General features: G+C 31.9%; 4 protein-coding genes and 1 long non-coding RNA gene across 9 annotated transcripts; 2 read left to right on the top strand and 3 right to left on the bottom strand.

The window, feature by feature from the left end:
• Positions 1–7,820: 7,820 nt before the first annotated feature.
• On the bottom strand, positions 7,821–9,662 carry LOC107010470 (probable polyol transporter 6). Its single transcript, XM_015209756.2, has 2 exons — positions 9,471–9,662; positions 7,821–9,356 (listed from the first exon to the last, which is right to left on the bottom strand). Exons 1-2 carry the CDS (start codon positions 9,568–9,570, stop codon positions 7,957–7,959), a joined length of 1,500 nt encoding a protein of 499 aa, XP_015065242.1. The 5' UTR covers positions 9,571–9,662; the 3' UTR covers positions 7,821–7,956.
• Positions 9,663–25,527: 15,865 nt separating this feature from the next.
• Positions 25,528–27,183, bottom strand: LOC107008898 (pentatricopeptide repeat-containing protein At4g36680, mitochondrial-like). The gene has a single exon (XM_015208109.2). The coding sequence runs from the start codon at positions 27,010–27,012 to the stop codon at positions 25,762–25,764; it is 1,251 nt and encodes a 416-aa protein (XP_015063595.1). The 5' UTR covers positions 27,013–27,183; the 3' UTR covers positions 25,528–25,761.
• A 12,804-nt stretch (positions 27,184–39,987) lies between these two features.
• On the bottom strand, positions 39,988–44,678 carry LOC107008983. Of its 2 annotated transcripts, none has more exons than XR_003577010.1 (2): positions 44,349–44,678; positions 39,988–42,462 (listed from the first exon to the last, which is right to left on the bottom strand). It is a non-coding gene; the product is annotated as an uncharacterized LOC107008983 (long non-coding RNA). The 2 variants fall into 2 exon arrangements; XR_001455341.2 differs by having other exon boundaries at positions 39,988–40,631; positions 44,349–44,675.
• A 4,580-nt stretch (positions 44,679–49,258) lies between these two features.
• Positions 49,259–59,951, top strand: LOC107011096 (splicing factor U2af large subunit B). Of its 3 annotated transcripts, none has more exons than XM_015210434.2 (13): positions 49,259–49,563; positions 50,958–51,202; positions 51,399–51,506; positions 52,704–52,774; positions 53,380–53,450; positions 53,542–53,586; positions 53,666–53,725; positions 57,686–57,746; positions 57,833–57,945; positions 58,360–58,806; positions 58,919–59,054; positions 59,153–59,220; positions 59,513–59,951. In XM_015210434.2, exons 1-13 carry the CDS (start codon positions 49,444–49,446, stop codon positions 59,648–59,650), a joined length of 1,683 nt encoding a protein of 560 aa, XP_015065920.1. In that variant the 5' UTR covers positions 49,259–49,443; the 3' UTR covers positions 59,651–59,951. The 3 variants fall into 3 exon arrangements, with proteins under 3 accessions (XP_015065920.1, XP_015065921.1, XP_015065922.1); XM_015210435.2 differs by having other exon boundaries at positions 49,273–49,563; positions 52,710–52,774; XM_015210436.2 differs by lacking the exons at positions 49,259–49,563; positions 50,958–51,202; positions 51,399–51,506; positions 52,704–52,774 and adding an exon at positions 52,900–53,148.
• Positions 59,952–62,014: 2,063 nt separating this feature from the next.
• On the top strand, positions 62,015–66,342 carry LOC107009103. 2 transcript variants are annotated; one of them, XM_027915030.1, is made up of 3 exons: positions 62,015–62,202; positions 62,346–62,418; positions 62,494–65,797. In XM_027915030.1, the coding sequence occupies exons 1-3, from the start codon at positions 62,118–62,120 to the stop codon at positions 62,582–62,584; spliced, it is 249 nt and encodes an 82-aa protein (XP_027770831.1). In that variant the 5' UTR covers positions 62,015–62,117; the 3' UTR covers positions 62,585–65,797. The 2 variants fall into 2 exon arrangements, with proteins under 2 accessions (XP_027770831.1, XP_015063865.1); XM_015208379.2 differs by lacking the exon at positions 62,494–65,797 and adding an exon at positions 66,065–66,342 and having other exon boundaries at positions 62,032–62,202.
• The last annotated feature ends 5,747 nt before the right edge of the window (positions 66,343–72,089 follow it).

Here is a 72,089-nt window from a genome sequence, read left to right on the forward strand (position 1 = left end):
GATCAATAGTTAATTAAGAACCAGTTATACTTTTCCAATAACAAGAAATTCAAAAGCTACCGTTTTGCCAAATATATTTCTTAAATATTTCTTTCTTTATATTCCTCTTTTTACTTTTTATTTTTGTAGCTCTCTCTCTCACACACACAGTGTAAATTTATTTTCACAAAAAAAAAAAATTAAATTCCTGCCACTCAAAAAAGATGGAAGTTTTAAAAAAAAAAAAAGAAAGAAAGAAGTTATAAATAGATTTATGACAAAAATGACAAATTACAAAATATAAAATGGAAAAGGGTCTAAAATACCTTCGAAGTATTGGAAATGGTACAAAACTACCCTCCATCCACCTATTGGCTCCAAATTACCCTTTCCACTAGGGGTGTGCATCGGTCGGTTCGGTTCGGTTTTACATATAATCGGTTCGGTTTATCGGTTTTCGGTTTTAAAATATGCTAATCCAATAACAAACCAATAAGAAATTTTTTATTGGTTTATCGGTTTTTGATGTTATCGGTTCGGTTTCGATTAACCCAATAAGAAAATGTCGATCAAATAATATATAATAGTACGTATGTTATAATTACATGTTATCAACTTACCGCCAAAACATAATAGAAAACTTTGAATGTTGATCAAATTACTAACATTCACAAACTTGCAAAAGCTATCTCCTACAATTACAAACTAGAATTAAAACTAAAATAAAATATTACAATGAGACAATCTTGAACAGTTGCTTGATCCACCAGATAATCAACAAAGTTCTCACCAATTTCCTACCAAAAAATCACATAGCCTGAAAAGCTAATATTGAATCCATTTATGTATTAAATTATGTATATTTAATATTGAGGAAGGGTAAAGTAGTAAATAACTATCGTCTTATTGGGTTATCAATTTACCCAATAACCCAATAGGAAAAACCGAAACCGATCCAATAACCCAATAATTATTTTTAACAATAACCCAATAACATTTTATCGGTTCGGTTTATTGATCGGTTCGGTTTTTGCACACCCCTACTTTCCACCCACCTATTGGTTCAAAAATACTCTTGTCATCCACATTTGGGTTCAAAATTGACCATTTATTTAACGGTTTCAAATTTAAACTACTTAAATATTTTTAAAAATATTTGGCGCTCAATTATTGGATATAATTTAATTTATTAATATCATTTATAAATCAACCCACTACCCACCCATTACTAATCAAGCTCTACCCAATTAATATATCATTTTTAATATCAAAATCGCCTTAAACATTACTAAAGCATGACGATTACCGATTCCTGAAAATGACATTCAAAATTATTTGAGTCCGAATTGAATCCCCAATTAAATTTAGGTTGAACCGCTTATTTAGGAGGACACTTCCAATAGGATTATGTTTCAAGCTTGAATTCAAAATTTATGATTAAAAGTAAAGAAGTAGCACCCCTCGAATTAACTTATGCACTTTTTAAAATATAATTTTATAAATATTTATTATTTGTTTTAAATATTAAAACTTTAATATATTATTTTTAAAAAAAATTACTATTAAGAAACATCACATAATTGAGGCGAAAGAATAATTAAGATGAACATAGTAGACTTTTATGTTTATCGGTAATTTTTATTTGGACATTTGAATTATATTATGTGTTGATTGACGACTTGAATATATGATAATATACTTTTATAGACATTTTCGCCTTAAATTTTTAGAAACATTCATTGGTAGTAATTTTTCTGTTGTATATTAATAATGGGGCGAATTTATTAATTGGGTATGGTCTAATTAGTAATGGTTGGGTTGTAGAATGGTTAACAAATTATATTAATAAGTTAAATTATAACAAATAGTTAAGCACCGTGTATTAAAAAATATTTAAATAGTTTACATTTAAAATCGTTAAATAAGTGGTTAATTTTGAGCCCAAAGGTGGATGTGAAGGGTATTTTAGAGCCAATAGGTGGATGAGAAGGGTATTTTGGAGCCAATAGGTGGATGGAGGATAATTTTGTACCATTTCTGATAATTTAAGGATATTTTAGGCCCTTTTACGAATAAAAAAATCTTTGAAAATGATGATGGAATCAAAATTTAAGAAGTGTTTTATTTTTTAATAAACGAAAGCAATTTAGTAGACGAAAAAAGTAGCAACATAAATGAGTCATCAATTATAAATTAAACTTAAATTTTAATTATATTACATGAAATCTTTTCTTTCCTTTTTTTTTTTAAAAAAAATGCCCCATCAAGATTATTTATTTATCAACAAAATTAAAAAATAGTACAACTACCAATCCCAAAAAAGATCGGTTTCCAATAATAAAAAAGTAAAATGAATTATAGCACTAACTAAAATTTTAAATAAAATAAATAAATAAATGCAGAAAAATGGCAAGAGTTTCAGAGGTTTCCAAATTTCATATTCAGTTTTCTTTTATCAGCCGTGCAGAAATTCATTGCTATCTTGACACCATCATATCCGTCTGATTTTCATCTTTTACAAACAATCTCATGTCCGGCATGTAGCAATCTAATTGTATGTGTTTATATAGTATTCAAAAATGAATGTAAAAAAACTTTTCAAATTATGTAATTAAGTGTGAAGAATAAATCTTCGTAAATTTTACAATTAAGGAAAATGTTTTTTAATGTAAGAAATTGATAACTGAAGTTTTTATGTGTAATGAGGGAATAAATAAATACTATGCTTTTATATACTAAAAAAAACTAAATAGGAGTATTGTTTTATGTTTTAAAATGGAAAAAAAAAAAAAGAGGTAAAACTAAAACCACAAAAAAAAAAATCCAGCCCTTAGAGGCATGTCACATTAGTGATTCTTTGCAGAAGAATGACAAGAATCTTAGAGGTTTCCAAACTCCATATTCGGCCGTCTTCTTCTATCAGTCATGCAGAAATTCATCATTATCTCGACACCGTCATATCTGTCCGATCTTCATCTTTTACAAACAATCTCATGTCTAACATGTAGCAATCTAATTGTAGGTGTTAATATAGTATTCAAAAATGAATGTTAAAAAACTTTTCAAATTCTATAATCAAGTGTAAAGAATAATAGCATGTTTGGATGAGCTTAAAAGCTGGTTAAACTGACTTTTACTTATTAGAGTGTATGACAATTATCAAATGACTTATTTTAAGCCAAAAGCTAAAAGTTAGGTGAGTTTTTTTTTTCAACTTAAAAGGTATTTTATGTTGACTAAATATATTACCCTTTTGCCCTTAGTTCTTTTTTTAACTATTATTATTATTATTATTATTATTATTATTATTATTATTATTATTATTATTATATTTACTATTATTATATTTATTATTTATTATTATTATTATTATTTGTTGTTGTTATTATTATTATTTATTGTTATTATTATTATTTATTATTATTATTTATTATTATTATTTATTATTATTATTATATTTATTATTATTTATTATTATTATTTTATTATTAATATTATTTATTATTATTATTATATTTATTATTATTATTATTTATTGTAATTTGTATTATTATTATTTGTTATTTTTTAGTTTTTTTATTTATTATTATTATTATTATTATTATTAAGTGGGGATACAAAATTAACTTAAATGAGAAATTTATATTCCTCTTATAAATAATTAGTGATGATAAAGAAATATGTGAATGATAGGAAATATTATTACTTATGGATGTAAAATATAAATTAATTTTGTTTAAATTTATTTTAAGTATAAAAATCTTAGATTAATCAATTTTTAATCATGTTAACAACTTTAAGGGTATTTCAGATATTTTTGATAAAGAAAATGCTTACCAACACTTATTTGCCAAACATATCAACAACTTTTTTTCAATTGCAGCACTTTTATTCAAACACATAACTACTTATTTTAAAAACAAGTTTACCACTTTCAAAAATGGTTTTTAAAAGTTATTTTTTTAAGCCAATCCAAATGAGCTCTAAATCTTCTTAAATTTTACAATTAAGGAAAATGTTTTTAATGTAAGAAATTGATAACTGAAGTTTTTATGTGTAATGAGGGAATGAATAAATACTATGCTTTTATATTCTATTAAAGCATTAAAAAGGAGTAATATTTTATGTTTTAAAATGAAAAAAGAGGTAAAAATAAAACCACAAAAAAATATTCAGCCCTTAGCGGCATGCCACATCAGCAATTCTAGATTCAGATTTATATATATATATGGATATGATATGATTTATATTAAGAGTAAGATTAAGATTATATCTGCCTAATTATGGTATATATTCTGCTGATCTCAAGACGTATCCACAATTAACATTAGGAGCATTAAATTCGGGTTAATCCTAAAAGGTGTTAGATTTGGATAAGGTTTTAATTAGTTATTTACTAGGAAAATTGGTGTTGTGTAAAAAATCCTTTTGGTCTTAATAATATTTTGTTTTTTTGAACATTATAATCATTTTAATTTTAAAATCTTTTAATTAATAAATGTGAAAAAATCAATTTATTTTAAATAAAAAAAATATTATAGATTTTTTTAAGTTCTGACTAAATTTTCACCAAATTTTTTGGTCATTTAGCATTAGAAATCATTTGTCAGTTTATAAATATTTACCTTTTTCCAAATAAAAAATAAAAATGGTATGACTTTGAGAAACCAAATTTTATTTTAACAACTAATTAAACGTTGAGCTAGTTTTTATTTAAAGTGAGTCTAATATATTCTCCTTTCAATCCATTTTTACTGTCGTGTCTGTTGGGTTATTTTAAAATTTTCCTTATTTGAAAAGATTTTTATTGGAAGTGTTTTTATTAAAAAAAAAAAACACATTGTATTTGACTAATTAATTTTAAAAAGCACATGTTGTCAATATTACTATATTAGAATTTTAAAACAATAGTTTTTGCAAGATTACAAAAGTGTTTTTGGGAAAAATTGTTTTTTTAAGATTCTAAGACATGGTGTTTTTATTAAAAAATAAAAAAACTTTTTATTATAAGATATAGTTTTTACTACTACTCAAATATATATATATATATATATATATATATATATATTCACCTAAAAGATTGGTCAAACAACTCAAAATTTTAAAACAAGCACTTTTATAAAGTAAAAATATATATATTTTTTAGTGTTCAAAAATTTGATCAAACAAGATATATACACCCGGTTCATCTCTTAAGGAAACATCAATAACAAGAATAATTATTGTATGTTGCCCCTTATTTATTACTTTATTTTAATTTAATACTATTATTTTCTTTCATTAAATTAATCTCTTTCCATATTTAATAAAACAATTTGAGAAAAAAATTAAATATTTTAATTTAAAAAAATTATAGCATGAAATATTGACATTAATTTTTCCTAGCTTGTAAATCTTCGTATAAATGAGAGTTATCACCCATTTATATCTAAAACTAATAGTAAACAACCTACCTCTTTTTTTGTGCCATAATTCTGTCAAGAATAAAAACATTGATTTTGTCATCTTTTCATCACTTATAACATCTCTTAAATATCTTGACAATCTTACTTGCTCGTCTCTTTTCCTATTGGAAAAATTCTTATTTGGTTCCTTCTTTGTCTCCATCGCATCAATTTTGCAATACTAGAAAATATATTTTAAACGTTTGGTTAATGGATAAAAAATATTTTTTTTATTTTTGACATAAGATTAGAAAATCTTTAAAAGGAAAGTAATTTCTCATCCAAAAATCAATCCTGAGAATTGATCTAAGACCCAAGCCCTCACCGTTGAACTAGGACAAGACACTGATGACCATTCCAAATTTGACCCATGACCTGATCCAGACATTCTACCCAGGACCTGACCTACAAAAATATTTTTGTAAAATAATTTTTTTAAAAAAATATAATTTTTTTGACGGGATGGTTGGGATGAAGTATGGGTGGAGATGACATAAAAAATTTTAATTTTAATTTTTTTTTCAAAACAGTTCTTTAAAAAAAAATTGACGGTATAGCCTGGGGAGACAGGAGGGGGGGGGGGTTATGAGTGGGGAATGTCGTGAAAAATGACTTTTTAAAAATTTCAAATATTTTCCAAAAACATTTTTTTCGAAAAGAAAAATTGACGGGGCGGCCGGGTGGCAAGTGGCAGGGGGAGGAGTGTAAAAATGAATTTTTTAAAAAATTAAAATATTTTTAAAAAATATTTTTTAAAAAAAGAATGACAGGGGCTCCGGGCGTCAGGGTATGGGGCGGAGTAAAAATGCAATTTTAAGAAATTGGAATATATTTCAAAATAACTTATTTTTGTGGAGGGAGGGGAGGATAGGAGTGGTAGAGGTTGCGTTACGGAAAAAATCATAAAATTTAAAATACTTTATTATTTCTTTGTTTGGGCGAGGGAGGCTGGTTTGAGGCTAGGGGTCAGAATATATTTGAAATTTAAAAATAAAAAAAAATTAAAAAATATATTTATTTTTTTTGGATGGGAGGGTAGGATTCGAGATACGGGTTAGGGTAAGAAAAAATATTAAAGTATAAAGTAGAGTTTTGAAAAATATTTTTCTTAATTTTTGAAACGAGATCATTTTTCTTAAATTTGAGAAAAATAAGTTAATTTAAAAAATATTTAAATCTATCAAATATGAAAAAATCGAAAAACATTTCTTCATACCAAACACATCCTAAGTTTTAAAAGTTGGGGAAAAAAAGAAGAAAATAAAAATACAATAAAGATTTTTTTTTTTTTTGTAATTAATGAAAAATGGGATAAAGAGAGAAGCAGCGAGTGTATATCAAACATGCAAAGAAGGTGGCTGTCGATTGGTATGTATTCCGCTTTAATATAGTTTACTAAAATAATAAGACCTCGCGAAAGATAAATGTATAGTTAAAAATTCAATTATAGATTTGAGGATATATTATTTTTTCTTACTAGATTGATGGCCAATTTTTTTCCCACTACTTTTCTTCTAAAATTTATTATAGAAGTACCATTTTTTTCACATATAAAAACTAAATTATAATATAATCATAAGAAAAATAATTTTAATTATAATACAACCACATAAAATTAGTTCTCAATTATGTTCTTCTTTTTCTTCTTTTTCTCCTCCACACTTATTTCTTTTTATTTTTCTTATTTTTAAGCTAAAGAATAAAAGAAAAAAAATAAAAAGAGAAAACTCAAATAGTGATAATTAAATAAGTCAAAAAATAATTCGTGTGAAAAAAATCAAACTTATTCATAAACTTTGCTACAAGGATCATATACACCTCTACAAATATTTTTTTAAAAAATAAGATTCAATTTTTATCACTTCAATAAAAGCAAATGGTATATGGGAGTCAATATATGTAATTCAATTTTGCTATATATTAAACATTTGGTTTCAGTAATATGAATCATTAATAAATATCATAAATTGTAACTCTCTAATCTCTATCAATAAAAGAATGATAGCATCCCAAAGTATAATAATCAGAACATGTAGCTTTTATTTTATATTTAACACACTTGCAAATCGATCAGTTCTTTAATTAAAAACAGTACAAAATAGTCACAACTCACAATCTTGTTAAAATTATTAATAATATTATAAATGAAAAAATTGTAATCAAGTCTACAATTATTTGGATCAGAATCACTATTAAATTCTATTTTTAATTTACTTCATTTACATACATTTAAATTGACTCGAGTGTATTTTTAGTTATGTTATATTGTAAAATAACAAAATCTTTTATTTTAAACTCGTGTGTTTGAGAGTCGGATGTATGATATCCTCAAAAACGCAGCAAAAGTAGAGAAAAGGCAGCAGCTACAACTAAATAACAATTGAAACCAAACTACACTTAGTAACAAGAAGCTGCAATTTAATGTTTATAACTAATACATAACTGGATTGATTACAAAAATTTATCTCAACAGTAAAAAGGGCATATTTTTCTATGAAAATTCAAGGATAGCTACACAAAAGTTGATCAAGAATCAATATTTTCCAATCTCCACTTCTTTGCTAACATGGTTAGAACATGTGCCTCCTCTAGTGAAAAGAGCTTCCATTTCTTCCAAAGACTTTCCTTTAGTCTCAGGCAAGAAAAAGTAGAAAAAGATCAAAGCGATGACTGATATCGCAGCAAACATGAAGAAAGCACCACCAGTCGTAATTGCTGCAGAAATTGACAGAAAACTCATAGAAACTGTTGCATTCATCAACCTGTTAACTGCGACACCAATTCCAACTCCTAAACCCCTAAACTTAAGAGGGAAAATCTCAGCGGTATATACCCAAGTAACGGGACCAAGCCCAATGTTGAAAAACATCACAACTCCATAAGTTGTAATTATGCTAAGAACCAAAGCCCATATGAGTTTGCCACCAGAGTGCTCTGCCAAAGTCAAGAAAATCCCAAGTCCTGTTAATGTCACAATCATACCACTTAAACTCGTCAACAAAAGCTTTCTCCTACCAACTCTGTCAATCAAGATAGTCGACAACAGTATGAATGTGAGCTTAGTTAATCCAACACCAACTGTAGCAAGAATTTGGTGCTTATGGTCATGTACTCCTGCTTTGTCAAATATTTTGTGACTATATAATATGACAGCTTCAATGCCAGTTGCATGTTCAAAGAAATGAATTCCTATACCAGCAATTAAAATCCATCTCAGTGATTTTGTTGGCTTTAGCAACAATTCTTTCCAAACACCCTCCCCTTGTGCCTTCACTGAATCCGGGATTTTAACTATCTCATCATCACAATTTTCGTCAATGCCCATAGCTTTTTTAATCTCCTTCAATCGAAATTCAGCTTCTTCAGGGTCGTTTGAAACTTTGTACATTATTTCCTTGGCTTCTCCTAGACGGCCTTTCATGATCAACCATCTAGGAGACTCTGGCATTCTGAGAATGCCAATCGCCAAGAAAAGCGAAGGAATTGCTGCAATTCCTAACATAATTCTCCATCCAAGTCTCAGAGGCAATCCGGAGAAAATATAATTAGACAAATAACCAAGTAAGATCCCAATGCTAATTCCAACTTCTGGTAGAGATGACAGAAATCCACGCGTGGATGGAGCTGAAACTTCAGCTGAATAAACAGGTGCAATCATAAGTGCAAAACCAACACCAACTCCAGCAACACATCGACCTATCAATAAAACCGCGTAACTTGGACCGTATCCCATTACAACAGATCCTAACAAGAAAATTACAGAAGCTATAACAATAGTGTAACGTCTGCCAATATAATCAGAGGTTCTTCCAGCACTGAGTGACCCAACTAAAGCACATAAATTAAGTATCCCTGCTAGAACCTCTGTTTTTGCATCACTGATTTTGAATTCCTTTTTCACAAAAATCATCGCTCCACTCATCACTCCGGTATCTGTATTCAAACATAAACTTCTCATTAGTCTAATTAAGAAAAGCAAATGCGATGATAGATTAATCGGGCGGAAAAGAAAAAAGAACAGAAGAATTTTAGAAGTAAAAAACTTACCATAACCAAAGATGATAGATATCATGGAAGCAACAATAGCACAAGCACAGGCATATTTATTAATCCTTATTGGATTTTCTCCAGCAGTACCATTCTCCATAATTCAATTGTATGAACAATGTAGGTATATTTTTAGAAGTAAACTAAATTAATTTGTGATAATTTCTAGTTTAGAGCATGCACTACACTTACAAATCAAAGAAATTGGATCTATGAACTTTACTTATATATGGGTCTATATATAGGGGAAAATAGAAAATATAATCCTAAATCCTATATTAACTATATCCTTAATGGAAAATTTAATCCTAAATCCTATATTAATTATATTTTCTTAATTGATTAGTTGGTATATTTGTGGATAAGAATTACAAGTCCTCATAGGACTGACCACTGAACTCCCATCCAATTCGGGTTTCGGATACAAGCATTCACTTTACGTCATTTTTTAGAGGTCACATTTGACTTCAATTAGATTTCAGGAATAAAATTTGTTCGCACTCGATATTTATTTAGAATATGAAGCTTAAGCATAAAAAAAATTAAATTCAAATCAATTGTGTTTATAATTTTGAAAGATATATATTTGGATGAATGCAAACATGTTGTGATAATAATTACTCCCTCCGTCCACCATTGTTTGTCATAAATTTTATTTTTAGGATTAAATTATAAGGATTTTGACTAATATTTTAAGATGTTTTTTCATCATATTGATATGAAAAAAATTGTAAATTTATAATACTTTTCATATAGTTTTTGAATATCTAAAATTTTATTTAAAATATCAAGTTAATGTAATATAATTTAATTTTAAAAATTAATTAAATTAAATCTCGAAAGCGTAATATAACAAATAAAAGTGGATGGAGGGAGTAGTAGTAATACTTATCTGAGTAATTATGGTCTTGATTCTGCCGATCTCAGATTTTACACACATTTCACATTGGGAAAATTAAATTTGGGTTAGTCCTAAAAGAGTTGGATTTAGTATTTATTAGGAAATTAGTAAAAGTTGTCTTCACACCTTGCAAAAGAAGTTTATTAGGAAACATTTGTCTTCGCGTTTATGAATAGTTTTACCTTTTCTATATTTTAAAAAAAGAATTAGTTTGATTGAAACCAAATTGTATTTTTAAATCTAATTAAACGTCGCTAATCTAGTTTTTAATTCGAGCCTAATATCTCCTTTTGCTCTATTTTTTTACTTGTCATGTCTGTTACAGGGTGTCTTAAAAGTTGATCAAATTTATATTAAGTTAGTTTTTGACTTTTGAAAATATTTGACAAATATAAAAAAATAATTTAGAATATGTTTAAATGACTTTTCAGAAGTTAGAAAGTTCTTGACATGATCAAAAATGACTTGAAATAAATTTAAAATAAATCAAAAATTAAAAGTAGGTTTCTCTCTACTTATTTTTTTGACTTAAGATTATTTTAATTTGACTTTTTATTTTTTATTTAAAAACTATTTTTTAAGTCACTAAACGAGCTCACTTAACCAAATCTTCAAAATATACATTGAAAAAATATTTTTTAATCAACAGAAAGTTTTCATGAAAAATATTTTTGAGAGTAATCATCTATTTTTGACTAATCAATTTGAAAAATATTTACAGTCCATGATAGGACTATAGTTTTTGCTTTGTCAAAGTTCCATAAGTATTTTTGGAAAAAATATTTAAAAAATTAGCTTCTAACAAATCAGCTTTTGCCGCTCCTCAAAATTACTTTCTTATTTCTTTCTTAAAAGTTTGATCAAACAATTTAATTTATTTTATGTTTTTTTAAAAAAAATCACTTTCAGAAGAAAAAAAGAAATTTGATTTTTTAGAAATTTAGCCAAACAAACCATGCACACCTTTTCACAAAATACTTCGTTTATTTGATACTTTCTCTGTCTCTATCTAGTTGTTCACTTTATAAAAAGTTTACATATTAAGATAACAATAATTAACATAGTGAAGTTACAATCTTACCCTTATTAAATATGGTTTAAAAAAGGATGAATTAAAACTATAAAATTTTCAAAAAGTTTAAATGGGGGTATAATAGAAAAAAAGTTGTCGATTCTTAATTTGTCAAAATGAACAAGTAATAAAGACATCTAAAAAAGAAAATATGAATAAATAAATAGAGACAGAAGGAATAATAATTATCTACATTATTGACTTGATAATATTACTATATAACTTTTGAATATATATGGATACGGAGTATTCAAACTTTTGACCATAATTTATCCTAAATTAACCTTACCTATAAATAAGGATCATCACTCAACTCTATCTAAACAAAGTAAATAACCTACCTCTTTTTTTGCCATAATTAGGAAGATTAAAAAAAAAAGCACTGATTTGCCAACCTTATTTTGAGATGTCAACTTTGAATTAGTCATAAATGCAATAGTTAACGTTAGTTTGTCTCTTCTACATTTTTTAACAAGAATTATATACAATTCGCAACTACCTACACTATATAATATTCTCTCCGTCCAATAATATTTGTGCACAAAATTAAAAATAGATGTCTATAATATTTATTCACCTTATTAAATTCATGAATAGTTTTACACTTAATTCTTAATTTATCGTTATTATTAATTATAATAATTTTTCTGTTACATTTTCAAGACATCATATTTATTATATTTAAAAAATAATATGATAAAATTATTTTTATATTTATAATTTTTTAAAAGGTATATCAAGTCAACAGTTACCGACTATTGTTTGAATAGAGGAAGTATATATGTCCTCACTCTATAGTAGTGTAAATAGGATAATAATTCATGACGTATTGGTAATGGCATTGAAATTTTGAATAAGTTAGGGGTATCCTTTTCAGCATTATGAGAAGCTAATCTTTAAAAAGGTTTAAGTCAACTATATAACTATGAATAGGTGCTTGATAGAGTGATGGGAAATAATCATTGTCATGCCAATAATTTTTTATTGACGATATATGCTTTGTTACTAAAGTTTAGATAAATAAAAATGAAATTAATTTAATATTTTATCTATATTGAGATTTAGATTATACTAAAGTCGTTTAAAAATCAAAATTAAAGTAATATTCTAAATTGAATAAAAGTTATTGGTCTACTGATAATGCATATAAATTTAGTGGTTTCAATAACAACTTTAAATTCTTTTATTTTCGGGTTATCGAAATTCAAAGTTTTTTCTTAACTGATGATCCAATAGTAGATTAATAAAAATTATATTTATACAATTTGGTAAATAAAATGCTTGACTTAGGGTTAAGTTTCATATCTTCTTTTTTTCGGGTTGTCTCAAACTCTCAGTTATTTCGTATTTGCTTTTGAGCAAAATACAATTTATCAATTTATGTGCATGATTCATTTGGTTTGTTACTTTGTTTCTTAGTGATTTCCAATGATTCTTTTTTATACGTGCGTCAAATTTTAACCATTAAAACCGATAGCCGAATCAATAAAGTTTAATAGCCAATAATCCAATATCATAATGATTTCATAACAATTTAGCATGTCTATGAACTGATAACAGATAAATCGAAAAAACTTCATAATCGAACAGAATCGATCGATACCCAACCCTATTAATAATGATATATTATATTGTCATAATTATGCTCTACAATAGTCAAAGTCGATAGGCTGAGCATTGATATGGACTTGTTTAATTAATTTAGGCTGAAATTAGCCAAAAATATTATACAGCTTGTAGGGTTTTTATTTGTCACATTTGTTACTATACGAATTAAATTGTAGTGTAATCATATTATAAACATATTGGCCAAGTTGCATAGATATTTCGACCTTTGACCAACCAAAAGATAGAATTTTGTTGGAGATATTATGCGTAATTACTATTTTCGTGGAAAATCAAAGTTTTTTTTCTTTTTTTTTTTCAAATACTATGTGTGTACATATTTCCACAAGACAGCCAGAAAAACTGACATGCGCACAATATATCCTAAGAAGTCAATGCTGCGATATTTGTTCGATAAGTTTTAGCAATTGATTAGTCTGGTGTAAACATCGAATGGTAATAAATATTTATCCATTCATGTGTTCTCCACTGATTAATGTAATTATTTAATATCCCCAATTTGGAACCAGCAAAAATTTCGAGGAAATTACAGGATACATATGAGAAGGTGTAGTTGTAAATATAATAATGTTAATGTCTTTGTGGAATTTGGTGATATCAAGAAATATAGGATATGAGTATTGATGGAGCATTAGCTAATTACTTTTTAATAGTTTAAGAGAGAAAAGTGCAAGACTTCTTACTTGTAATTAAGTAAATTATGAATTTAGTACTATAATTGTTAGAAAAATAATATGGATTATAAATCGAAGAAGAAGGCGGCTTTGAGGCATAAAATATTAGCTTATTGTTTATATATATATATATTTTGGGGAAAATGCAAGCAATTTCCTTCGGGATATAACAAAGCACTTTGTATATATTTGCAGATTTTTCGTAGGTAACTTTTAGAGAATCTTTATATTTATAAAATTTAAGAGATGACTTTTTATAATGATAGTATTCTTTTATGAGTAAGTGACTTTTCATAATAGTCATGTTCTTTTATAAACAAATGACTTTTCATAATAGCCATGTTTTTTCGTAAACAAATATGTTTGTTCAATCAATTAAGACCAATATATATTACAAAATGTCCAACAATTAATAATAACAAGATATTCTTTGAAATTCAACAAGTGATGTCGAGGAAGGTACAGTATCCGTAAACTTTCTTGCTATGGAGGTAGAAATGTTATTTTTGAAAGATTTCCGACTCAAGTGCAGTAAATGCAAGTGTAAAAAAATAAAAACAATGTAAGAAATATAACAAATAACAAGAAAACTAGTGCAAAGCCTACAAAAAGAATAAAATTATAAGATAATCAAAGCAAAGTAAACAAAAGATGATGATAGATATCAAAAATAAAAACTATAATAATACGGTTAATACAATGACGAACACCAACAAGCGCAAACCCTCAAAAAGTAAAACTCCGATCCACGACCTACTAACCTTTCACCCTAGTACGTGCCCTTCATATTTTTTTATCTATGGTTATGTTTTCGATAAGTAACTTGGAGTTGAGTCATGTCCTCTCTAATCACCTATTCGCAACACTTCTTTAGCTACCTCTACCTCTCCTCGTATGTACTACAACGAATCTCACACCTCGTCATTGGCGCATTTGCATATCTACTCTTCAAATGTCCAAATCATTTCAATCTCTCTATCCTCATCTTGTCCACAGATAGAGGTCACTCTTTCCTAATCCTAAATATTTTCATTCCTAATCTTATCTTTTTTTGTATGCCGACTCATCCATGTCAACATTCTCATTTCCGCAACATGCACTTTTTCAACATGGGAGTTATTGACTAGTCAATACTATGTTCCATGCAACAAAAGTTGGTGTAGACACCACTCTACAAAACTTACCTTTAAGTTTTGATGATATTCTTTTACCACACAAGACTCTGAATGTAAGTTTCCACTTCACCCGCACGCCACATCAATACGATGTGTGATATCATTATTGATAGTTGTCAGTTCTCAAAGTCATGGACTTACGATACTTAAAATTCCCTTTCTTGAGCACAATTTATTAATATAATCAATTATAAGAGGTCGTAATTTAGTAATCTCATTAATTAATTATTAGAGAAGGAACCTTAAATTTGTTTGGGAAATATTAGAAATTTCACAATAATAAAAATAATAAATAACTTTATTATTTATCAAAAATTAGTCCTGAAAATAAGATAAATATTATTACGAAGATATATAAAAATAGTGCAGAAAATTAGATAAATATTTGAGTCATGGGTACTGTTTTAGGAAGTTATTTCAACGATGTAAATTTTTTTTTTATAATTAAACAAGCACTTCCCTATCTTAAATAAATAAAGATAGCAGAAATTAGCAAATTAATTATAATCAGCAAGTTATTATGAAAAATTAAAATAAAATAATCATTAATTTGAAATAACCCAAAGAGAAAAACGAGAGAATGGAAATATAATAGAATGTTAATTTCAATGTATACTTTTCAACAAACAGAGAAGTATATATAGATCGAAAGATGTAGCCAAGATGACAAGTGGCTTGCCACATGTCCAATCTTTCCCATGCAAAGTGACAAATATAAGGACATGTATCAAGAAAGTTAAAAGAGAATGACATACACTGTCAACTTTATCATTTAATATTTTTAACACACTTTAATTATTTGATTTTGTAAATACACTTAATAAAATAATCTTTTGAAATAAAATATTTTTCTAACAATCAAATAAATAATCTTTTAAAATAACAATATTTTCCAACAATCTCCCACTTATATCAAAAGATTTTTATAAAATCATAACTTGTTGGATTTTTAGGACAAAATACAATAGGTTTGGTATCTTTCGGACTATGAACCAAACTTAGATCGATAAAATTTAATTTACAGAATTATTGATGAAATATAACATTTCTACAAACCAAATAATTCTAGTTGTAAATCAGTGACTTTAACAATTACATTTTGACCACAGTAATTTTGCTGTTCAACACAGTTTTGCGCTTATAGGTCATGCGCGTGCCTGGTATCATGAGAGCTCTAGAGACTAGACCAAAGTTTCATAGGAGCGGCCACACTCCTACTCCTATATAGGTGAATTCATGAAGTGTACACTGCTTTAAATACACCTTCTTTAATTAAGGACTATGAATTCATTAAGAGTTAAAAGCTCATCCCTCAGTTTTAGTAGCAGTTTCAAACACTCTCAGTTAGTGCGCAGAGTCAATATCAACTTGTTATTACCCATATAAACCTACTTCATGGGATCTCCAATTACATAGGTTGAGTTCCCATCTCTATTGGCTAACAATTGACCTTAAACCCATTTCTATTGAGGTTTGAAGAATTAATTTTCTTTCCACGGGTTTCATCAGTGAATCGGCCGAATTCAATTCTTGACTTCACATAATCAATTGCAATTATTCCATCTTTCAGCAGCTGCTTAACGACATCATGCCTCAATTCATGTGTCTGATCTTACAACTGTAAGATTCATTGTTCGCAATATCGATTGCGGCTTTACAATCCCAGTGTATAAACACATGAGACAATTCATCCTTGTCAAATGGATCAATAATTCATCCTTATCAAAAGGATCAACAGTTCATCCTTTATCAGGGGATCAAAAATCCATCATCACCGAATGAATCAATAATTCATCCTTCATTGAAGGGATCAAAAATCAATTCTTCATCGAAGGGATTAATAATTCATCCTTCTTCGAAGGGATCAACAATTCATCCTTCATTGAAGGGATCAATAATTCGTCCTTCATCGAAGGAATCAACAATTCATTCTTCATCGAAGGAATAAACAATTCATCCTTCATCGAAGGGATCAATAATTCATCCTTCATCGAAGGATATTCGCTAAAAATTTTCTTAGGCATTCAGCCTTAGAACCAGCTAGCTCCAGAGCTACAAACTCTGACTCCATAGTAGATCTAGCAATGATTGTATATTTAGCTGATTTTCAGGATATTGCACCATCACCTAAGGTGAACACATATCCACTAATGGATTTATCACATCTGAATCAGAGATCCAGGCTGCATCACAATACTTTTCTAAAGTAGAAGGAAATTCGCTTTACACGATGCCATAATTCATGGTTCCTTTCAAATATTTCATCAGTTTATTCAACACAAACCAATGCTTATTATTGAGATTATGAATATATCTACTCAATCTACAAACAATATAGGCAATATCAAATCTAGTAAAATTTATCAAGAGCAATAGACTTCCAATAATTTGAGCATATATTTAGACTGAACAACTGGGTCACCATAATATATCTACTCAATCTACAAACAATATAGGCAATATCAAATCTAGTAAAATTTATCAAGAGCAATAGACTTCCAATAATTTGAGCATATATTTAGACTGAACAACTGGGTCACCATAATATATCTACTCAATCTACAAACAATATAGGCAATATCAAATCTAGTAAAATTTATCAAGAGCAATAGACTTCCAATAATTTGAGCATATATTTAGACTGAACAACTGGGTCACCATAATATATCTACTCAATCTACAAACAATATAGGCAATATCAAATCTAGTAAAATTTATCAAGAGCAATAGACTTCCAATAATTTGAGCATATATTTAGACTGAACAACTGGGTCACCATAATATATCTACTCAATCTACAAACAATATAGGCAATATCAAATCTAGTAAAATTTATCAAGAGCAATAGACTTCCAATAATTTGAGCATATATTTAGACTGAACAACTGGGTCACCATAATATATCTACTCAATCTACAAACAATATAGGCAATATCAAATCTAGTAAAATTTATCAAGAGCAATAGACTTCCAATAATTTGAGCATATATTTAGACTGAACAACTGGGTCACCATAATATATCTACNTATATATATATATACACACACACACACACACACCATTTTCAATCCTTATTAACTTACTTCACCCAAATCTTTCATATCAAAATTAGTAGACAAAAATAATTTGGTACTAATCACAATATTTAAACTTGTACCAAATATAAGCATGTCAACAACATATAAGCATATTATCATATAATCATTGTCTACCATTTGGTATAACACATATATCCACTTCAACAGAATGTCTTTCAATAAGACTTGATCTAATTTTTCATGTCACTGCTTAGGAGCTTGTTTAGGCCATAAAGAGATTTAATTAACTTACAATCTTTATTTTTTTTGTCCAGAAATAATACATCCTTCAAATTGAACTATATAAATTTCTTCTTCTACATCAGCATTTAAGAAATTTGTTTTTACATCCATTTGATGAATAAAAAGCTTGTAAATTGATGCTAAGGCAATTAATATTCGAATAGAAGAAATTTTGGGCACTGGTGCAAATGTATCAAAATAATCAATATTTCTTTTTTGAGAAAATCCTTTGACTACTAACCGAGCTTTATATTTATCTATAGATCCATGTTTTATTTTTCATAATAGAATCAATTTCAGTTTTTATTGCCTCTTTCAAAATTTAGCATCAGAAAAAGATATAGCTTCAAAATAATTTAATGGTTCATTATCAACAAGAAAAGTTTGAAAATAATTTTCATAAGAGAAACTCTTTTCTTGGCCTTTTACTCCTCCGTAGTTCCTCAATATTTGAGGTATTTTCATTATTATTTTTTCACAGGTGCATGAGAAATTTTATCACAAAGTAGAAAAAATATGTTCAAAAAATTCAGCATTCTTTGTCTCAATAATAATATTGCAATCAAGCACATTACTTTTCAAAACAAGAAATCTACACGCAACAATATGTTCAGCATATCCAATAAGCAAGCAACTAATCAGCAGTTTTAGAACATATTTGATTGCATGCTTTAGGATCATTTTTTATTCTCGTTCGAGATTCAGGTAAAAGAACTTTAGCAAGTCACCCCCACACTTTTAAATATTTCAAGTTAGGTTTATAATCTTTCCACAATTCATAAGGAGTTCTACCAGTTCTTTTATGAGAAAATTCTATTTTGTAAGTGACATGCAGATAAAACTGCTTCACCCCATAAATTATAAGGGGCATTTGAACTAAATAACATTGAATTAAATCATTTTTTTTAAAGTTCTATTTTTTCCTTTCATCTACTCCATCAGACTCAGGTGAATAAGGCGGGTTACTTCATGAATAATTCATTCTTTTTCACATAAAACATTTAAAGATACAAATTCTCCACCTCTATTAGATCGAATTCTTTTGATTTTCTTATCATGGTGATTTTCAACTTCAGACTTATAAGCAATAAAAGCATCAAATGCATCATGTTTATTTCTGAGCAAATAAAATTTAGTAAATCTGAAAAATCATCAATAAAAGTCACATAATATCTTTTACCAACTTTAGTCATAGTCTGTCTCAAATATCCAAAACAGTGTGGATCAAAGACAATAATTCAGTTTCTCTACTTACTGAAAAACATGACTTTTTAGTAATTTTAGCTTCAACATATATTTCACATTTATCTGAATTACTCTAAATCAAGTGTTAAACCAAGAGACTGCACGTTCATATATGAGACATTAACATATTATAATAAGAAACATGCAAAAGCAAACATAGCTTTAATGTAATCATCAAAATTATTTAAATTTAAATCATGTAAGCAGTAAAATGATCACAAATATTAAGCATAAATAAATCATAGTCACAAATTCATTGCCCACAAAAATATTATTTTTAGTCAATATGACCCCATTATTTTCAAAAGAAATCTTCATTCCACATTTTTCTAATAATTCCAAAGAAATCAAATTAATTAGAATTTTAGGAGCATGCAATACATCACTCAATGCCGAAGTTTTACCAGATGTGAGTTTGAGAAGAACTTTTCTTTTTCCAAGAACTTTAGTTGTCCTTGAGTTACCAAAATAAATAATTTGTTCTCCTTTTTCAACTTGGATGTATGACACAAAATCAATTTTGTTTATACAAATGTGCCTAGTAGCACCAACGTCTATCACCCAGTTTCTCATATTGGCCACAACATTTATTTCTGAAATGATCGCAATAATCAGATCATCCGTTTTAGCTAAAGTTATTTTTAGCTTAGCGGGATTGTCATTTCTTTTCAACATGCTTTTGCATTGATGTTTATTTTTCATGAAGGTTCTTATTTTTGGCATTGAATTTGTAACTAAGTCTATTTACATACCTGTAATTTTCTTTACCGTAATCCTCCGGTAGAATGACTTGAATAGTACCAGTCAAGGTAACAACAACTTTACTGTCCTCAATACCATCAGTATCATCAATAGTTTCAAGACACAAGTCATCAAAAGTTTCGGGATAAAAATTATATGCCAATAGTTTCTTAGATTGTTGGGGAAATATTAGAAATTTCACAATAATAATAATAATAATAATAATAATAAATAACTTTATTGTTTATCAAAAGTTAGTCCTGAAAATAAGATAAATATTACTATGAAGATATATAAAAATAGTGCAGAAAATTAGATAGATACTAGAGTCGTGCTGGGCACTGTCTAAGAAACTATTTCAACGATGTGAAATGTTTTCCCAGGATTAAACAAGCACTTCCCTATCTTAAATAAATAGAGGTAGCAGGAATTTGTAAATTAATTATCATCACCAAGTTATTAGGGGGAATTAAAATAAACTAACCATTAATTTGAAATAACCCAAAGAGGGGAACGAGAAAATGAAAATATAGCAGAATGTTAATTTCAATGTATACTTTCCAACAAATGGAGGAGAAGTATATATAGATCAAAAGGGGAAAAAGGTCAATTATGCCCCTAAACTATTGGAAAATGTGTAGTTATACCCTCCGTTTAAAGTTTGGTTCACTCATGCCTTCGCCATCCAACTTTTGGTCCAAATATGCCCTTATGGGCGTTAGTTGTCATGTTGGACATATCCAACTCATTTTTCATTTCTTTAAATGCCACATGAAATTGTCAATTTGTCATGTCATTTTGACCTTACCAAATGACATTTATATGAAAATGGAAAGATATTTGGATTCATAAACACTTAATCTGACCCATAAAACAACCCCCTTTTAAATAAATTATCCGATCGATTTCAACAATTTCGTTTAATTTTTATTTTTTCGATAAATTCTGAAAATGAGTAAGTATTAATAAAAAAAATAGAAAGAATATGAAAAAAATATAAAATTAACGCCAAATTCACAAATAATTATAGTAACCTTAAATTCAATTTGAACACTTTTTTAAAAAAAAAAAATTCGATAAATCCCGAAAATGAGTAATTGATTAATAAAAAATATAAAATTAACGCCAAAAATTAAAAAAATAAATACAGTAACTTTAAATTCAACAATTTTTTAATTTTTAATTTTTTTGGCAAATTCAAAAAATGAGTTTATTAACAAAAAATATGAAAAAATATATAAATTTCGCAAAAAATTTACAAATAAAAAATAGAAAAATATGAAAAAGATATAAAATAAAAAAATTGTTGAAATTATTGAATTTAAAGTTACAATATTTATTTGTGAATTTTGACGTAAATTTTTTATTTTGTTTTCATATTTTTCCCTTTTTATTAATAAATTACTCATTTTTGGGATTTGCCAAAAATATAAAAATTTAAAAAAATTGTAGAATGAAATGTTACTATATTTATTTGTAAACTTTTGGCGTTAATTTTTTTTTTCATACTTTTCATATTTTTTATTAATCAATTACTCAGTGAGATTTACCGAAAAAATAAAAAATTTAAAAAAATATTGAAATGTTAGATTTAAGGTTACTATATTTATTTGTGAATTTTTGGAGTTAATTTTATATTTTTTCATATTTTTTCTATTTTTTATTAATCAATTACTCATTTTCGGGATTTACCGAAAAAATAAAAATTAAATAAATTGTTAAAAATGGGTCAGATAGTGAATTTAAAAGGAGTTGATTTATGGGTCGGATCAGGTTTTTATGAGTCCGAATATCTTTTCATTTTCATATAAATGTCATGTTGTAAGGTCAAAATGACATGACAATTCCATATGACATTTAAAGAAATGAAAAATGAGTTGGATATGTCCAACATGGCAACTAACGCCCATAAGGGCATATTTGGACAAAAAGTTGAACGGCGAGAGATTGAGTGAACCAAACTTTAAACGGAGTGCATATCTAGACTTTTTCGAATAGTTTAGGAGCATATTTAACCCTTTTCCTAATCAAAATGTGTCAAGAAAGTTAAAAGAGAATGACATACACTGTCAACTTTACCATTTAATATTTTTAACACACTTTAATTATTTGTCTTCGTAAATACACTTAATAAAATAATTTTTTGAAATAAAATATTTCGCTAACAATCAAAAAATTATCTTTTGAAATGACAATATTTTTCTAACAAAATTAACAATAAAGTATGAATATCTTAAAATGACGAAAAATCGATCCGTACTAGTTTAGAGGTTAGAAATTAGAACGATCCTTCAAATTTCGTAAGTCGTACTCGTAACTAAAGAATGGTATTGCAATACAATCATATGGATCTTTAAGAAATGTCATAAATTATTACCTCTCTATCAATAAAATAAAGTTTAATAGCTTCCTAACCAGGTTGGAGCTAAGTGGGATGGGTTCGAACGAATTAACTAGCATTTTAATAGAATTTGTCTTTGTATTAAAAAAATTATTCCCTCTATTCCAATTTATGTAACACTTTTCATTTTTAAAAAATCAAACATTTTGAGTTTGACCGAAATTTTGCGCATGAAATCTTTAATTTTTTTAAAATGAAATTTATATATTTGGAAACTACGTAAAAAGTGTTATAATTCACAGTAATTGATAATTCAAAATGTTTTTAAAATCCATGAAAAATTTACAGTCAAAGATCGACTTGTTTGAATCTCGAAATCCGAAAAATGTCGCATGAAACAGGACGGAGGAAGTAAATAAAAAAATAACTATATATATATATATAAGGTTGACACATCGCAATTGGTTCTTTAATTATTATTTTACACCTAGAAACAACACAAAATAGTCACAATCTTGGTAAAATTATTAATAATATTTAAATGAAAAAATCGTAATCATGTACATAATTATTTGGATCGATCAGGATCACCAAGAAAAAAATAAATCAGAAATGCATATGAAAGTATTAGATGTTTAGCATTAATTAAAGAAACATAATCAAATAATTTAACAAGTAAATCTTAATCAATAACTATCGTTTTGCCATGAACTATACGCATGAAGGTATCCATTCTAAATATTTATTTATACTGTCTACGCATTAGTAATAAAAAGGAAACGAAAAAAAAAAAATTACTCCAAAGAGATACTGGCATACCCCTAAATTCTCCCGAAAAGGGTCAAAAATATTATTAAATCACTTTTATCCTCCGTTTAATTTTAGTAACAATTATACTTCATCATCTAATTTTGTGATTATGTCTGAAATCTTATGAATAATTTGCCTAGAGAATTTTCTTAAGTGAAAATTATTTTTAAATAAAATTGCTAAGAGCACCAAAAAATCAAAAACAGCCCTCTGGATGTCGTTGCATTAAACCGCTTCATGTCAAAGCATAAATATGTGTGAGACTCATATTAAGATGGATGTTCTTAAAATATAACAATGCTGTCTGGAACAGTTTGCGCTCCATTGACTATTTAACCGAGTACCTGCTACGCCACCAGCAGAAATACCATATAACTATACCTATCGAGGCTTAGATAGATGTGTATAGTTTGTACTCAGATTGTTGTGTATACACAAAACAGAGATACAAGAGGTTGTCCTCTCCCCGCCCAGTAGTTCCACAACTACTCTCATAGATACATCCTAAAATACTTTCTTGGAAACATCTGCCATGCCATTGCCATGTTAGGTTGCAACAGTTGCACCCGTGATCCATGCAAATGGTCTTGCAGAAACCATTCATCCCCTGTTTCCCCAGAACTCCATCTTCAAAAGAAATCACTTCCACATCTAAATGGACAACCAATTACATAAGCCATCTAAAAGTGTCGACAAACAAGCATATCGATTGCTAATGCAAAATATTCTGAAGATTAATGATTATCCAACCAAACATAGATTAATTCGGAAATATTCCACGTCCAAGCAGTAACTTCACTGTACGAATGTTCAATTCAAAGTCATCATGAACCATAGAAAAAAAAAAAAGGGGGGGGGGGGGGGTTCACAACACAGCAGGCTCCAGAACAAGAAATAGTTAATCCATACATATGAAAGAATTCCGAACATATGAATTTTATGTTTTAATATTGTGTCTTTCCCAATTTAAAAAGGAGTTACCATATTAAAGGATGGCTTTGCTGCATCAGGTACCTCAAAAACCATCATAGCTGGTGGAATCAAAACCAGAGGAATATCATGTTTCGAGGTCTTTCTTGTTAGCTGGAGGAATAAAATCCATCAGAATCTTTTTAGATCAGAATCTAACCACACAATGATGAATGACCACCTCATAAACTTCAATGAGAAGTAAAGAAATGGTACTAAAACAAAGTCGAAGGAAATGGGCAGTGCTACATTTATCGATACTTGATAAAATTAATCATGACACCAGGTAGGGGACTACAAAAATGTCAAAAGTGCAAAAATGCCTGTTTCAAGGATGCAAGAATATCAAAAATCATATGTGGGCATAAGAGAAATGAGTCCAGAGATTCGTTGGACTTGAAACAACATACTACTAAAAGTGTTCAATACAAACACATGTCAGAATGGATGAATAAATTGAAGTTATACTGATATATATTTTAATAACAGAGAGACACACGTATCTCATATCTCTTAGAACAATCTGTCTCCATACAAACATGATTACAAGTTCACAACTACCCTCTACATTACTAAGATGCATTATTTATCATATAATAGGATGACATATAACTACATTAGTAAGATGCATTATTTATCATACTATAGGATGACCTATAAGTACTTAACAACATTTATAATAAGAACATATAACTTCTAGTAACTATTAGAAATTGCCTCACAGATAACTTCCATTACCTTGTAAGAAGCTGCTCAATCCTCCAGTTCTTTTATATTTCCTTGCCTTTTCCACCTTGAATAAGTATGGAATATACATGGCTTACCAGTCTCATATCAACAATTGTCATATACATTGTGTACTTCTTTCACATACACCATTTTGCAATTACAAAGACAAAATGCATACCTTTGATTTGTGTCTACTAAAGCAGATAAACGTAAGGTAAATACATTCAACAATCACAGGAACTGTAGAATCTTTGGTTTCTAACGATAAATATGATTTACCAGAATCAATTTTTCTCCAAAAGCTAAGTCAGTGTAACTTGTCCAGAAGTATAACATAAATGCGTTAAACAAAATGTCAGCAAAAACCTTTGAACTCGTTAGACCAGCAGCATTAGCGGGAAGTAACCTTACCAGACTGCTAGCAATATCGACAGAAATGAAAGAAAAAAGCAATGAAGCAACAAAATATTTATCCCGTAGAATTGAACATTTGCAGATCTTCAAAAGCACTACAAAACTTCCAAGTAAAAGATCTATATTAGCTTTCAAAAATAAATGGCACAAGAAATGTTAGCGCCAAGTGCTAACTCACATCTTTATGACAAACAAAAAAATTCAATCATGTGAAGTTCCTCAACAGTTATAAAGCTGGCTAGATTGCTTACAGCTATATCTCGAACAAAATCATTACTGCGCAACATTACTCTCATTAGACTTGATATCACCGAGTTCGACTTTAGCCAAACCAAGCTCCTCCTCTATCTTGGTCCAAACTTTCACCACATTAGCAGGGAACTTCTTCTTCATTGTCCTGATCATTTCTTTTGCTTCTTTCGCCTTTGAACTCTTCGCCAAACCATGAACCAAGTACTTGAGTGTATTGACATCTGGAATCTTGTTTGCTCTCACACTTTCTCTGAACACTTTATACCCCGTCTCGAACTGTTCATTCTTACACAAATAGAATATCAAAGTTCTAAAAGTTGAAGCATTTGGATTGCACCCCTTTGTCTCCAAATCCTCATAAACCTTCTCAGCTTCATCCATCATCCCATTCCTACAGTAACAAGACATCAAGTAATTGTAACTGATCGTGTCGGGTTTTAAGCCTACATTGCTCATTTCCTCAATCAAAACCTTCACTCCTTCAGGATCACCACCCTGAATGTTCATAATCTTTACATTGTAAGCACCAACATCCGGACCGCAACCTCTCTTCACCATCTCATTCCAAACCTTCTCAGCCTCATCACACCTTCCTCCCTTGTACAATGAGTTCAATATGGTTGTGAAAGTAACAGCTGTAATTTCAACACCTTTCTCTTCCATTTCCTTAAGTTTCTCCATTGCCAATTCAGGCTTCCCCATTTCACAGTAAGACCTGATCAATACACCATACGAAACTTTGTCAGGTAAGAATCCATGCTTCTTTGGCATTTCATCAAACAGCTGGGGAACGCGATCATAAAATTTGGAGTTCACACAAGCTGAAAGAAGCACGTTGAACGAAACTGCTGATCTAGGGGTACCTAAATCGTCCATTTGAAGATAAGTTTTAAGCGCCTGATCAAACATTCCAGCTAATCCATACGAACGAATTATAGAGGAAAGGAAGGGTTCCTGGGTAATTTTTTTGTCATCCTTGTGAGACTCGAGAAAGGCTTCGATGTCGGAGAAACGATGGGATTTAGCGAGGCGTTTGACTGTGTATTCTTGTGCATAACGGGAGGATAAAGGGGAAGTGTAATGGTTAGAAACAGAGGAGTAAATCTTTAGTGCTTTGTCTGGATCGTGCTCACACTTTAGCTTGGATTTCGCTTTGGAGATAGAGATGGTTGCGCCGGATGTTGAAGAAGCAGCGGCGGTGGCGGTGGTGGCGGCGGCTGCGGCCGAGGTTGAGAGGTGGCGCGCCAGGCGCAGGGAAATGGAAGAAGACATTAGGGTTTTAGCCGGTTTTGGGTGAACAGTGAAAGGTTTTAGGACGGCGGAAGGTTACTGGGGTTTACAAGAAAATGAGAATCTTGAAGCATTTAGAGTGAGTTAAAAAATAAGGAATATCTTTTTCAAATTTTTCTCTTTGTTACAAATCCACTTAATTGGGTGGATGTTTCTATTCATCTATTCCTAACGTAATATTATATTAATATATCGCTTAATTAATATTTTTAACGTAATTTGTTTAGCATTGTAAACGGATGATTTTACATCCTATAAAAGGTATGCTTCACCTTGTGAATGACACACTTGAAGAATTGAAATAGTATTCTCCATTCTATACTTCCATCAACATTTGTCTATCATTATTATTTGTGTATTTTTGTATTTTTCTTTCATTTTATAACACATTATTAGCACGAATCTCTAACTAACTGAGATCTACTTAATTCGAAATTAATTTCTAAAAGTTAATCAACTTTCTTTTAGAGTCAGGTATACATTTATGTGTATATAACATCTCTAATAGGACTTGCATAAATCTTTGATTCGTATTTTTATTACTGCATATATAACTTGCTTTAGGTATCATTATGATACTTTACTGGGTGTAATAATCATTGGGCGTAATAATCAATACGTTTCAAATTTATATTGTTATGTTATTTATGCTACTAATTTATAACTCTAAATTTAATACTAAGCAATATGAATGATAGTTAGAATACTCGTAAGTATTTTCTTGTCAAACATTTTGTTTGTCATAAAAAATATAATATTGTATTAAATTCAACTTGAAATTATTACTAAACTTTGATATTAATTGAAACTAGTAATAAATACTTAAACAAGTATAAAATATATTTAACTCTTACTATTCCAATGCTTCATCAGTTTATATATTTTTTTCTAACATTAATGTTCATGCATATAATGTATTTTATACTCATCCATTACTTTACTATTTAAAGTATTAATTTGTCATTTATAATAAACAAACCAATATCATAATATTAACTCAAAATTATTTTATGATAGTTTTCATCATGTCGAATTTGTCAAAACTTGAATTTGTGACACTTGACATTTCTGGAAAGAATTATTTGTCATGGGTACTTGATGTTGAAATTCACCTTACCGCTAAGGGTTTTGGCGATAGTATAATCAAATAAAATACGGTATCAAGTCAGGATAAAGCGAAATCTATGATTTTCCTTCGTCATCATCTTGATGAAAGCCTGAAGGTTGAATACCTAAAGGTGAAACATCCACTTGAATTGTGGATAGGTCAGAAGGGAGGTATGACCACCTAAAGGCAATTGTATTACCAAGGGCTCGTTATGAGTGGATGCACTTACAATTCAAAGATTATAATACCGTAATTAAGTATAATTCTGATGTATTTAGAATAACTTTCCAATTGAAATTATATGGGGAAAAAATAAAAGATGAGGACATGTTGGAAAAGACACTAACTACTTTTCAATGCCTCTAATATGATATTACAACAGCAATATCGTGAAAAAGGTTTTCAAAAATACTCTGAACTGATCTCATGCCTTCTGGTGGCTGAGCAGCATAATGACCTTCTAATGAAAAATCATGAAGCTCGTCCCGCTGGAAGTGCTCCAATACCGGAGGCACACGCGGTTGAAGCACATGACCAGTCTGAAATAAGACAAATAATCAAGGCCATGACAATGTGTGTGGGCGTGACAAAGGCAAAAGATGATATAATATTCGTTGAGGTGATGATTATTACAAAAGGGAGAACAATATAGATTCTCAAAATAATCCTTCTAAAGGAAAGGGCGATCACTTTGACCTTAAAGGTCACTAGAAAAATGAATGTCGGGCACATAAGCATTTTATCAGGCTATATCAAAATTCCTTTAAAAAAAAGGAAAGAAAGGTGATATCTCCTCTTCTAATGCCCGGGTAGAGTCATATTTGACTCTCAAAGATGATACTCAGGCAGGATCTTCTCAAAAATATAATGAGAATGTTAAGGCAAACTTAGCATTGAAAGATGATGCTTTAATGGGCTCAATATATTGCTTATCTGGAAGCTGAAAACTTTTTTGGGGATCACAACTGAGATTGATAATTGAGCTAGGAAATGAATAATGTTTTTATGTATTTTTAATGTCTTGATTAAAGTTTATGTACTTAAAATTTCTTTTTTAAATTGTGTACTTCTTATTATGTATTTTTATTCTTACTAAGATAAATAAATTTCTCAGTCTTCAGCTGGATCTAAGATGAGTACTGGAGATATGTGTTTTCTGGACAGTGCCACAACTCATACTATTAAGAGAAAAGTAATATTTCTCTTATTTAATAATGAAAAGGGCATATGTTAATACAATATCCGGTAGTACCACTACAGCAAAAAAAGTCATTAGCGAGGAAAATTTTGATCGTTAAAAGTTCAAATCAGATTGCTAAATGTCAATAACGACAGGAACAAATTCGTCTTCGCCCGTTGTTAAAAGATCTGTCGTTAAAAGTTTAACAACGGGGTTCTTTCCGATCGTTAAAAGTACATTTAACGACCATACAAATTCCGGTCGTTATATGCCCTTTTTTGCTATCGTGTTTTCCCTTAGTTCATGCGCTCTTAACGATCAAATTTTCTATCCTTAATGGTCATTTCATTATTTGATATCCATTTGTAAATAAGCTTTGGAAACTCCATTTTAATTTGCTATTATACAAATGTTAACTTTCCCATTGTTAGTTAATACAGTTAGACTGTTAGTTTTCCTATTTTTTGTTAATACAGTTGGTTAAATAGTTTAGTATGCACATGGTTTGTTAGCTGCAGATTCAGTTAGTTAGTGTGTGTGTGTTGTAAACGTGAGTGGAATGATTAGAGTTGGTTAGAGGATTAACATTGCTGCAATATATTTGTATATATATATACAGATCACATGTATGATCCATGAATGAAAAATAACAACTTCTTCCTTCTTTCTCCTCTTCTTCTTCTTCAAACTCAGCTTATTCCTAGAAGCTTCAATGGAGTAATTTCGAACTCCTAGCTAGAATTTGTCATGGTATCAGAGCAAGGTTAGATCAGAACAGTGTAGGCTGAGTGTAGGCTGTGAAGAAGACAATAACAGACAACAATGGTGGCTGGAAGAATTGATCCAAATGACCCACTTTATATAGGCCCATCAGATGCTTCAAGTGCAGTTTTGATTCCTATCAAACTCACAGGACCTGAAAATTATGGAGTATGGAGTAGATCAATGAGAATTGCTTTGACAGGGAAGAGGAAAATTGGATTCATTACAGGAGCTTGCAGCAGATCTTTGTATCGAGATGAGTTACATGAACAGTGGGAAACATGTAATGCAATTGTGCTATCTTGGTTGATGAATTCAGTTAGTGAAGATCTCCTAAGTGGAATAGTATATGCTACTAGTGCTTATACAGTTTGGCAAGACTTGAAAGAGAGGTTTGACAAGGTTAATCGAATGAGGATTTATCAATTGTACAGGGAGATCAACACAATCTCACAAGGTACAGATTCTGTTTCATCATACTACACAAAACTGAAGAACTTGTGGGGGGAATTTGATGCACTTATGCCATCTCCTAGTTGTGCTTGTCCAAAATCCAAAGAGTATGCTGATCATCTGTATCAGCTTAGACTAATTCAGTTTCTTAGTGGGTTGAATGAGTCGTGTGAACAGGCTAAAAGGCAAATTTTGCTAAAAGGTGTTACTCCTACCATTAATCAAGCTTATGCTATGATTATAGAGGATGAGCTGCAACAACAAACAGCTTGTATGTCTATTGCTAACAAGGTATCTGATGTAGTGGCTATGAATGTTAACAGAGGAAACAACTATAATCAAGGAAATCAGAATAACAAAGGAAGAAGATGTGAACATTGTCAATATACTGGGCATACTAAGGAGAATTGTTACAGGTTAATTGGTTATCCAGCTGATTGGAAACACAGAAAAAGATCTGGTTTTAATAATGCAAGGTCAGGCCACATGCATTCTTCACCTGGAGGAAATAACCATAACCTTGTTGGAGAAGCTAACAATATATCCAAAGAGAACTCTGGAGAAGCCTCTTCTAGTCATCATAAAGTAAATAATGCATTTATGGCTAGAGGACATGCATTCACTGATGGAGAATATAAGCAGATAATGGACATGTTAGGGAAAGATAAGAGGGAAGTAAAGCAGGCCAACATGACAGGTATGGCAAATTGTTTTTCAACTAATGTTGCCTCTCATTGTTGGATAGTAGACTCTGGTGCTTCTCATCATATTACATCAAATGAACATTTACTAAAAAATAGTAAATGTACAGCTAGTTCTCACCAAGACAAAGTGAACTTACCTACAGGTGACAAGGCCTCTATAACACACATACGAGATATACATTTGTTTAACAATGAAGTGATCAAAGATGTGTTGTGTGTACCTGAGTTCAAGTTCAATCTGTTGTCTGTATCACAGTTAACTAAGGAACTATCTTGTTTTGTTTCCTTTTACCCTGAATTCTGTATATTTCAGGATCTTTACAGTGGCAGGGTGAAGGGGATTGGTAGGGAAGAAGGGAGCCTGTACATATTCAGAACTGATTCTGGCATGAAGAGCAAATGTGAAACTCAAAGTCCTCAGAAAATTGTTGCAGAGGTATCACTACAAGATTGTGAGTTGTGGCATAGAAGGCTTGGTCATCCTTCAAACCAAGTATTACATTGTTTAGACATATTACATAATAATAAAGACAGTGATTTACTTACCAGTTGCTCAGTATGTCCATTAGCTAAGCAAACAAGATTGTCATTCCCTATTAGTACATCAAAAACCTCTAAATGCTTTGAACTTGTTCACATGGACCTTTGGGGACCATATAAGGTTCCCACATTTGATAAGAAATACTATTTTCTTACAGTTGTTGATGATTACAGCAGATATACTTGGGTACACTTACTACAACTCAAATCTGAGACTATAGTAGCTATAAAGACTTTCTTCACATTGATAAAGAATCAGTTTGGGTGTATGATCAAGACTGTGAGATCAGACAATGGAACAGAGTTTTTTAACTCTCAATGCAAAGAGTTGTTTACAAGTCTAGGCATTATACATCAGAGTAGTTGTCCTCACACACCACAGCAAAATGGTGTAGTGGAGAGGAAGCACAGACACATATTGAATGTAGCTAGAGCTATCAGATTTCAGTCTTGTATGCCACTTAGATTCTGGGGAATTTGTGTTCAAACAGCTGTGTATTTGATTAACAGACTACCATCATCCAATCTTCATAACAAAAGTCCATATGAGAGGCTGTTTTTTAAATGTCCTAATATCAGCCATTTGAGAGTTATAGGCTGTCTTGGTTATGCTTCTGTTATTCCTAGAAATGATAAATTCTCAGAAAGAGCAAAGCCTGTGATCATGATGGGATATTCAGAAACTCAGAAGGGCTATTTGTTAATGGATATACAGACTAAGAAGTTCCTAGTGAATAGAGATGTGGTATTTCAAGAACATATCTTTCCTTTTGCCACTTCAAAACCTTCACAAGTATCTGTTAATGATCTATTACCTGATAGTCTTGAAGAAGCAAATGATTCAGAAGAGATAGCACCTGATGATTGTATACAAACAGACACACATACTTCTACTAGTTTGAGTGATGTTCCTGATGAGATACTGCATACTCAACATGAAGATATGTTAATTCAAGACTCAAGTGTTGATCCAGTGTCTTCTAGAAAGTCATCTAGACTTACCAAGCCTCCCATTTGGATGAAAGATTATATGTCTACTGCTGTTGGACAGAATAGTAAATATCCCCTGGCAAATCATCTTAGTTATGATCATATGTCATCAAAGTATCACAGTTACTTAGCCAAATTTTCAGATTTAGTAGAACCTCAAACATTTGGCCAAGCTAGTAAAGATCCAAGATGGATTGAGGCCATGAAATTAGAGGTTCAAGCTCTTGAAGATAACAAGACATGGGTGGTGGTTGATTTACCTTTAGGTAAACATACTGTTGGTTCTAAATGGATCTACAAAATCAAATACAAAGCTGATGGAGACATAGAAAGATTCAAAGCTAGACTTGTAGCTAAAGGCTATAGTCAACAAGAAGGATTGGATTATCATGATACATTTTCACCAGTTGCCAAAATGGTAACTGTTAGAAGTGTGATTGCAGTGGCAGTTTCAAAAGGATGGTTTCTTTACCAAATGGATGTATACAATGCTTTTTTACAAGGAGATTTGGATGAGGAAGTATATATGGAGATGCCTGAAGGTTTCAGATCTCAAGGATCAACCAAAGTTTGTAAATTGCTTAAGTCCTTGTATGGACTTAAGCAAGCATCCAGACAATGGAATATCAAATTGACTAACACTTTGTTATCTGCAGGCTTCATTCAAAGTTCTTATGATTATTCATTATTCACCTTGAAGAAGCCAGAGGGGATGGTTATTGTACTGATATATGTTGATGATTTACTCATTACTGGTGACAATGAGTTATTAATCAGAGAAGCAAAAGAAGTGTTGCATCAGAAGTTTAAACTCAAAGATTTAGGGGAACTCAAGTATTTCTTAGGAATTGAGGTGTTAAGATCCAGAACAGGTGTCATCTTGAATCAAAGGAAATACATATTGGAGCTTATATCTGATACAGGATTGAGTGGTGCAAAACCTGTGAATACACCATTAGAAACTAACTTGAAGTTGACATCAGTAGAATTTGATCAAACTGCTGGACTACAAGGAGATGATGTGCTAATAGATAATTCAGTCTATCAAAGATTAGTGGGAAAATTGATGTATGCTACCATTACAAGACCTGACATTAGTTATGCTGTGCAAACACTAAGTCAGTTTATGCAACATCCAAAAAGGTCTCATTGGGAAGCAGCTATCAGAGTGGTGAGATACTTAAAAGGAACAGTTGGTCAAGGCATATGGCTGAAGGCTCAGCCAGCTTCAACATTAACATGCTGGTGTGATTCAGACTGGGCTGCATGTCCTAATACTAGAAGATCAGTAACAGGCTACATAGTAAAATTTGGAGATTCTTTAGTGTCTTGGAAGTCCAAGAAACAACAGACAGTGTCTAGAAGTTCAGCTGAAGCTGAATACAGAAGCATGGCTTCAGCAGTGGCAGAAGTGACATGGCTGATAGGGTTGTTCAATGAACTCAATGTGTCAATACAAATGCCAATCACAGTGTGGAGTGATAGCAAATCTGCTATTCAGTTAGCTGCAAATCCTGTGTTCCATGAAAGAACCAAGCACATCGAAATAGATTGTCATTTTATTAGAGACAAAGTTAAGACTGGATTGATTCAAACAGAGTATGTACACACACATCAACAAATTGCTGATCTATTAACCAAAGGATTGAGTCAGGCTCAACATCTTCATCTGTTAGACAAGCTAGGTGTGCTTAATGTACTGCACCCTTCAGCTTGAGGGGGAGTGTTAACTTTCCCATTGTTAGTTAATACAGTTAGACTGTTAGTTTTCCTATTTTTTGTTAATACAGTTGGTTAAATAGTTTAGTATGCACATGGTTTGTTAGCTGCAGATTCATTTAGTTAGTGTGTGTGTGTTGTAAACGTGAGTGGAATGATTAGAGTTGGTTAGAGGATTAACATTGCTGCAATATATTTGTATATATATATACAGATCACATGTATGATCCATGAATGAAAAATAACAACTTCTTCCTTCTTTCTCCTCTTCTTCTTCTTCAAACTCAGCTTATTCCTAGAAGCTTCAATGGAGTAATTTCGAACTCCTAGCTAGAATTTGTCATGGTATCAGAGCAAGGTTAGATCAGAACAGTGTAGGCTGAGTGTAGGCTGTGAAGAAGACAATAACAGACAACAATGGTGGCTGGAAGAATTGATCCAAATGACCCACTTTATATAGGCCCATCAGATGCTTCAAGTGCAGTTTTGATTCCTATCAAACTCACAGGACCTGAAAATTATGGAGTATGGAGCAGATCAATGAGAATTGCTTTGACAGGGAAGAGGAAAATTGGATTCATTACGGGAGCTTGCAGCAGATCTTTGTATCGAGATGAGTTACATGAACAGTGGGAAACATGTAATGCAATTGTGCTATCTTGGTTGATGAATTCAGTTAGTGAAGATCTCCTAAGTGGAATAGTATATGCTACTAGTGCTTATACAGTTTGGCAAGACTTGAAAGAGAGGTTTGACAAGGTTAATCGAATGAGGATTTATCAATTGTACAGGGAGATCAACACAATCTCACAAGGTACAGATTCTGTTTCATCATACTACACAAAATTGAAGAATTTGTGGGGGGAATTTGATGCACTTATGCCATCTCCTAGTTGTGCTTGTCCAAAATCCAAAGAGTATGCTGATCATCTGTATCAGCTTAGACTAATTCAGTTTCTTAGTGGGTTGAATGAGTCGTATGAACAGGCTAAGAGGCAAATCCTACTAAAAGGTGTTACTCCTACCATTAATCAAGCTTATGCTATGATTATAGAGGATGAGCTGCAACAACAAACAGCTTGTATGTCTATTGCTAACAAGGTATCTGATGTAGTGGCTATGAATGTTAACAGAGGGAACAACTATAATCAAGGAAATCAGAATAACAAAGGAAGAAGATGTGAACATTGTCAATATACTGGGCATACTAAGGAGAATTGTTACAGGCTAATTGGTTATCCAGCTGATTGGAAACACAGAAAAAGATCTGGTTTAATAATGCAAGGTCAGGCCACATGCATTCTTCACCTGGAGGAAATAACCATAACCTTGTTGGAGAAGCTAACAATGTGTCCAAAGAGAACTCTGGAGAAACATCTTCTAGTCATCATGAAGTAAACAATGCATTTATGGCTAGAGGACATGCATTCACTGATGGAGAATATAAGCAAATAATGGACATGTTAGGGAAAGATAAGAGGGAAGTAAAGCAGGCCAACATGACAGGTATGGCAAATTGTTTTTCAACTGATGTTGCCTCTCATTGTTGGATAGTAGACTCTGGTGCTTCTCATCATATTACATCAAATGAACATCTGCTAAAAAATAGTAAATGTACAGCTAGTTCTCACCAAGACAAAGTGAACTTACCTACAGGTGACAAGGCCTCTATAACACACATAGGAGATACACATTTGTTTAACAATGAAGTGATCAAAGATGTGCTGTGTGTACCTGAGTTCAAGTTCAACCTGTTGTCTGTGTCACAGTTAACTAAGGAACTATCTTGTTTTGTTTCCTTTTACCCTGAATTCTGTATATTTCAGGATCTTTACAGTGGCAGGGTGAAGGGGATTGGTAGGGAAGAAGGGAGCCTATACATATTCAGAACTGATTCTGGCATGAAGAGCAAATGTGAAACTCAAAGTCCTCAGAAAATTGTTGCAGAGGTATCACTACAAGATTGTGAGTTGTGGCATAGAAGGCTTGGTCATCCTTCAAACCAAGTATTACATTGTTTAGACATATTACATAATAATAAAGACAGTGATTTACTTACCAGTTGCTCAGTATGTCCATTAGCTAAGCAAACAAGATTGTCATTCCCTATTAGTACATCAAAAACCTCTAAATGCTTTGAACTTGTTCACATGGACCTTTGGGGACCATATAAGGTTCCCACATTTGATAAGAAATACTATTTTCTTACAGTTGTTGATGATTACAGCAGATATACTTGGGTACACTTACTACAACTCAAATCTGAGACTATAGTAGCTATAAAGACTTTCTTCACATTGATAAAGAATCAGTTTGGGTGTATGATCAAGACTGTGAGATCAGACAATGGAACAGAGTTTTTCAACTCTCAATGCAAAGAGTTGTTTACAAGTCTAGGCATTATACATCAGAGTAGTTGTCCTCACACACCACAGCAAAATGGTGTAGTGGAGAGGAAGCACAGACACATATTGAATGTAGCTAGAGCTATCAGATTTCAGTCTTGTATGCCACTTAGATTCTGGGGAATTTGTGTTCAAACAGCTGTGTATTTGATTAACAGACTACCATCATCCAATCTTCATAACAAAAGTCCATATGAGAGGCTGTTTCTTAAATGTCCTAATATCAGCCATTTGAGAGTTATAGGCTGTCTTGGTTATGCTTCTGTTATTCCTAGAAATGATAAATTCTCAGAAAGAGCAAAGCCTGTGATCATGATGGGATATTCAGAAACTCAGAAAGGCTATTTGTTAATGGATATACAGACTAAGAAGTTCCTAGTGAATAGAGATGTGGTATTTCAAGAACATATCTTTCCTTTTGCCACTTCAAAACCTTCACAAGCACCTGTTAATGATCTATTACCTGATAGCCTTGAAAAGCAAATGATTCAGAAGAGATAGCACCTGATGATTGTATACAAACAGACACACAGATTTCTACTAGTTTGAGTGATGTTCCTGATGAGATATTGCATACTCAGCATGAAGATATGTTGATCCAAGACTCAAATATTGATTCAGTGTCTTCTAGAAAGTCATCTAGACTTACCAAGCCTCCCATTTGGATGAAAGATTATATGACTACTGCTGTTGGACAAAATAGTAAGTATCCCCTGGCAAATCATCTTAGTTATGATCATATGTCATCAAAGTATCATAGCTACTTAGCCAACTTTTCAGATTCAGTAGAACCTCAAACATTTGGCCAAGCTAGTAAAGATCCAAAATGGATTGAGGCCATGAAGTTAGAAGTTAAAGCTCTTGAAGATAACAAGACATGGTTGGTGGTTGATTTACCTTTAGGTAAACATACTGTTGGTTCTAAATGGATCTACAAAATCAAATACAAAGCTGATGGAGACATAGAATGATTTAAAGCTAGACTTGTAGCTAAGGGTTATAGTCAACAAGAAGGATTGGATTATCATGATACCTTCTCACCAGTTGCCAAAATGGTAACTGTTAGAAGTGTGATTGCAGTGGTAGTTTCAAAAGGATGGTTTCTTTACCAAATGGATGTATGCAATGCTTTTTTACAAGGAGATTTGGATGAGGAAGTATATATGGAGATGCCTGAAGGTTTCAGATCTCAAGGGTCAACCAAAGTTTGTAAATTGCTTAAATCCTTGTATGGACTTAAGCAAGCATCCAGACAATGGAATATCAAATTGACCAACACTTTGTTATCTGCAGGCTTCATTCAAAGTTCTTATGATTATTCATTGTTCACTTTGAAGAAGCAAGAGGGGATGGTTATTGTACTGATCTATGTTGATGATTTACTCATTACTGGTGACAATGAGTTATTAATCAGAGAAGCAAAAGAAGTATTGCATCAGAAGTTTAAACTCAAAGATTTAGGAGAACTCAAATATTTCTTAGGAATTGAGGTGTTAAGGTCCAGAACAGGTGTCATCTTGAATCAAAGGAAATACATATTGGAGCTTATATCTGATACAGGATTGAGTGGTGCAAAACCTGTGAATACACCATTAGAAACTAACTTGAGGTTGACATCAGTAGAATTTGATCAAACTGCTGGACTACAAGGAGATGATGTGCTAATAGATAATTCAGCCTATCAAAGATTAGTGGGAAAATTGATGTATGCTACCATTACAAGACCTGACATTAGTTATGCTGTGCAAACACTAAGTCAGTTTATGCAACATCCAAAAAGGTCTCATTGGGAAGCAGCTATCAGAGTGGTGAGATACTTAAAAGGAACAGTTGGTCAGGGCATATGGCTGAAGGCTCAGCCAGCTACAACATTAACATGTTGGTGTGATTCAGACTGGGCTGCATGTCCTAATACTAGGAGGTCAGTAACAGGCTACATAGTAAAATTTGGAGATTCTTTAGTGTCTTGGAAGTCCAAGAAACAACAGACAGTGTCTAGAAGTTCAGCTGAAGCTGAATACAGAAGCATGGCTTCAGCAGTAGCAGAAGTGACATGGTTGATAGGGTTGTTCAATGAGCTCAATGTGTCAATACAAATGCCAATCACAGTGTGGAGTGATAGCAAATCTGCTATTCAGTTAGCTGCAAATCCTGTGTTCCATGAAAGAACCAAGCACATCGAAATAGATTGCCATTTTATTAGAGACAAAGTTAAAACTGGATTGATTCAAACAGAGTATGTACACACACATCAACAAATTGCTGATCTATTAACCAAAGGATTGAGTCAGGCTCAACATCTTCATCTGTTAGACAAGCTAGGTGTGCTTAACGTACTGCACCCTTCAGCTTGAGGGGGAGTGTTAACTTTCCCATTGTTAGTTAATACAGTTAGGCTGTTAGTTTTCCTATTTTCTGTTAATACAGTTGGTTAAATAGTTTAGTATGCACATGGTTTGTTAGCTGCAGATTCATTTAGTTAGTGTGTGTGTGTTGTAAACGTGAGTGGAATGATTAGAGTTGGTTAGAGGATTAACATTGCTGCAATATATTTGTATATATATATACAGATCACATGTATGATCCATGAATGAAAAATAACAACTTCTTCCTTCTTTCTCCTCTTCTTCTTCTTCAAACTCAGCTTATTCCTAGAAGCTTCAATGGAGTAATTTCGAACTCCTAGCTAGAATTTGTCAACAAAAATTTATACTAGTGAATAATGTTAATTGTTTCATACATTTGAACAAAAGAAAATATACTTAACAATTAAATTCATACAAAATTTTATTTAAATACAAAGAACTAATTTTAAAAAAGATATTATATTCAAGTTGTATGACAGATCTTTATCAACACCTCAATAGAGATAAATTATAACATATATAAATAATAAGATATTGTGTTTAAACCAAGTCCTTTATCAAAGTAAAAGAACTCTTCAACTTCATCTTACTTGGTATATTCTTGAATGACAGATTCTTCATATTCAAATCTTGAGTTGTTAAAAAAAAATTTAACAGTTTAGAACAAGAAAATAAACTCGTAACCAAAAAACATAAAACCTCAAGATATTTAATAGAAGGATGCAAAATATTGAAGTTTCTAATAAAAGCACGTGGATTCTTATAATTCATTGAATTTAGAAAGTGAGTTCTTATAATTTATTGTTGCTACAAACTTCAGTAGAAACTTTAGCAGCTGCATCTCCTCTTGCACAATACATATTTGATAAATTTCAAGGCTAGCTGGGTGTTCTTATACAGAATATTGTCCAGGAGATCAATATTACAGCAAGTAAGAAGGAAAAACTAGCTACTGCTTAAGTTGTCGAGATACCCATAGTTAGTATGATTGTTTAGATGCTCTGATCAGCAAGGCTAGGGGCAGTCAAGACCTTGATTTTCCTTGTTCTTACATTGCTCTTTTGGTAATAATATCTGTTATTTACCAACAATAAAAGATTAGAAGTTTCTTCTCTACAAGATGACTTAAATTAAAATACAAGATCCCTTAAATAAAAATTCTTGTGGACTCTATAAAAACTAAAGTAATATCTCTCAAGCATGGAATTTGTTTCACAAGTTTGAAGGCTTCAACTAACATCCCTGATCTCCCAAGGAGATTAACCACACTATAGTGTTCAGCCTTTGGAATTATACTCCATCTTTTCTCCATTGATATAAAGAAGCTCCTAGCCTCGTCCACTAATCCAGAATGAGCACAAGCAGTTAGGACACCTAAAAATATTGCATGACCTGTTACATATTCATCTTGAATCATACAAGAAAAAAAATTGAGGCTTCTTTAATCGAACCATGACATGCTTATGCTACAATCATGCATTTCATGCAATTGTGTCTTTTTTTTTTCAAATTTCTGAAAAGTGAGAAAGCTTCATATATAAATTCACACCTAGAATTAGTTATACTGAATTTTTTTAAATTTTTGGAGGGTGTATGTTATATGTGTCACTGCTCCAAAGTTCTTTACTCTCGACATATTTGGAATGCTTAGTACACAGTTTTTCCAGAATAATTTGCCTCAAGCAAGTTCTAAAAAATAGGCTAGTAGAACTATGAAGGCTATTATTCGAATTTGAAACTTAAGTTGCAGACCATAGATTCCTCAAATTTGCCAGGGTACTAAGAGAATTCCCCAATAATTCGTGAGACTACTGAAATGCATAGTGCATATGATCACTGGAAATTAATCTTTGAAGAAATTGTCAAATATAAAACAACGTTTGCTTTTGATAACCTGCCTGCACCCATACACTTGTTCAAGAGTATGATATAAACTAATGAATTACTAACACATGGTGTAACCTATGGAGAGAAACCAAATTTACCACTCTCAACGATCCAATTATTCTGTTCAGTACTGAAATTTTCTACAATCCATAAGTAAACAAAAAAAGGATACTTCTTAAAAAAAAAACTCTTTTTTGTAGGTAGGTTCAACACAAAGAATTGAAAAAATAACTCTAGTAAAGGAATTCAGTTAGCTTTAGGCCACAGTTAAGCTCTCTTTGTATTCTATATTTTACTACTGGTATCTGCTTTTGATGTACTCAGATAATTGAAGATTCCTAAACGAATTGATGAGTATAACACAAATAAAGATCATTCTATTGTTCTCAATTTCAGTTCCTGAAGGTCTTGATCAGATGACTCTTCTTGCAGGTAGTCAATAATCAAATTCTCAATAGACAGGTGTACATACATCTGCCCAAGAGATATCATCACATATTTAAGAGGATTTCTTTTGAAAATAAAGGAACTCGGTGACGAGAAAAAATTTACCTTGATGAGAAGAATAATCTAAGAATATGCAGTACAAGAAATGAGCAAGCTTGATGAGATATAAGACATGAGTAGTAACGAGAAAAGACTGAAGTTCTTCTTTTAACACATATCACTGTTTAATAAATTTCAAACTTTATGCAATCTACTAAATTTCCTCTTAAATATATAATAATTAAGAAAAGAAGATTATATAATACTTAACATTATTATAGAGCAGCATCTAAAAACATTAAGGACCTAAATAGTACTTCATCATCCGATATCAGTAAGAAGTAGCTAAAGTAGCAACAAGTCAACATGTGTTAGCAATAACTAAGTCGACAATACTCGAGGTGCTATAATACTTTTCTCATATGCGAAAGCAAGCAAGCAACATTTTGTAAACTTTAATTTTTTTAAAAAAAAATACCATATTGGAGGCACTAAGCAGAAGCTACAAAATTGAGGCTAGTGGCAACAATACAAGATAAAGTACCCCAGCAAATGTACACACTGCACTATAGATAGAAAAAATTGTAAACATTCTAATAAAAAGTGAAGAAAACAATGAAGAAAACATAGCATAGTACAAGAACTTTCATTCACGTTACAAAATACTAATTGACAATACATTCTCATTATCGTGACAGGACATTCCATGGGAGGGGCTATGACTGCTTTTTGTGGATTGGATCTCACAGTAAATTATGGTTCGCTGAGTCATCATTTGATTGGTTATTAACTACTCATTACCGAGCTTCAATTTCCCTGCTTAGCTCCCACCCTGAAGGTGTATTCATTAGCAAATAAGAAACTCAATAATTAATATTTTAATATTGTAATTAACGAACCTCCATGAGAATAGTGTGACTGTTCAAATCTACAAACCAAATAGGACACGGCTTGACCTAGCTACCCACCCCAAGCTTAAGAAAGCACAAAATTAATGTACTGGAGCTAAACCTCAATTATAAAGAAATTCACCTTACCTAACTCAACCTAAAAAGCTAACACAGTAAGGTCTGCAGAACCTATAAAAAAAGATAATAACATATTCCCTCACCAATATGAGACATTCTAACACACGTGATATGCTCAAAAGACTTGCAAGAACAATCTACACCCATCTACTCTCTTTTTAATAAATTGACCCAACCTTACCTGATCTTCATATATCGAGCTCAAAAAAATCGCAAAACAATATAAGTTATAATAGATATCAAAGAATGTTTGCCTCCAGAGTGAGTATTATATCTCTATGCTTGCTCAATGAATGATAAGATAAGGCACTATTGCACATGGGGAGGTTTCAGATTCTATCTTAGCACATTATCACTTTCGATCATTTCTACAAGACTTACAACTAATACTAACATATTTCCCTAAAATAAAAATCCACCAAATGTGGTCCTCCGTACCTCTGTTGTTCCAACCTACAGATCATGTCTTTAGATTTTGTGACCATTAACCAACTCAATTTCTTAAAACATGTATGCTTCAACTAGCAAACTTACGACAAATTAGAAGTATACAGTTACGATGTGATAGCTATTGACAGGTCGTGTACCGATTGAGACAAAGCGGCTTTCATGGGTCAGTATCTAATACTACAAAATTATAAACATTAACTAATCAATATTTTAACCAGTTCTGGAATATTACCAGTCTTACTTCTACCTGATAGTGTAGCAATTATTCATAATATTACCAGTGTATTTAGTTAATATTAACAATTAATCTATTACCCAATACAAGATTCAGGGGTTTAATTGAAAAGATGAAAAAAATATATATTTTCTCTATTAATTTAGGCTCTTCTAAGGTTGACAAATAGAGAAAAAGTAATTGAAATGGTACATCCAATATTACAAGGGCAGTACACGAAGAAGAATCTAATCCAAGGGAATGTTAATAACATTGTAGTACTTTTTAATCCTCATTCTTGTAATATATATATATATATATATATTTATATATATATATATATATATATAAAGCAACAATGTGCGTGCAAACAAAAGGATATTACGATCTGTTAACGGATGTTGTGCAATCCTTATAAAAGTATTTAAGAGCAAGTTTATAGTTTCATGCAACTCAGGTGACAGTTTCTATTTCTATTTCATGGCACACATAATTAATTGTAAAGATTAGACAAGATTGAAGTACATATTCATAATTTTTTTGAGTTCAAGTTACTGGCAAGAACTTATCTTCCTATTTTCTACTGCTATACAAGTAAAAATACATATGCTAATTCCTCCAACTATGACTTCCAATCCATTCTAAATGAGATGCACATCAATTTTCTACAGTTATAATCATCATCTCGACATGTTTTATTTTCAATCAAAGATACTAACAGGAGTGCTCACATTCGTACGGACAACACAGATGCTTACAACTAATATACTAAAGTGCATGGACAGTAAAAGAGGAAACAGAAATTGAGATAAAATCATACCGTGCAAAATAAAAATCGGGGGAAAAAATAATAGGGCAAAATCAAGCATTTCAAAAAGCAATTCATAGTTATAATAATAAAATTTTACCTTGAAGATCTAGAAACTCCAAGATCACGAATTATATCAATAGAACAGGTCATAACAAGCAGTAAGAAGAGAAGAATAATTAATTATTCCTCCATCAAACAAAAAAGACCTACATTACCTCTTTATAAGTTGGAATGTAGAGATGTGCTTTTCTCAATCTACTGATTTTCCTCTAACAAACCTGCAAGAGATGCACAATTGTGTGTCTCTACTTTGCTGATTTTAGTCTAACAGAATTGCGAGAAGCATCTTTGCCCAATTTCCTCTAAGTCAGTGGCTTGCCGAACTCTCTAAGACTTTTACCATAGAGTGAAACCAGAAACATCGAACATCGCTCCATCAGACATGGAATATCAACTGTTGAAGTATTTTTTTCTTCACGAAGGGGAGGTGTGGATGCACACAGAGACGTGTGTGGTTAAGCAAATCAATGAGGTAAATTATTAAGTATAGAAAAAATATAGAGGGTATTATTTAACTTAATTAGCACCTTTAATTTATTAAATTTTTTTTAACAACGGGATTCTAATCTTTTGACATTTGGATATTATTCTATCACTACTATTTAATGAAAAATTGATTTTCAATGACGGGAAAAATATTGTGACGTTATTAATATACTTTTAACGACCGAAATGATATTCACTCGGTAAGAATTGATCGCTAAAAGTAATATTTTTTGTAGTGTACAAATTGATTGAGGGCTTTGGAAGAGAGCCCTCATTACTACCTGGAGGGACATTATTGGTTATTGATAATGCATTATATCGTAGTAAATCTTATAGAAACTTGTTAAGTTTCAAAGTTATTCGCCAAAATGGTTATCATGTTGAGACTGCAAATGAATAAAAGGTGGAATGCCTTTATATTATTACAATAAATGCGGATAAGAAAACTGTGCATGAAAAATTGCCAGCATTTTCTTTTGGATTGTACCATACAAATATTGGTACAGTTGAATCACATGCCGTGGTAAACAAAAGGTTTACTAATTCTAATGATTTTATCATTTGGCATGACCGATTGGACCATCTCGGTTATGATATGATGCGCAAAGTAATTGAGAATTCACATGGGCATACTTTGAAGAACCAAAATATTCTTCAATCAAAGGAATTCTCTTGTGCTGCTTGTTTACAAGGAAAGTTGGTTATTAAAACATTAGTGGCTAAGGTTGGGAAAAGTTGGTTAGTAAACCATTAGTGGCTAAGGTTGGGGCGGAATCCCCTACATTTCTAAAACGGATACAAGGTGATATATGTGGACCTATTCACCCTGCATGTGGACCATTTAAATATTATATGGTCTTATTATCAACTCGCAATAGCTTTTGCGAGGTTGTTGGCTCAAATAATAAGGTTAAAAACACAATTTTCAGATTATGTAATAAAAACAATTCGTCTTGATAATGCTGGTGAGTTTACATCTCAAGCATTTAATGACTATTGTTTGTCCACTGAAAGAACAGTTGAACATCATATTGCACATGTTCATACTCAAAATGGTTTAGCAGAGTCATTTATTAAATGTTTTCAATTCATAGACCTTTGTTGATGAGAACAAAGTTGTCTGTTTCGATTTGGGTGCATGCTATTTTTGCATGTAGCAACACTTGTGCGTATAAGGCCAACCAATTATCATGACATTACAATTGATTTTTGGTTAGAAGCCAAACATTTCCCATCTCAGAATCTTTGGTTGCGTTGTATATGTTCCAATTGCTCCACCAGGACGCACAAAGATGGGTCCCCAATGAAGGTTGGGGATATATGTTGGGTATGAATCTCGTTCTATTATAAAATATTTGAAACCTAGAAGTGGAGATTTATTTAGGGCAAGATTTGCTGATTGTCATTTTTGATGAATCAGTATACCCAACATTAGGGAAAGAACAAAAGAACTTGGGAAATGAGATAGATTGAAATTCACTTTCACTGTCTCATTTAGATCCTCGAACAAATCAATGTGAGCAAGAAATTCAAAAGATAATTTATTTGCAGAATATTACAAATCAACTGCCGGATGCATTTACTAACCTTCAACGGGTTACTAAATCATATATCGCAGCTGCTAATGCTCAAATTAGAGTTGATGTCCCTATAGGACAAAATATTAAGGCAAATGAGTCTGAACCACGCTTAAAACATGGTAGACCAATTGATTTCAAGGATAAAAACCCTTAAAAAAGGAAAGGAATTAATGACAAAGATGATGATTATAATATAGAGGCAATTGCTCATGAACAGCTCTGAGACATAATAAATGATGACACCACAAAAAAGGTCCATGTATCTGAAAATAATGAGAATGAGAAATCTCTATAAATTATGTCTCGACGAGAAAAAGGTGGAATTGAAATAATATTATGGTGGATAATATTTTTGCCTATAATATTGTTGTTGAAATAATGCAACAAAATGAGGATTTTGAACCAAGATCTATCTATGAATGTAGACAGAAAAATAATTGGTTAAAATGGAAGAAAGCAATTCAAACAAAATTGACTTCTCTTGAAAAACGTGAAGTTTTTGGACCAATAGTCTGAACACCTGAAGGTGTCAAGCCACTGGGGCACAAATGAATTTTTGTGCGAAAACGCAAAATGAAAATGATAAAGTTGTAAGATATAAAGCACGACTTGTGGCACAAGAATTTTCACAAAGGCTTGACATTGATTATGAGGAGACGTATTCTCATGTGGTAGATGCAATTACCTTTAGGTATCTAATAAATATGACAGTTCATGAAAAGCTTGAAATGCATCTAATGGACGTTGTCACAGCCTATTTATATGGCTCACTAGACCACAATATTTTTATGAAAATTCCTGAAGCACTCAAACTGCTTGAAGCATATAAAAATTCAAAAGAAAGTTGTTCAATAAAGCTTCAGAAATCCTTATATGGATTAAAACAATCAGGGCGAATGTGGTATAATCGTCTTAGCAAATATTTGTTAAAAGAAGAGTACAAGAATGACCCTATTTGTTTTTTTTATTTTTATACGAAGGTCAAAATCTGAAATTATAATAATATATATTTATGTTGATGACTTGAATATCATTGGAACTCTTAAAGAGCTTTCAAAAGTTGTTGAGTGTTTGAAGAAAGAATTTGAAATGAAAGATCTTGGTAAGACAAAATTTTATTTTGGCCTTCAAATTGAACATTTATAAATGGAATATTTATCCATCAATCAACATATACTTAAAAAGTTTTAAAACAATTTTACATCGATAAATCATACCCATTTAATACCCCGATGGTTGTAAGATATCTTGATATAAATAAAGATCCATTCCGACCTTAAGAAAAGGATGAAGAGGTTCTTGCTGATGAATCACCATATCTTAGTGCGATAGGGACACTAATGTACCTTACCAATAATATCCAACTAGATGTTTGTTTCGCAGTAAATTTATTGGCAAGATTCAACTCATATCTAACAAGAAGACATTGAAAAGGTGTTAAACATATATTCAGATATATTCAAGGAACAATTGATATGGGTTGTTGTATTCTAATGCATCCAAGTCAGAATTGATTGGTTATGCAGATGCTGACTATTTGTCTAACCCACATAAAGCCCGATCTCAGACAAATTATGTATTCACGTATGGAGGTATAACTATATCATGATGTTCGATGAAGTAAACAATGGTTGCTACTTCTTCAAATCATGCAGAGATAACAACCATTCACGAAGCCAGTCGAGAGTGTGTATGATTGAGATTAATGACTCAACGCATTCTGTAATTATGCGGTCTTTCTGTGCAAACAAAGACTTCAACAATATTGTATGAAGATAATGTTGCTTGCATAGCTCAATTAAAGGGACGATATATCAAAGGAGACCGAACAAAACATATTTCACCTAAGTTTTTTTTCGCACATGATCTTCAACAAAATGGTGAGATAAATGTTCAACAGATTCGTTCGAGTGATAATCTTGCAGATTTATTCACTAAGGCATTGCCAACGTCAACATTTGAGAAGCTAAGATACAAGATTGGGATGCGTCCTCTCCAAGATATCAAATAAGTTTTTCATCAGGGGGAGTAAATATGCGTTGTACTCTTTTTCCCTTACCCAAGGTTTTGTCCCATTGGATTTCTCTGGTAAGGTTTTTAATGAGGCAACACTCAAGGCGTATTACAAGATGTGTCTACTCTTTTTCCTTCACTATGCTTTTTCCCACAGGGTTTTTCCTAGTAAAGTTTTAACGAGACACATTACTATAATAATCCAAAAGGAGTGTTACAAATCCACTTAATTGTGTGGATGTTTCTATTCATCTACTCCAAACGTAATGTCCTATTAATGTATCACTTAATTAATGTATTCTAACATAATTTGTTTAGCATTGTAAAACGGATGATTTTACATCCTATAAAAGGCATGCTTCACCCTTGTGAATGACACACTTGAAGAATTGAAATAGTATTCTCCACTCTATACCTCCATCAACATTTATCTACCACTATTATTTGTGTTTTCTTATATTTTCCTCTTGTTTTACAACACTCTTTAATATTCTTTTCGAATTATTTTATTTGTCATGTTTTTTTCTAAAGTAACTACAAAAATAAGGCAATTAAAATTAATAATTGACGTGGTATGACCATTAATATTATCGTTACATTATAAGCAATACTTTTTTAACAAAATTTCTATATATTCCTGTTATGTATTCATAAGGTGCACACATCAGAACTTCAAAAATAGTGAACTCGCATGAGTTCTCCATATCTAGTCCCTTTTATCGCCATTATGTTCGATACTTAATTATATTTCATAAATAAGCTTCAGTGTTCTTTCTAGTTGTTGTTATATCGGACCTGTATTTACAAAATATATTAAGATAATGTAGGTGAGCTTTCGTATTACTATCTTTTATCAATAATTGGACATTTCGAATTTGATACGGTCTTGATACAGAGGCGTTTTTATTAGTGAATAATTTATTTTTAATGTTTAAATTTTTAATGATAAATATGAATTTAATTAAAATTTGTGGTTTGAATAATTAAAAAAATAAAATTTAGTTACGTTTGTACTAAACAATCTCTCTCACCCAACTTGGAGCCCTAGTTTTTCTGTTCTGAACTCCAAACTCCATCAACAACGCAGAGGATCGAACAAGGCGAAGCAAAGCACAATTCAGTAGAAAGCTATCTTCAGTGAGAGTTACATACAGCTACAGAAGCCCTAGCCATGCCGGATTATGAAGCCAATGGAGAAGACATAGACAATTACGGCTCTTCTCCCCTTCCCAAATCCAGAAGTAGCCATGGCGGCATTAATCCCGATGATTTCACCGACTCCAAGCCTCAGGTTCTAAAATTCTCTGTCGCTCGCTCTTTGACCATCCTTTTTTCCTTCATACCTAGCATGTAGGTTTTCGCCTTTGTTTTTTGAATCGAGTTATGTAAGAGATAAAGTGTCTGAGGCTTAGAAAAGCAACCTGGAGATTTCAGGATTCACTGAAACAGTCGAAATGAGCCCATCTGGAGCAGGTTTTTCCCGATGACGAAGTGCTTGAGGTATAGGCAAAACCTGTAGATATCAGGCTTTAATTTCCACTTCAAACACTCAGTAGTGCCTAGTGTACCTACATAACCTAACTCTTTTGAGAACGATAGAAAGCTTTAGTCTATTTCTAGAACGACAGAATCAAGGGAAAGTTTTCCCAATTCATGTGTTTATGGGCAGTAGCAAGTAGGTTAGTGGAGGCAAGCTTGATTAGGGCAAGTTTCCTATAGTTGTGCTTGTGGATGAAAGCAGGTTGCTAGTAGATTAGTTGAGGCAAGCTGTTTATACAAAAAGGGGAGAACAAGAGATTATATCTGAAAGGTCGGATTTGTGGAAGAAGTTGTTATGATGGAATGGAACAAATGATTTTGTTTAGGTGTTCCATTTAAGGTCAGTTATGAGTATTGCTTCTTAAACTGTGTGAATCATTCTAATGGTGAGCATTCAAATATTCTAGGCTATTACTGTGTAGGTGCTATCTGCTTGCACATCTCTTAAACTCTCAGAAAACTTCTCTATCCCTGCAGGGTTAAAATTCTCAGGATGACCCTGCATATGTAGTTCTGATATGTGAAAACTGAGCACCTCTTGGGTTTTGAACATTTGCCTATAGTAGGTTGCTTTTCTTAGTAGTATTAATTCTAGTGCTATAGTCTTTTGCCATCTTTCATCTGTTCAGTTTCAATCTCAAGTCTAATGATTTGACCCTCAATATAATTCCTTCCCAATCTATCTCCAAAAAAAAAAAAAAAATCCTTTTTCCATCCTTAGTTTTGTATTCATATGTCTTCTAGTTTCCTTCATCTGCTTTTTTTTTTGTGACGACAAGGGAAACCCGCAGCCGCTACCCTTTTTGGGTGCGCACAAGGTAAAATCCTGCTCCTATGCAATAGCTCGCAAACCACATAGGAGAGGTAACCCGCACTAGGCAAGCCTGGTGCGACGAGCTCGACCCAGAAGGCAAACCCCTTGCTTTCGCTGGCAAGGGGTTTCGAACTTGAGACCTCCATCATGGAAGTCCCAAGCTCAAACCACTGGGCCACCCCAAAGGGTTCCTTCATCTGCTTATTAATATAATTCCTTTTCTATCTATCTCCAAAAATAATATAAATTCCTTTTCCATCCTTAGTTTTGTATTCATGTCTTCTAGTTTCATTCACTTGCTTATTTTTTTCTTACTTGTGTGTCCCTTCCAGCATAGTTCTCGTGAATATGAAAAAGATAAGAGCTCGTCAAGAAGCAGGGAAAAGGATAGGGAGAAAGGGCGTGATAGGGACCGTGACAGGGGCAGGGAAAGAGACAAAGACAGGGACAGAGAGAGGGACAAGGACCGTGATCGTCATCACAGAGATCGTCATAGGGATCGGAGTGACAGAAGGGAGAGGGAGAGGACCAGAGATAGAGATGATGATGAACGTCATCGAACTCGAGATTATGACAAGTAAGAGCTATAACACTTTTTGATGTTAGTATTTATATTGCTTTTGTGATTTCACTTTGGCTTTATGTTACTGTTGTGAGTCGAATTCAGACTTGGGGATCATGTTTTATGATCTTTAAATTTCAAGTTGTTGTTGAGTGGTGGTGGAAGCATGCTTCATTTTGAGTTTGTAATATATTTAATTATTTTGCTAAAGGCAAAGAGATCATGACAAAGATAGAGAGAGTCGGCATAGACACAGGTCTCGTTCAAGGGGTAGATCTGAGCATAAATCAAGGTCTCGATCTCGTTCTCGATCCAAGAGGTTAGTTGTCTGATCATATATATTCTCACTGGAGCTTTTCCATGTTATATTCTCTTTTTAATTCCTAATGTTCACTTAAGACAGGATTTTTCTGTTTGAACTTCAGTTTATAGTTGGCTTTACCTTGTAAATACTCATTTACTGTAAATTTGTTGAACTTATTTAAAGACTCTTTGATCTGTCAGGCTGGAACGAAATGACCAATATCCAATCTTTACATAGAAGTGCACTAAAATGTTACATGGAGATTTTCTTATGTGACTTAATATTTGATTAAGCATTAGATTTGTTAATTACAAAAACTTAAACTGATCTGAGATTCTTCCACTATTACTGGAGATGAATTGGCCCAGAGGTTTCTTTTGTCCTTTGGTTTTTAGTTACACTTGGTTGAACGATTCTTATGTTTAGTGTTTTTGAGATCACACTGGACAATTTATGTGGCCTTGGCTTGCTTTATTCATTGTATAAATAGTCTGTTTTTGCTGATTTTTGTTTCTTAGAATATTGGATAGTACTGTCAACTGTCATACATCTCACTGAGGACTTGTAATGTTTGAAAGAGTTGCACATTCAGGTAACAATATTTGGTTAAGCTGGTGATGGTTATAGCATATATCAGGGGGACTTGCATCAGAAAAATCGCCCGATCAGTTCTCTTGTAAAATAGTTAGATTTCTATTCTCACAGCCTGCATTGATTGATCTCTTGAATTTTTTTTTAGGTCAAATGACATGCTTTGCTTCTGGAACATATTTGCAACTTCTCTGTGTCTTGTTATACGGACTGCTATTTCTGAAACTTGAATAGAACACAACGGGTCAAATTTTATTGTAAATGGTCATCTCGAAAACCGTGATTCTTTTTCCTTTCCGTGGAGCGAAGTACTTTCCCTTGTTCTTGTCCTGTCATGCCTACGGTCCACATTAAAATGGTGGGATTTTGTGGTATTTATCTACTGAAACACAAGAAAGTTTCAAGAAACCTAGTCATACATTTTCCTTGTTGCCTCATTGGCCCTGTTAAAGAACTGGCAAATTTAACCTTCTGTTGTACTGTTTACTTAAAAAAATATATATTCTTTTATGTATGCCCCAAGAACAAATTGTGTGGCTAATGTTATATGGATCATTAATTGTTAAATTAACAGCCGAGTTTTAGTGACTTCATTACTGTTACTAATTTGTATTTTTTCAGCAAAAGGATTAGTGGTTTTGATATGGCACCTCCTACCACTGCAATGTTACCTGGTGCTACAGCTGCTGCAGGTACTTGTTTCATTGTTAAGATTACAGCTGAAATTTTATTGATAACTGCCACATTTTTCTTTGACTTGGTGTAGAAAGTTCATATCAAAATACATGGTTACGTTTTGGTAAGCTATTGTTTCTTTAACTTCAACCTATATTGGTATTGAGTCATGGAATAGATCGGCTGTTTTGTTTTCTTTATCATTTACTTGGTGAAGTAATTCCGAAACTGAGGGTTTTTGGTTTCTTGTTTTGTTTGGTGTTTGTTTGTTTGTTTTGTATGTCTTATCTTATGTTCTAAGAAGGCAATGTTGGGCTACTTGCCCCACTGTGCTGACAATGGGTGTGAACCGACATCTGTAGCTTTTATGTACAAGGAAGAACCAATACAGGTCTTGTTCATCTTCATCCAGGAATTGCCTGTTTGGTAGTTACAAATATTTTCTGAATGCACTGTAAAATTTCCTCTCCTCGTACTGTTTTAACTAGATCTCTGTGTACAAGATTCATTTATTCTTTCAAAATCATTTTAAAAAGGGAACTGTTCATGTAAATTCTCACTCTCATACTGCTTAAAATATGTCATGATGTCATTTTCAACTGTATCTTGGTCATCTCTGCAGGTCAAGTGCCCGGGACCAGCCCAGGAATTCCTGGAATGTTGCCCAACATGTTTCCTTTAACATCAGGCCCGGTATTGTCAACACTCCCTTTTTAGTTGCAAGGATTTAATGCTATTTCCAAGATTCTTATATATTTGTTCTCTTCTGATGGGGTTTTGGCAGTTTGGAGCTCTTCCTGTTATGCCGATCCAGGCAATGACACAACAGGTTTGTAATTTGTTAGTAAGCTAATGGTGCATATGAGTTCCTCTTCTTACCTAAAGTATTCCCTAACTTGTGTTATCAGGCTACAAGGCATGCCCGGCGAGTTTATGTCGGTGGACTTCCTGCTACTTCAAATGAACAGGTATTAAACCACGCCCCACCAATCTCATGAAGTAGTTGGTCTCTTTGACATTTCTATGTAATGTTTATTTTTTGAACAAGGAACGCTCTCCTGTAATTTTTTGCATAGTAATTTCATCTGTTTCTGATATTTTCATCTTTCTTCCCCTTCAAATATGAGAGGTACTATTTCTTTTTCTGCATACACTCTACCGGAAAAAAAGTTATGCAATTTGGTGTGTTCTTGAAATTCGGTTGACACAGTACTCCAGTTTTCTATAACTATGATATTTTATAGGACTTCTAATCATATGAATAGTATGAAGTATAATAGAAGTTTACTTTATTAGAAGTATATTAATCTTTGTGGATATCAAGTAAATCTTAAATAATATTACTAATCTATTAAAAAAAATAATCAAAATAATTTAATTTTTAAGGGTATAAAAGTCTGTCAACATTGATGATTGCTCAGTATTTAGCGTTCTAAGTGCCCATTTGGATAAAACTTAAAAGTCAAAAGTCATACCATACTTTTGGCTTTGGAGTTATTTTAGAAGTTTTTTTACCTAAAGGTGTGTGCTTCCTGCTTAATAGCACTTCTCAATATTTCCAAACACTTCCAATAATTTTAAAGTGCTTAAAAGTCAAAAATACCTACAAATAATCTTGATCCAAACACCCTCTGTTATTGGTGCTTTTATAATAACATTGTGAATTGAACACAAAATTCATTAATAAAGGCATCTGAAAAATAAATTTATCATCATGAGATCTAAGAGAGAAGCCGTAAGTCAACAATCACATATTAAATATCAATAAAGAAACATCACCAAAGTAGAAGCAAACAAAGCAAATTTTGAACCCAAGATGTAAACAGCTACACGTGATATGCAAATGATTAGATAGGTTGTGTTTAGAATTCATCTATGTAATTAACTTGTAACCTAGAGGTTAGATGGATAAACATAATTAGACCTCTATGCATATCATATGATGTAGAAAAGATATGAAATAATCTTAATCCAAACACCCTCTGTTATTGGTGCTTTTATAATAACATTGTGAATTGAACACAAAATTCATTAATAAAGGCATCTGAAAAATAAATTAATCATCATGAGATCTAAGAGAGAAGCCGTAAGTCAACAATCACATATTAAATATCAATAAAGAAACATCACCAAATTAGAAGCAAACAAAGCAAATTTTGAACCCAAGATGTAAACAGCTACACGTGATATGCAAATGATTAGATGGTTGTGTTTAGAATTCATCTATGTAATTAACTTGTAACCTAGAGGTTAGATGGATAAACATAATTAGACCTCTATGCATATCATATGATGTAGAAGAGATATGAACTTTAACATGATCTAGAGGCAATGGTAATCGATAAATATGCCAATGAAATTCTGTATAAGTGGGTGGTTCAAGGAGTTCTTTTTCATTTAAAATTCTTAGAATGACTGGTAAAGAATTCAAGGATAGGTGAGACACAATCAGGGCGGACTACATGGTTTCCAGGACCTGAACCCCCTCGACAGAAAATTACATTGTATATAGGGTAGATTTTCTATATTTCTGTTCGTATACTAATTTTTAACCACCTAAATCAAAGAAGAAAGCTCAGTGACACTGGACTGCGCAACTTGGGCCGCGAATACTAACCCCAGTTTGTAGGTTCGATTCCTACTGTGTGCGCAAGCTGCGTAATTTTTTTAAAATCTAATTCTTTGGAGTTTGTACTTTTCACTCTTGTTCACATATTTTTATTTTTATTTTTCGAACTCCTTGAGTGAAATATCCTGGATCCCCCACTGGACATAAGAATCAAATAGCTAAAAGGTTGAACTTAGAAGTGATAGCCGTTCTTTTACACTTTGTCTGGATCATTCTTACCCATTGTTTCATAATATATTGTATTGTATTGTACTCTATTGTACTGTATTGTATGGAAGATACAACGTTTGGTTAGATTGTATTGTTTGTTGTTGTTTAGTAACATTTTAATTGTTTGGTTTGATTGTATCGTACTGTATTGTAATTTATAAATTTACTTAAATATCCTTCATTATTCTAGGGTAGGAGGTTTGACTAGATTTAAATAATTAAGGTAAAGGGTAAAAATAGTATTTTAAAATATTATGTAAAGATATAATTGGAAAAAGAAATTAATTAACAATGGAAACACACCAAATTGGTTGTTCCATAAAATAGGGGTTTTCATTGTTCGTAACAACGAAATTTAACAATACAGTACAATATATTTTAAGTAACAATCAAAATAAACATTGTAGGTATAATAATGATACAATACAATACAATGGATAACAATGATCCGAACATAGTGTTAGGTTTTAAAAGTACTTTTTAAAAGGAAATAGGATTAGCATCTATTAAGGGTATAAAATTTGTTTAATATTTGATGGATATTTAAGTCAACCGACACTTACATTCTAAAAATTAGGTAAAATATAAGATTAGAGTTCATTAAGGGTATAAAAGTCATTCAATATTTGAAGGATAATTTGGTCAACCAACTTTTATATTCATGTCTTTATTAAAATATAGATTATTCTCTATGTAAAAATAGTAAGTGGTGATTTTATGAATGGTGCTTAAAGACTATTTGAGTTCTACATCTAAAGAATTACTATTTTGAATTTTAATAATGTTCTAGCAAAATGTCATAGAATCAACCTCATTTCATATCCCATCGGTATTATTTCTAGTGTTATTTCTTTTCTTGTGTGATATTTTTAGCATTTTTTTGTCAACAGGTTTCAACTTTCTATCCAGTGTTGTGAAAAGCTCAGAAAAGCGCGCTTAAAGCGCGCTTCAAAGCGAGGCGACCCTTGTGCGCTTTTTTATCTTGAGGCGAGGCGATCTGAAAAAAGCTCTCGCTTCAGATGAAGAAGCGAGAAGTGACCCTAAGGCAAAAGCGCAATAAAGCGCGCTTTTTATAAAAAAAAGCGACAATTAGTTTTTCTTTTAAAAAAAATATTTTTTTTTTTTAAAAATAATCTGAAATATAACCTTCTCTCTCCTCACGACTCTTCTTTCACGACTCTTTCCCTTCTTTCTCTCCTCGTGGCTCTTGTTTCACAATACTTCTTTCTCTCCTGACGATCTCGACTGAGGCTGCCTCTCTCTTCAACCTCGACCGCGACTACAAGAAACTTTTTGTTCATCTCTTTTTTAGCTAATGTTAATTAGTTCATCTCTATGAGTTTCTTTTCTCCTAAAATATACAATCTTCGCCTGTGCTTCATCTCTTCATCTCTCCGAGTTTCGACTACTCTAGTTTTTTCTTCTTCTTCTCTTCTTTTCTTCATCTCTGCTGCTTGCTCTGTTTCTAATTTACTGACTGCTGCCTCCTCTGTTTTTTTTTCAATTCTTTTACTTTTTTTTTTCTTATTTTGTGATCAGTCTAGCAGCCTTGTTGAAGAATAGGAGTTTGAATCTTTGTGATTTAATTATGTTTTTGATTTTTTGCTTTATATGTTATGACTTATGAGTATTTTTGCCTATGTAATTTCTTTCAACCTAAGACTATATTACCTCTATTTAGTTATTTAATATTTTTTTTATTTTTATACTAAATGTCGTGTCGCTTTTTTTTAAAAAGCGCGTGCTTCGCTTCACGCTTCTCGCTTCTGTGAAGCAAGCCCTCGTCGCTTTTTTTCGCTTCTCGCTTCCCAAAACACTGTTTCTATCCCTTCTTTGACTCTAGCCAGAGTTTTGCTTAATAGAAATGCATATAAGTTTCTCAAATGAAGCTCATCTTCCTGTGTTCTGAAGATGATAATATGTTGGTCATTACTCGTGATAATTCTGATAGTTATAACTTTTGTGTGATCGCACGTTATCAAAAATATTACTATACTAACATTTTATCTTCCCTGTCAGAGTTGATTTTCTATGACCCATCTCTGAAATTGCTCTTATACATATGTCTTGACACATTGGTTCTCTACAGTCTGTTGCGACCTTCTTTAGTCATGTTATGTCTGCAATTGGAGGAAATACAGCTGGTCCAGGTTAATTTAAAATTTGATCTCCTTTTTCATACAATTACAACTTAATTTACCTTTCAGATGCTCTAGAGTATTGTTGGAATTTTCAGGTGATGCTGTTGTCAATGTCTATATAAACTATGAGAAGAAGTTTGCTTTTGTTGAAATGAGATCAGTAGAGGAAGCTAGTAATGCCATGGCATTGGATGGCATCATATTTGAGGTACCTGAATGTGTTATAGCTGATCAAGTAATTTTGAAGTCGTAAAGAAGCTTTACTTTTTACCTCTTATAATCGTAGGTGGTTTATCCACTTGGGAGAAAGCAAGGATGTAGAAAATTTTAGTTTTAGGTGTATGCAACTATTCTCTGTCCCTTGGTCCTTGTTTAGTCCCAGAACATATTGGGTGCAACACCTTCTATCCCCTTCCCATTATAAGAACTGAATATCCTCAGACATGTTTCTTCTCTTTTATTTTTTTGTTTTTCATTATTATTATTACTGTAACTTATCGGATGTTATTGGACAATTCATTATCGAAGTATCATTTTTTTCCTGTTGCATCAATATCAAGTATTTGTCCCTACTTTCAACTGACTGCTCTGTGCTTCTCTGTCCGTGGTGTTTTTTGTGCAGGGTGCACCTTGTAAGGTCAGAAGACCCAGTGATTACAACCCTTCTCTGGCTGCTACTCTTGGTCCTAGCCAACCAAACCCAAACCTCAACCTGGCAGCTGTTGGATTGTCACCAGGTTCTGCAGGAGGGCTTGAAGGCCCTGATCGTATTTTCGTTGGTGGTTTGCCCTACTATTTCACAGAAGCACAGATTAGGGAGCTGTTAGAGTCTTTTGGTGCACTTAGAGGATTCGATTTGGTCAAAGATAGAGAAACAGGGAACTCAAAAGGCTATGCCTTTTGTGTCTATCAGGATGTTTCCGTTACTGATATTGCTTGTGCAGCTCTCAATGGGATTAAGATGGGTGATAAAACCCTTACTGTTAGGCGTGCTAACCAGGGTACAACACAACCTAAGCCTGAGCAAGAGAGTGTATTGTTGCATGCACAACAGCAGATAGCTTTGCAGGTGAGACATTTATGTGTGCTCTTATTCAACTTTCAATTCCTTAGGATTTGATTTCCTAGCAACAATTTGGCTGCTCATCCTTTAATGCGCATCTTTTTTTTTTGGTTTGCAGAGACTTATGTTACAACCTGGTGCATTAGCCACAAAGGTTTTGTGTTTAACACAAGTTGTTGAGGTAGATGAGCTCAGTAATGATGAGGACTATCAAGATATTTTAGAAGACATGAGAACTGAATGTGGAAAATTTGGTGGGTAGTTAGATAAGATCCTTTTTCCCCTTGTTGTGCTAACTAAGCATATGGCTTGTTTACTTAAAAAATCATCCACTTTGATATATATTCTGCAGGTTCACTGGTGAATGTTGTAATTCCACGTCCAAGTCCTGATGGTGAGCATGCACCAGGGGTTGGAAAGGTAAAAATACGTCTTCAGTTTTTTAGTCTGGGTCATTTAAAGTTTATAAGTTGTTAGCAGTGATCTTGTATATTTTACAAGGGAAGCGACACAACTTGGATCTAAAGTTCTTTGCAATGGCCTCCTAAAAGTTGCTAGCAACTATTATGAAGAGGCTTTTCAGTACGATTAGTTATAACTTCCTCAAATGACGTTGAAAGAAAGGGTCCAATCTGTTGGATTGGTTCTTTGTCGATGGCTTGGTTTTCACTTGTAAAATGTGGAACTGCTAAATCCTTTGTGTGCCTTTCAGGTATTTTTGGAGTATGGAGATGTGGAGAGTGCCAGCAAAGCTCGGCAAAGTTTGAATGGAAGAAAATTTGGTGGCAACCAAGTTATAGCTGTCTTCTATCCAGAAAACAAGTTCTATGAAGGGGACTATGATGGTTAGTTGTATCGTATCCTCTTTGAGTTGTCAGAAGTGCTCAGCAAGTCTTATGTTCTTTTATGGCTTATAGGAATTGCCGCCTTGGACTAGTGCTAGATGTAAAACTCGTTTCTGCTTTCCTTTTCGGAGCATTGTTTGTTTTATTCTGAATTATATCCACCCATTTAGGTTTGATTTTTGTGTTGCTGGTGGTAGATAGTTTTTGATAGCCTTAAATATGAAGACTTTGGTGCTTGTCAACAGTGTGACAATTGACGCAAATACAGACTCAAGTCTTCATACTATTTTATTTCTACTACTGAAAGTCCTGAATGTTCTTGCTTTTCACTTGTTTATTTTCATCTTCTTTAGTTTTAAAAATTTTCGGGTCACGTAATTAGCAGCTGTGTCTTCTAATTTATTGTGTAAACATCTACTATGAAACAACCTTGCAATGAAAAAGTCTATACCAAACACACAAAAAAACAAGAGATATCGTACCCAGTTGTAGAGAAGAAAAAGCTACAAAAATTTTATCTCAAGATGAGAGTTACTCTTATTTTTGTTTTAAAAAAAATTATACTAGGAGGTTTAGGTGATGACTTTTGAAATCTTAAAAGATCAATATTATTAAATACTAAATATTTAAATAATTAGACATTGATTGTGCTTCACGTCCCTGGAGAACAGATTGTTGCTTCTTTGTGCCACAACCTTTTGAGTAAGAAGCTCAGTTTACTTCATATTTAAGTTCTTAACATCCACAAACTCAAATCAATTATCATGTGAGTTTTTATATTATTGAAACTATCAATAAGTACTTGATGTATACGAATTGTATAAGTTTTTATATTGAAGTATTGAAACTATTAATAAGCATTTGATATACTCGATTAAAAAAAAGTCTGACAAATTGTTCTTTTATTGGAATGATTAATTTTTATTTTTTTTTGCAAATAAGTAATTCATATATTAAAAATAAAAGAAGAACGACAAATACAGAATAAAGAGAGTTGAGAGTTCTAATTTTTTTTTAAAAAAAATTAAAAGTTAGGATAAATATTAAACAAAAATTAATTAAATATATAATCAAATAAAAAAGATTTAGAAGTTAAAAAATTATTACTGAAAAATGATTGATTTGTAGATTTTAGCTCATACTGACTTATAGGTACTTTAATGCTTGCCAAACATATAAATAAATTAAGAATATTTATAAATTAATTTAACCTACTTATAAACGTATTCAAACATCTACTTTGTAGATAAACTGTGAACTCACTTCTACATTTTGTTTTCTTACATAAGAGACTAACAAGAAAAAACTGTACAGAGAAGTAACCAAAGGCTCAATGAACCGTGATCGCATATTTGTTCATATATATATATATATATATATATATATAACGAATTCAAAGGGGAATAGGTTACCTAGTACCACACAAATTACAGATTATGAGTCCTACAAGTACATGGACTATGAGTCCTAATAACTTCGACACATTTTAATTCAATCTTTTTCATTTATTTTGCACACCAACGTCTTGCGTCTTGCATCTCACCTTAGGAAAAATATATATTTGCTCAAATCAAGTTAAAAAAATGTATATATATATATATATATTGTTTTTTATAAATAATTTTTTAATTTCAACTTTTCACTTAATATATTAAAAATAAGATTAAAAGATATTTTGATATATTTAATAAATTCTTAAGAATGAAAGATTAAGGAGTCGTTTGATAAAGTATATTAAAAAAATGCATGCACTAACTTTATGTATTACTAATATCTTGTTTATTACACCTTTTTAAGATATGTATAACTAATATATGAAAATTCATTATTTCTGTATTTATAATACAAAAGTTTTTAATACATGCTTTATAGCATAATAAAGAAACAACTGTCTCCTCAAAACCATTTTTTCATATTTTTTTCTGCCAATTTCTAGAGGAAATTTAAATAAATATTTATTTTAAAAATTATGCAATGCATATTATTTTTAATACATAATTTAGACGATGTATAAGAAATAATCAATATAATCAATATCCAATATTAGCTTAGTAACGAGTTAGATTTATGCGTGTGTTTTATTAATATATGAATTAGTTATGATATAATTTATGTAATATTTGTAATAGTTATGCAAAACAGTGTCTGACTTAGTTATGTGAATTTTTAAATTATCAACCAAATATTATGTAAATAATTTGTTTTTATCTGACTACCAAATGTCGTATAAATTATTAGTATATGAATAAGTTGAGTTACCAAACGAGTCCTAAAGGGTTCATGTGTAATATTGTTGTTGTAAGAGGGTAATTTGTAATTTGATCACCGGAAAACGACAAAGAAAAATTGACGACGAGACTGGAAGAGGAAAATTCTAATAGGCGTAAGCGTGTTTAAAAGGCGGCACGATCAAGCAAATTCATCATTTCTTCTTCATATTTCAAAAAAAATTTCTGCTTAAACGGAGAAAAAATGAATTGGGTTCAACGGAAAATTTATCTCTACAATGTCACTTTTGGTTTGTACATGCTCGACTGGTGGGAACGTTGTCTCTTCAGTATCCTTTTTTGCTTCTCATGTTCTTCAATTTTGTTAGATCTGATAAAGTTCCTTTTAGTTTATCGATTTTCAATTTATTCTGCTGATCTGTGATTTAGTTATCAGATGTTTATTGGATCTGGAGTTCTTAACGCTTTTTAGATATTTTGGTGCTTGTGTTGCTATGGTTTATGTGTTACAACGGGTTTCGATTTGCTTCTGAGCTCTTCAATAGGTATGTGATTCGTTTTCTCTTGAGGGAAGTTTAGTTTTGTTGTTATTAGTTGCAATTAGTTTGATTTTTCAGCAGCTATCACAAATTCATGTATGTTTTGTTCATAAGTTTGATGGTGGAGATTGGATGTAGAAAAGGAGTGCAACTGGGATTAGTAAATCATTAAAGTTAACTGATGGTCGATTTGAATTTTTATTCTTTGTTTTAAAAATAGATTATAGTGATTTTGTACTATATGGTCGAATCTCAATGAATGTAGTGGAAGGATTGTAAAAAGATGCATTCTTATTTGATAGGTTTAGAGGATTCTGTGGATTGTAAAAAGATGCATTTTTTCTGTTCTGATCACCTAACTAAGAATCTTAAGAGGTAACACCAGGTTCTAGTAGTGATTTTGGTTCAGACAGATGGATAATTGTTCTCACGGAAGTTGTGATGAAAAAATAAAAACCTTTGAAGAAGCATTGAATGCACCCAACGGTGTGGTGTAGTGGTCAACAAAGTGAGGAGAATTATATGGTCTTAGGTTCAAATCCCAAGTGAAATACTACTGAATCCAAAGGGATTTAGCTGGAAAAAATAGGCAAGCTAAAGTTGCAAAATCATGACATCTGAATGAACCCAATTCATGAATACTCCATTTGGCAATCTGTTGTTCTTCAAATTTATGTCAATTCTCCGTTGACCACCATTGTCTATAAAGCTACACCAAGTTCTGATATTTCTCTTGTTTCCTGATTTAGTTGATATGATTTAAGATAGATTCAAGTTATTTTGTAGTAATTTTAATTAGTAGTACCTTGTTAATAGATGCAGATTATTTTTGTAGTAACCTTTCATGAGGGGCCTAACTTTCTTCTTTGATGAAGTAAGTTGTTGCATTTCTGGCATCAAGAAGATGCAATGGTTGCAAAAGAAGTAATGTTAGCTCCAATACATTTGTCTATGCTAGGACAGGGAACTAACAAAAAACAAACAAGAAGGGACAGTGTCTGGACAAAAAAAAGTGAGACTATGCTAAAATGTAATGAAGCTGTTAGCTCTAAATACCAAAAAAACTAATCTATGTGTAGGGAGCTAACAAAGTCCAGAAACTATTCAGGGAAATCTACAGGGGAAAGTTTACTTTAACTAAAGAGAAGTAGGATACATTTTGCCTTGAGAGAGTGATTTGGAGTTGATATCACACCATTAAAACATCTGTGATTCCTTTATCTATGCTATCCAAAAAATGCTGTCTGGTATTATAGTCCAGACTTTCCTGATGGCTTTATCAACTTTTCATGAGCTCCAACATTCACCTGCTTACTTCAGATTTTGTGGCACCACTCATTTAAGTCCAAAAATAGAATAAAACATATTTCAAATGTCATTTGCAACTGTACAGTGGAGCAGTGAGTGATTGACTCTACTGATTTTTGGGCATGTTGCATCTAGTTGTAATTTGAAAGTTTCTTATGACGAGGTTGTCCTGGGTCTAGCATGCTCCATGTTATTCCTAGCCAGTTGTAGCAAATTATCTTCATTGGTAACTTTGTCCTCCAAATCAGCTTCCAAATACCATTGTGGGAACAATAATGACTGTAACCTTTTCTAGCTGTGACTATTCCTTCTTTTGTATGATCCCATTTTAGACTATCTGGATTCTGATGCATCACTAATCATTGAGTTGTCCAATCTTGTTAGGAGACCTAGGAGATCTTCTCCGTCATTGATATTCGTTCTACATATAATGTTCCAGCTTTCCCATCGCTAATGATAAATGGATAAGTTAGTATCACAAAAAAAAATGGAATTGTCGGAGGAATTATTTCATTAGAACAGAGTTGCTTAGCCACTTATTTTTATAGAAACTAATATTAGAATTTCCAACTGAGAAAGATTATTCTGTAAAAATTCCTCCCATAGTTTGCTAATAGTTTTCCGTAGACATACCCCTGGAGGTGTTCTTTAAACTTTGGTGCACCAATTTCCATGCTTTGCTTTAACAACTATCTTTTTTTTAAAAAACTGGTAATGTTATATTCCTCAGCATTAAGGTATGCTGGAGAGCTCCAAAAAGGTAGCAACAAGCCGGGTAATGTTGCTTTAACCACTTTCTTCCAGAGACATCCTGGCTTTACCTCCATAGCATGTCAATGTCATGCATTTGTCATGAATGGCTGGGTCTCTTATTCCCAGACCCTCTTGAGATATTGGTTGAGTGACTTTGGTCCATTTAACTGAAGTGAACTTTATGAAAACTATTATTACCAACCCCGAGAAAATTCCTCCTAATCTTGTCTAGTTGCTTGAGAACCTTACCTGGTATAGGAATGAGACATGTAGTAAGTAGGGATGCTTTCCACAGAACACTGTTGACTAGTGTAACTCTACCTTCCGCAGAGATACTGCATTTTCCACGGTGCAAGCCTTTTCTCCAAGTTTCATACTCTATCCAAATTCCAACAGCTCTGAATTTAGTAATGGAAGCCCCAACTATAGGTAGTTGGGAAAATACAATTACTGTAGTACAAAAGATCTATCAGTTAAGTCAAGTTTGACTCTGAATTAAGCGGATACCTCACACTCTTCAACATGTTAAGGTGAAGATCTGATGAAGCTTCAAATATTAAGAGCGTGAGTTCAAGTTTACGAACTTGGGTTAACTCTACTTGAAAAAAAATCGAAGTACATCAGCCTAGAGTAAGTAGCACTGATTGAGTTCTTAGAAGCCCAATCTCAAACCTTTTAACTAACTCATTTGAACAAATTTATCCTACATTATTTTTATATCCCTCGATAGCCAAGATGAAGAGGAAAGTGAGAAGGGTCCCTCTGTCTAAGACCCTTGAAATCCTGCTGGAGAACTGGTAATTTACACTGAGAACTTGACTATGTTGATGCTGAACTTGATCCATCTAACACACCTATCACCATACCTGATTTCCCTTAGCATAGAGATAAGATGTGACTAATTTAGTTGATGAAAAGCTTTCTCTATATCCAGTTTGTGAAAAATACATGCCTCCCACTTTTTAGTTTCCAATGAAGAACTTCATAGCAATTAAAGCTGTATCAGCAATTTACCTGCCTTAAATGAAAGCATCAGTAAGGGGCCTAACTTTCTTTAACACACTGTACCTGGAGATAAGAATCTTTTGATTGTTTTTGTTATTCCAGTGGCAAAGTTCGAACCTTTTGATTATTTTAAGTGATTTTTGAAGAAAGAAGCTAAGGTGGTGTAACACAGTTGAGCCTGGAAATATGGTTGAATAAATATAACTGAAGCAGTCGAATTGTTAAATAAAATTTAGTTTGAAAAATAACGTTGGTTTTTAGTCTTGTTTGCTTGGACATGTGACCTATGTTATTGAGATGAATCTTAATTTGCTTCAAATTGTTTGCCATAAAAAGGAATTTGATGTATCTCTTTCTTATGATCAAATGAACTTATGTGCAACACTAATATCCTCTTTCACTTCCTGTCTACACCTTTTACTTCTTTTACTAATAGGGAATACTAATGTGACTTTGTTGAAACTCCATTTTATGGTTTCGTGTACCTTATTAGTTCAGGAAATATATATCCTATTTTGCACCAGTTATTATAAGCGAGTTCTTACTTAAATTCTCACTTATATCATTGATATTTTTCTTGTCTCAGGCAAATGTGGTGAAAGTTCATCAGCTGTGTCCTATATGCCTGTTTTGGCATTTAACTTTTAAGGTTGTGAAATTGTTTGCTGTGCCATGGATATAGTTGGCTTTGTATGAATTCATCTTACTAGAAAAATACGTCGTTCTTTTCTTATTCTTTAACAATAGATGACATTTATTGTAATAGTTCGAACAATCAATCATAAATTCAAGTCGAATTTCTTGATTGTTGTAAGCAATGCTTTGAAATTAGCTTTATTAATTTGTGAAGTTCTTTTTTTCCTCTCTTTTGGTGTGTGTTGAGTTGATAGCGCTGTCAATGACGGAAGACAATAGATGAAGAAATTATTGTTGTTCCATTCCTTCTAATCTTCAAGATTAATATGAATTTGGCTCACATTAGTTATTATTATATTTTTAAGTGAGTTGTGGATTTAATTCAGTGGAATCTTCTTTCCTTTTGTTGGGCCTCAAATTGACAAAATTAATCTTAAATTTTTCATTATTGTTATTGTTATGCAAGTTTCATCTTTTGTAACGTGATCATATCCTAAATTTTCCAAACAATAAAATTATTTAAATTTTATCTTATATTTTCTTCTAAAAAAATCAAAATCAGAATATTTGATTACTCTATAGTCATATGCAATTAGAAACTTTATATTGGTTTTTTTTTATGATTTATTCAAGTTAGATTACATGATACTTATATTTTAGATTAAAAAATTACCATCAAAATTAAGGTTTGAGAAATTGAAGACCACTCTTATCTCCACTTTATTAGCACTAACTATCTGAATATCATCTCTTTTGTTATTTAACATTCTTATCTTGTAAATCTAAATTACAAACAATCTTTAGAACCTTTAAGGTAACTAATTCTTATTTTTCGTCTTATGTTTTAACTAAATTTAACGAGTTTCAACAACTTGTTAATTTAGATCTTCCAACAAGTTTCCACACTAATTAAGTTTTGTAATATAATATTTTATTAAATTTATCAATTATTTTTTTATGAAACACATAATATAAATATTTTTTAATTATATTATTTTAAAGATATCTACTTAAGTGTATAATCTCCGAGATTTTTTTTATGTTGAATGTTCTTAGAGGGTTGAGATCCCCTCCTCTAAAGTTAGTTCGATAGACCTTCAATAAAATTGTAAACGATCAAAATATTTATTTTACTTATTCCAAACACATCCCTTATCTATAGTCTTTCATTCATTTCAATGTGTTCCTTTTCTTGTGCTTTTCATTTATAAGATAAATATCTTATTATCTAAATAATAAAGTACAGAATAGTTGATTACGATAGGGTCATTTGGGCATGAATGTGAAGTCAGATTGATGTGAAGCTGAAGTTTTATAATTTGTAAAAATTATTAAATTTTCTCTATTCTTATCAAATAAGCAAAATCATAGTTCATAAATAAGATATTAGAATATCATTGATAAATCACGTATCTTTATATTTCTTTAATAAATAAATATTTGTGATTATAAACTTTCAAATATATATAATTTTATAAAGATACACTAGTCAACAACAATAGTAACTAATTATTCTTTAATGTAATCCTTTCAAATGAACCGAATAATTTCTTAATGTTGAACACACATTCTTCACAAGATTAAGAAGATGATTCTTTCTTTACAAAATATAATTTTCTTTACAAATTTTAAAAAAAATTAAAACCATGATTTGAAATTTGAACTCATGTTTTTTTTTTGAAAGATTAAGACTAATGATAATTTAAAATTATACTTTATAGGGAATGTCCAAATGTAAATTATAATAAATCACAATTTAGATATTGTGCTTTTGTTAGTTCTATAACGTTTCAAAATATTGAACACAATTCTATTAATAAATTACATCATATTTTAAAATTTTAATTTAATATAATTGAATTATCAGTCACATAATAGTTATAAAATCAACATGCACTTGGTCCTGATATGAAATGTGTTGATCAGTGAATGATACCAACAAACTTATGGTGTGAAGAATCTGTTAAAAAGTTAGTTAGAAGCAAGTTGGTGTGAGTTAGTTAGTTAGTTAGTTACAAAATAAATCAGTAGATTAGTAATTGTATAAATATAGTTAGAAAATAGTCCAGATTCAATGTAACAAAAACTCTTCTCTTTGAATAATACTTCTTCTTCCTCTTCTCTGTAAAACTCCATAGCTCAAACTCCATCTATGGAGTTATCATGGTATCAGAGCTAAGATCGTAGCTAGCCTCTGTTAAAATCGACTTCGGATGCTTAGATTCACCAACAGATCCAGGTGATTTCGAAGAAGAACAACATCCAAAGTCGTTAAAAATGGCAGTTAATAGCTCAAGTGAAAGAGAAATAGCTGGTAATGGTGGAGCTGGTAGTGCTACTACAAGCACAGCTTCATTCCCAGTAATTGATCATAATCATCCACTCTATCTTCAACATACCGATACTGCAGGTAGTTCTTTAATTTCCTTACAGCTCACTGGTTCTGAAAATTATGCCTTATGGNATGGTATCAGAGCTATGATCGTAGCTAGCTTCTGCTAAAATCAAAGAAGTATATTCGAAGAAGAACAACATTCAAAGTCGTTTTTTAAAAAAAAAATGACAGTTAATAGCTCAAGTGAAAGAGAAATAGCTGGTAGTGGTACTACAAGCACAGCTTCATTCCCAGCAATTGATCATAATCATCCACTCTATCTTCAACATACTGATACTGCAGGTAGTTCTTTAATTTCCTTACAGCTCACTGGTTCTGAAAATTATGCCTTATGGAGTAGATCCTTCAGAATTGGGCTGATAGGTAGAAGCAAATTAGGATTTGTTGATGGAAGATTTCCTAAATCTAGATTTGAACCTGAATTACATGATCTGTGGGAGAAATGTAATGCAGTAGTACTAAGCTGGATAATGAATGCTGTCAGACCTGGTTTGATTAGTTCTGTTGTATATGCATCAGATGCAAGGAAAGTATGGATGGATTTGAAGGAACGTTTTGATACTGTTAATGGATCTAGGATTTTTCACTTACACAGAGAAATTCACACTCTTATTCAAGGCACTTTGTCTATTGCTGACTATCATTCTAGATTGAGGGATCTTTGGGATGAGTATGACTCTCTAATGCCATGTCCTAGTTGTCCTTGTCCAGAGTCTAAGAAGTTTGGAGAACATTGTGAATATCAGAGATTATTGCAGTTTCTGATGGGGTTAAATGAGTCCTATTCTCAACCTAGAAGTCAGATTCTAATGATGAGCCCTATTCCTACACTTAATAAAGCTTATGCACTCTTAGTTGATCAGGAAATTCAGAGAAATCTGGTTGTAGGTTCTAATTCATCTGGTGAAATCGAAGGAACAGCATTGTACTCTAACAGAAATGGAGCAAGTACATCTAAAAGTTCTACATGCAGCTTGTATCCAGGTTCTACAAGTAATTCTTATTCAGGCAATGCTACACATGGATATAGTTCTCAGAGTGGAGGTTACAGTGGTGGTGCTAGTTCTTCATCTTTTGGTAACAAGAGTAGGAAGTTTCTCTTGCAGTGTGAACATTGTGGTTGCAGAGGTCACACCAAGGATCAGTGCTACAAAATTGTTGGTTACCCTGCTGATTTTAAGTCTAAAAGAAAACCTCTTAAATCTGGAGTGTATGCAAACCAAGCTGAACATGTATATCCAAATGATTCTGAAGTTAGAGGAAATACTACACAAAGTGTAGGAGTTACAAATGCAAATTCACAATCAGGAGCCTTCTTTACCCCAGATCAGTATAAGCAAATTTTGCAGATGTTAACTACTCATGGTCATGATTCTACAGCTCAATCTTCAGTCAATGTAGCTGCTGTTAATGATGCAGGTAGTTCTCTTAAAGCATTTTTATGTGCATATGAAGGTAATAGGTGGATAATTGACACTGGAGCCACTCATCATATCACATCTAAGTTGCAAACTCTTATTAATGCTAAGCAAGTGCATACTCATACAGATAGTAGTGTCCATCTACCTGATGGTAAAGTGATTCCTGTGTCTCATGTTGGAACAACCAGTGTGTTAGACAATCATTCTATATCCAATGTTTTGTTCTTGCCTGACTTCAAGTTTAATCTACTGTCAGCATCCAAGATCACTAAAGAGTTACATTGTATGGTTGGCTTCTTTCCTGATTTTTGTATATTTCAGGACCTCTCCACTGGTCAGGTGAAGGGGATTGGTAAAGAGGAAAATGGACTCTACATACTACAGGAAGGACCAAGTCATTCTATTTCAAAGGAGCTGGTCAATAGTAGTAGAGGTCTTGATCAGTCCAAGTCCAATAAAACTGTTAATTCTGTTTCTCAATCTGTTTGTCTTGATGTTTGGCACAAACGTTTAGGTCATGCTCCTATTGATATTATAAGGAGGCATGAATCTCTTAAGATCTCAGAAGTACTGGTCATTCTCATTGTACTGTATGTCCTCTAGCTAAACATACAAAACTTCCATTTCCTATTAGTTCTCATATTTCTAAGAATGTTTTTGAATTACTACATTGTGATGTTTGGGGTCCCTATAGGGTACCAACTCATAACAATAAAAGATACTTTGTTACAATTGTGGATGATTTTAGTCGATATACTTGGATATACTTAGTTACTTCTAAAGCTGATACAATTGTGGTGCTGAAACATTTTCTTCTTCAAGTTCAGAATGTGTTTTCCACTAAGGTTAAGATATTGAGAACTGATAATGGATGTGAGTTCTTCAGTACTGCTGTTCAAAGTTTATTGAGTGAGTTGGGAATTCTTCATCAGAGTACATGTGTTTATACACCTCAGCAAAATGGGATAGCTGAAAGAAAACACAGAACTATTCTAGCTGTGGCCAGAGCTCTCAGGTTTCAAGCCTCTATACCCCTCAGATTTTGGGGTGAATGTGTCATGACTGCTGTGTATATTCTGAACAGACTTCCATCTAGGCTTCTAGCCTACAAGTCTCCTTTTGAGAAACTCTATATGCATTCTCCATCACTTACTCACATCAAAGTATTTGGTTGCCTTTGTTATGCTGCTTGTCCAAATGTGCAGGACAAATTTTCATCCAGAGCTATTCCTGCAGTGTTTATGAGGTATTCTTCCACACAGAAGGGATATTTACTATATGATTTACATAATCATTCTTTTTTTGTGAATAGAAATGTAGTATTTCAGGAACATATATTTCCCTTCAAACATATCCAAGTTTCCTCCAACCCAATGTTTCCAGTTCTTGACATGTTACCATCTGATGATGTTTCCTTACCAACACATATAACTGCAACTCCTACTCCAAACAATGTTACTTCTTCCCCTAGATCTTCTTCTCCTCTTTCAGTTGCACCTCTAAGAAGATCTGGCAGAACAAGTAGGCCTCCATTATGGCTACAGGATTTTGTGACACATACTAAGAGTACTAGTTGTTCTTATCCACTCTCCAATCACATTACTTACTCTAACTTGTCATCTGGCTATCAACAAGTGTTACAAGCTTATTCAGCTGTAAGTGAACCTACTTCTTTTAAAGAAGCTGCCTCTAATCCTGCCTGGGTGAAAGCAATGGAACTTGAAATAGCTGCATTGGAAAGTAATCAGACTTGGACTATTGTTGATTTACCACCTGGTAAGAAGTCTATTGGCTGTAGATGGGTGTATAAAATCAAATTCTTAGCTTCTGGAGAAGTGGAGAGATTCAAGGCTCGACTTGTTGCCAAGGGTTATAATCAGAAGGAAGGGGTTGATTATGGAGAAACCTTCAGTCCTGTTGCTAAAATGGTGACAGTCAGAGCTGTTGTGGCTCTTGCTGCTTCTAAAGGCTGGTATATCTATCAAATGGATGTCCATAATGCCTTTCTGAATGGAGATTTACTAGAAGAAGTATATATGGGTATTCCTCTTGGTTTTGCTAGACAGGGGGAGTGTAAGAAGGTCTGCAAATTAAATAAATCTTTGTATGGTTTAAAACAAGCACCAAGGCAGTGGAATGTCAAATTAACTGAGGCATTA

Source organism: Solanum pennellii, chromosome 2 (assembly GCF_001406875.1).
Source record: "Solanum pennellii chromosome 2, SPENNV200".
NCBI lineage: Eukaryota > Viridiplantae > Streptophyta > Magnoliopsida > Solanales > Solanaceae > Solanum > Solanum pennellii.

Bases quoted from the DNA above. Each gene is read 5' to 3' on its own strand.
- LOC107010470 (XM_015209756.2), bottom strand. From the start codon at position 9,570: ATGGAGAATGGTACTGCTGGAGAAAATCCAATAAGGATTAATAAATAT. The intron at 9,357-9,470 runs GTAAGTTTTTTA...GTTTGAATACAG, and splicing joins ATCTATCATCTTTGGTTATG to ATACCGGAGTGATGAGTGGA.
- LOC107008898 (XM_015208109.2), bottom strand. From the start codon at position 27,012: ATGTCTTCTTCCATTTCCCTGCGCCTGGCGCGCCACCTCTCAACCTCG.
- LOC107011096 (XM_015210434.2), top strand. From the start codon at position 49,444: ATGCCGGATTATGAAGCCAATGGAGAAGACATAGACAATTACGGCTCT. The intron at 53,451-53,541 runs GTATTGTCAACA...GGGTTTTGGCAG, and splicing joins TTCCTTTAACATCAGGCCCG to TTTGGAGCTCTTCCTGTTAT. The intron at 59,221-59,512 runs GTAAAAATACGT...TGTGCCTTTCAG, and splicing joins ATGCACCAGGGGTTGGAAAG to GTATTTTTGGAGTATGGAGA.
- LOC107009103 (XM_027915030.1), top strand. From the start codon at position 62,118: ATGAATTGGGTTCAACGGAAAATTTATCTCTACAATGTCACTTTTGGT. The intron at 62,203-62,345 runs GTATCCTTTTTT...AACGCTTTTTAG, and splicing joins GTGGGAACGTTGTCTCTTCA to ATATTTTGGTGCTTGTGTTG. The intron at 62,419-62,493 runs GTATGTGATTCG...ATTTTTCAGCAG, and splicing joins GCTTCTGAGCTCTTCAATAG to CTATCACAAATTCATGTATG.